Below are 60948 nucleotides of genomic sequence, written 5' to 3'. Positions count from 1 at the left end.
GTCTGACTCTTGATTGCGGCTCAGGTTGTGATTTCAGAATCAAGAGAGGGAGCCCTGCCTCAGGTTCTGTGCTCAGCACTGAGTCTGCCTGAGATTCTCTCTCTCTCTCTCTCTCTCTCTCTGTCCCCTACTCCTCCTTCAACTCATGGTCTGTCCGTATCTTTCTCTAAAATAAATAAATAAAATCTTTTTTTAAAAAAGGGAAGTAAAAAACATAGAGTCCGTTCTTCTGATTGGGACCTTATTATATAGAGAGTAATATTGAAAACAACTAGGTCATAAAAGGTACCATGGCCAAAATGGTGCTAAGGTTTCTAGATTCCACTTTAATTCGCACACTATGGATACGAGGAAGGACGCATTCAGGATGTATCTCTTCATCTATAACACATTCACTAAGAAATACAGAACCACGTACCATAAAAAACACAATAGAAAAATTAAGGTGGAATACTAAACACTCTTCAAGTAAGCCCTAAAAAAGCCAAGAAAGGAAAGACAGCCATGCAGCACAAAGGGAATAGACAGAAAACAAATACAAAAAGGGCTGCCCTAGGCTAAATCCTAACCACACAAGAATTATGTTAAATGCGAATGGCTGAACACGTCACTTTAAGAGCAGACGTTGTCACAATGGGTTAAAAAAAAAAACCAAAAGCCAACTGACCCAACTCTAGGCTGTCTTCCACAAACTCTCTTCAAATACAAGGAAATAACTGGGCTCAAAGTCAGAGGATAGCATTACTTATGTCACGCAAACACTGGCCCAAAGGCAGCTGGGACGCGTATAAAAAGGCGGGGTCCAATGGCAGAACCCCAATGGCAGGCTCTGCCTATTTCTGTGACATACCTGCCAGGAGGGCCTCCCTCACAACCACTGGATGCTCCTCCTTTTCCCCCTCACTGCTTCTGTGGACACCATTCACCCATACTCCACCTCTGCGATCCACAGAGCTGTTCCATGAAGTTGTGTGACCCAGAATGTGCCCGTTCCTGGTACCAGCCTATATACCAGAGGCCAAAGTTCTCAGCCAAGGTTGGCATTTGCTTCCACTCCTGAGCTCTATTCCATGAAGGGACTTCATCATTCTAGTAGAAATAGCAACGGATAAAATGTGAAAGACACAGCCTATTAAAAACAAAACCAAAAACATTTGAACTTGTGAATGTCATGAACATCCTCAACAGGGAGTGTTTCGTAAGCCTTCCCGGCTTCTGTTCCGAGCAGGTAACAGCTCAGATGTAATGTTCACTGGAATTGCTTCTCACGTGACTCGGGAGACTTGGTCTCCCTGGGCCCTGTCAATCATAACCACACCTGGCCTTGCCTTCCTCTGCCCAGATTTCCAAGAAATAGGTCAATAGGTTAAATAGGAATTTTTTTAATCTGGCTTAAAAAATATTTAGTATGAATATTCCTACTCTCTTGAGATATTGTTGAGGGGAAGATATGAGGATACAGAAATAGGTATCTGCCTAGTTACACATCAGTCCTCAGTAAAACCTGTGTGATGGCTGGGTGTCACCTGGATCTCTTTAGTCTTGGACACTGAACTCAATGATACATGTCTCTTTAATCATTTTCCTTCTTTTTTTCTTTTAAGATTGATTTAATTTACTTGAGAGAGAGTGAGAGTGGGAGGAGAGGCAGAGGGAGAGGATCTCAAGCAAACTCCGAGCTGAGTGCAGTTGAAATCAAGAGTCAGATGCTTAAACAACTGAGCCACCCGAGCACCCCTGTTTATCCATTTTCAGTGCAGAACACGGGATTGTCTCTTCCTGAGTATTGGCCTGAGTCACTGTTGTAAACTCTGCTGGCTGAGGTAGGACATCAGGTAAGGATCTCTTTGCTGAAGGCTTCTGAAGAGTATCTCCAGGGCCTGGGGTCCTTTCTTCTCCACCATCCTCAGGAGGGCCTCATTCTTCCTCTGCTGTGTTGGAAACTGCTGCACCAGCTCCTTCTCTTCCTCGGTGAAGACCTCACTGTCCTGAAGATCATCTAGTACTCCGTTCAGGTCCCCCAGCCTGGCCTGCAGGTGCCGGCGGTGCTCCTTCATAAAGATCTCAACTGGACACAAGAAAGAGTTGCAGACTCAGAAAAGGACAGATCACTTAAGGCGTTCAGGACTTTTGCCCAGCTTAATGTCATGTTTCTCTCTCTCTTTCTTTCTTTCTTTCTTTCTTTCTTTCTTTCTTTCTTTCTTTCTTTCTTTCTTTCTTTCTTTCTTTTTCTTTCTTCCTTTCAGCCCCAGGGGTAATAGAGATGCCAACATGAGGCTTGAATCCATGACCCTGAGTCAAGAGCTGAACTGAGATCAAGAGTCAGACACTTAACTGACTGAGCCACCCAGGCACTCCTTAAAGACATATTCTGTGTGGAGATGTTGCTCATTGTGTTTTGCATGTTGCCCAGATCTTACAAAGGACTCGGGATATGCTGTCCATTCTCAGGGTCTTTGAATTTAGGGAAACTCAAAGATCCCTCTTCTTCAATGCCCCTCCCCTCCAAGCTTTGAGCACCTCTTCATTACTTTCTGGTTTTCACTGGAACTCTAGAGACAGCTCTATCTTGCTCTACATTCATCTATTCACCTTTCCAACAATCTTGAAGTTCATACATTGGTACTAATAATACCAGAGGTGCAGGTGGACTAGGCTAGCTCCCTACCCTCAAGAGTCTTCTGATAAACTGTGCAGAAAGGGATTTAGCTGGGTAAGTACAACACAGAAGGCACCGGAAGCACTGGAGAGAACATACTTCCTGCTGACTCAGAGTGCAATTTGGTGCCTGCATATAAAACCTGTGTGACCTTGGCCAAATAACATTGCTTTCTTGTTCCTCAGCTCCTTCATTAAAGGCATGATTGGGGTTTTTGTCAGTTTCTTCATTAAAGGCATGATTGGGGTTTTTGGATTTTTTTTTTTTTTGAGAGAGACACAGAGCACAAGCTGGGGGGAGAAGGGCAGAGGAAGAGAGAGAGAGAGTGAAATTTAAGCAGGATCCATGCCCAACATGGAGCCCGATGGGGGGCTCAATATCACAACCCTGAGATCATGACCTGAGCCAAAATCAAGAGCTGGATGCTTGAACTGAGCCACCCAGGCACCCAAAAGCATGACGGCTTTCTATGTACAACTCGTGCCTCTAGAACTTTTGTTCTAAACAACAGTGGCTCAGATCATCAACGTCATATGCAACCAAACTAAGCAGCTTAATTTAACGATATGATTTCTATGAAGTTTTGGTGTTTCCATTGAAAAGTCATTGGAAGTGTACATTCTGTGACTCCTTGATTTGAATGACTTCAGTTGCTCTCACAGAAATGTTCTTAGCTTAACCTGTTCTTTCTTCCTTCATTGTTTTTACCTCACCCATTTGTTTAGCAATTCTATTCAATCTTCCTAAATGGACATAAACTTCACTTTTTTTGTCTCTCCAGGATGCACTCTGAAACTTTTTCAGCTCCCTCAAGGTAAGAGCCCTCTGTCTTATCCTCTCCTAAATCCCTCTAATTTTCCTTTGGAACACATCCATCACTGTATTTTGAAATCAGATTTGCTGTTTTCACCTGCTGGAATAGAAACCCCATGAGTGCGGGGTGTGTGTCTGTCTCAGGCTACGTTCCATACAGGACTGCTACTTTGGGCCATTGCCATGTTTGCTCTGATGCTCCTCTATGATTCTCTGAGGAAGCCAGCCAAAGTGCATTGACAGGACTAGACAGAACTGGTGAGTATAATGCACACATATACGTACCCTGACTATTTAGCACGCTACAGGCATTCAGCAAAATGCATTTATCATCATGATTATTTTTTTAAGATTTTTTATTTATTTATTTGACAGAAGAGATCACAAGTAGATGGAGAGGCAGGCAGAGAGAGAGAGAGAGAGGGAAGCAGGCACCCTGCTGAGCAGAGAGCCCGATGTGGGACTCGATCCCAGGACCCTGAGATCATGACCTGAGCCGAAGGCAGCGGCTTAATCCACTGAGCCACCCAGGTGCCCCCATCATGATTATTTTTATCACCATAATTCCAGCTCTTGCAAAATGCAATCATAGACTTTGGATCAGAAAGGAGGGGGATGACTAGACTTTCAAGCAAAGTCTTCACAGAAGGTTAGTATCAGAGGAGGATTTCGAGGAGTAGGATTCTGGTATTAAATACAAGATGCCACCAGGCCAAAAGGCAAAGAGGGGGAGAGAGATGTCAGGCTTCACAGTGCATGCTGGCCAGAATGATCTGACGCAAGACGTGGGCTGGCAGCAGCTTCTGAAGTGTGTTCTAGAGAGAGCACACGAGGGTGGGTTTCATCCTTCCGACACCAGATGGTAGATAGCTCTCACTCAAGAGCTTGTAGAAGAGGAAGGGTAGAGACATCTTCTTAGTGCTACACACTCACCACCTACATAAATCCTTTCAATTTCCTTTGTGAAATCATCTTTACCTCATTCTTCTTTTTATTTTTCAGGCTGCTTATTTTTTTTATTTTTAAAGAAGATTTTATTTCTTTGTCAGAGAGAGAGAGAGAGCACACAAGCAGGGGGAGAAGCAAGAGGAGAAGCAGGCTCCCCAGTGAGCAAGGAACCTGATGTGGGACTCAATCCCAGGACTTTAGGAGCTTGACCTGAGGCAAAGGCAGGCACTTAACTGACTGAGCCACCCACCTATCCCATCTTTACCTCATTCTTAACCAAGATCTGTGATTGGGTTTGAACCCAATTACAACTCCAGGTGTGGGGTCTGATTTTCTGTAGCTCATCTGCCTCTCGGAGCCCCCTGACCATAACACCAGCTGGCCAGGAAGTGGGTTTGTGCCATTTCAAGCCAGTGTGACACCTGAGGAGTAAGAGGGATCAGGAGATGTTCCCTTTCTCCTCGAGGATGATCTGTTTTGGGACAGGAGGCCTGTCACTTTTACTGTGTGGAGACTGACAAAGCCAACAGCGCAGAAGGCAGAATGCAGTCCTCTGAATCTTGACTCCTTTTATTTTATTTATTTATTTTTTAAAAGTTTCTTCTTATTATTTAATAATCTCTACTCCCAAGGTGGGGCTTGAACTCACAACTACCCAAGATCAAGAGTCACATGTTCTTCTGACTGAGCCAGCCAGTGCCCCTTGACTCCTTACTTTGAATAATTTCTTTCTCTGCTACCTATCAACTCCAGTAACCTTAACCAATTCCCAGCTAATCCCTGTTCTCAATTTTCACAACAGCCTCCTAACCCGGCTCCCACTTCCTGTCCATTGCCCACCCACAGTCATCCACACTGTTCAGAACAGTGAGTGCATTGCTACCCACCTTTCCTAAGTCCCCCTTTGCCTTCAGCCTAAGGACCGAAAGAGTTCAGCCATCATCCTTCTGCTTTCAACTTCTGTTTCTTGCCTGCCTCTGGTCTCATGTGTCCTCTATCCCTCTAAAGTTTCATCTCTAGCCATATCGAACTACTTTCACTGAGAGTTCATCAGTTGCAAGATATTTTCCATAAGACGTGGTTGCAGGCTCAGAGTCTGCTTATTAAACCCTCCCATGAATTCGCTCAAGTGGCTCAGACTCCTTCTTTGTGTCCGATAGCACTCAGTCTCTGTAACTGAAGAGAAGGTAGGATCCCTCACTGAGCCACATCACACCCCTCAAAACCTCCTGAAATCAGACCCATCCCTCTGACGTTCGGTGTGGACACTGCACTCACCTGAAGGGGGATAAGGGGATGAAGGAGCAGGAAACTGGAGGTCCACTAGGAAAGAAGGAAAAGTTGGGAGAATGAAATAAACCATTTACCTTTATTTCTCTTTTTTTTTTTAAGATTTTTTTTTTGTAATCTCTACACCCAACATAGAAATCAAACTCACAATGCTTAGGTCAAGAGGCCCAGGTTCTTATGAATGAGCCAGCAAGGTACTTCTGTAGTTTCTCTAGTCTTTGATGTGATGCACGAAAATAATTTAATTCCATTTCCTACATTAAGGATCCCATTGGAACATCGATATACTAATGGAACCCAAATAAGTAGAAGGTCACTCACTGTCTGGAAATGCATCAGAGGGAGGAGTACTTTTTTCCCAATATTCTTTCTATTTCTAAGCAAATAAGTGAGGAAATGTGAAAGCTACAGTAAAATTATCGTACTTCTCTACATATATTATCTAGGCAAATGTATTTTAGACACGAAATACCACCATTAAATGAGTACATTTGAACAATAATTGAGGATATACTTTAAATGCTATAATGCTGGGATGGTGATAGTGCAGAATTTATACGTTTAACACACATATAAGTTGGGGGAGATTTGCAGATTGGAGCCACCATCTGGGAAATAAATAAACTGTGTTTACCATGAAGCCTTCCACATGCTCTCACATTTTCTTTCTAGAAGCCCTGATGTGTTTAAAGTTTTTTTTTTTTTAAAGATTTTATTTATTTATTTGACAGAGAGAGATCACAAGCAGGCAGAGAGGCAGGCAGAGAGAGAGGAGGAAGCAGGCTCCCCGCTGAGCAGAGAGCCCGATGCGGGGCTCGATCCCAGGACCCTGAGATCATGACCTGAGCCGAAGGCAGCGGCCTAACCCACTGAGCCACCCAGGCGCCCCGTGTTTAAAGTTTTGATAGATTTTGTGTTCCTCTTTCCTCAGCAGCTGCTTAGACTCTGTGTATGACAACAATTATACACTTGGCCAGAAGATAGAGTTAAATCAACCTTCTGCTCCTTCTGATTCTTATAATTAGCATCTCCCGTTTACTACCTGCTAGGTATGAGAGGGTCCAGTTCTCGACATCAAAGGCATCCCTATCCCAGGCACACATGATCACTGCCAACACTTGTTTCAACTCAACATGGACTATCAACTGGCAGTAGATTTATTTTCTTCTCTGGGTTGGGACCATAAACAGACCTTCTCCTCTGACACACTTCACTACAACCAAGGGGAGAGGTGCATGATTTTTTCCTCCCCCCGCCCCAAATTTCAGCCTCATATTTTTACCTACCTGGCTTCACCAAAGTATGCCAGACCAAAGTCTTGTGTCTTTTCTCAGTAACTTCAAGCTCAATCGTTTCCTCTATCTTCCCAGCATAGACTTTAGAGAACACCTGGATTTCTCCAGGACTCCTGTAGGATAATTTCAGCTCCTAGAGGAAAGACACCATTTGACTTAAAGCTTCAGGGGATTGGTGGGGCGAGTGTAAAGGCCTGTTTGCCTGCAGTGAACTGGCCACTGAAATATTATCCATTTACTATACAGTCTCATGGCTGGTTGAGAAAAAAATCAGAGGTAAATGGTCAACGATCTTTTACATTTACAATTCTAGGAAATAGTATTATTCCATGGAAGGAAAGGTAGTCTTCAGCTTACCTTTCCTCTTATCAGAATATGGTTCAGAGAATAATCACCTGAACTACTGACTCTCTACTGGTCTTCTATGTTTTTTTTCAAAAGTACAAAATATTTTGAAACCCGAATTAAATTTGAGTTAGGTTCAAATTCTACTGACCTCAGGTATTATTTCCAGGTGAGCTGAACTGGACACAATATAACGGGAAGCAAAATACAGGGGGTCCACGGGGGGTGAGGTCTGCGGAGGCACACCATGAAACTTAGTTTCTTCTTCATCTATTGCCTGAGGAAGAAGCAGCAGAAGCAAATCAGGGAGCAAAGCTAAAAAAAGTAAATAAGCAAAAGTAATGGCACACAAAGCTCTTGGTATATTGTATTAAGTAGCATGTATGATATGATTCAACCGATGTTAAGAGTTGTATATATATACTCATATATTATATATATGGATATGCCCCTGTACATGAGGGGATTTATTTTTAGTTTTATTTATTTTTATTATTATTAGTTTCAGAGGTAGAGGTCAGTGATTCATTAGTCATACATAATTCCCAGTGCTCATTACAACACATGCCCTCCCCAATGGCCATCACCCTCTTACCCCAATCCCTCTATATCCAATGGGAAAAAGACAGTCTATTCAACCAGTTATGTTGGAAAAATTGGAGAGCCACATGCAGAAGAATGAAACGGACCATTTCCTTACACCGGACACAAAAATACAATCAAAATGTTTGAAAGACCTAAATGTGAGACAGGAATCCATCAAAATCCTGGAGGAGGACATAGGCAGCAACCTCTGTGACCTCAGCAGCAGCAACTTCTTGCTAGACATGTCTCCAAATGTAAAGGAAGCAAGGGCAAAAGTGAACTATTAGGATTTCATCAAGATAAAAAGTTTTTTTTTTCAAATATTTTATTTATTTATTTGACAGACAGAGATCACAAGTAGGCAGAGAGAGAGAGAGAGGGAAGCAGGCTCCCCGCTGAGCAGAGAGCCCAACGCGGGGCTCGATCCCAGGACCCCGAGACCACAACCCGAGCCGAAGGCAGAGGCTTCAACCTACTGAGCCACCCAGGCGCCCCAAGATAAAAAGCTTTTGCACAGCAAAGGAAACAGTCGGCAAAACCAAAGACAACCTACAGAATGGGAGAAGCTATTTACAAATGTCTAATCAGATAAAGGGCTATTATCCAAAATCTATAAAGAACTTATCAAACTGGACAACTAAAGAACAAATAATCCAATCAAGAAATGGGCAGAAGACTGGGAACAAACATTTCTGCCAAGAAGACATTCAAATGGCCAACAGACACATGAAAAAATGCTTGTCATCCCTCGGCATCAGGGAAATACAAATCAAAACCACAGTGAGATCCCACCTCACACCAGTCAGAATGGCTAAAATTAACAAGTCAGGAAACGACAGATGCTGGCGAGGATGTGGAGAAAGGGAAACCTCTTACACTGCTGCTGAAAATGCAAGCTGGTGCGGCCACTCTGGGAAACAGTATGGAGGTTCCTCAAAAAGCTGAAAATAGAGCTACCCTACAACCCAGCAATTGCACTACTGGGTATTTACCCCAAGATACAAATGTAGTAATCCAAAGGGGCACCTGGACCCCAATGTTTATAGCAGCAATGGCCACAATAGTTAAACTAAGGAAAGAGCCCAGATGTCCATCGAAGGATGAAGGATATATATATATATATATATCCAAATATATATTTATATACACACACACACACACACACACACACACACACACACGAATGCTACTTAGCCATCAAAAAAATGAAATCTTGTCATTTGCAAAAACATGTATGGAACTAGAGGGTATTATGCTAAGAGAAATAAGTCAATCAGAGAAAGACGACTATCATATGATCTCACTGATAGGTAAATTAAGAAACCATACAAGATCATGGGGGAAGAGAGGAAAAGATGAAACCAGACAAAATCAGAGAGGGAGACAAACCCCAAGAGACTTTTTTTTTTTTTTTAAGATTTTACTTATTTATTTGACAGAGAGAGATCACAAGCAGGCAGAGAGGCAGGCAGAGAGAGAGGAGGAAGCAGGCTCCCTGCCGAGCAGAGAGCCCGATGTGGGGCTCGATCCCAGGACCCTGAGATCATGACCCGAGCCGAAGGCAGCGGCCCAACCCACTGAGCCACCCAGGCGCCCCCCCAAGAGACTTTTTTTAAAAAAAGATTGTATTTATTTATTTGACAGACAAAGATCACAAGCACACAGAGAGGCAGGCAGAGAGAGTGGGGGTGGGTCGGGGGAGAAGCAGACTGCTTGCTGAGCAGAAGCCCAATGTGGGGCTCAATCCCAGGACCCCGAGATCATGACCTGAGCCAAAGGCAGAGGCTTAACCCACTGAGCCACCCAGGCGCCCCCCTAAGAGACTTTTAATTTAGAAAACAAACTGAGGATTGCTGGAGGGGAGGAAAAGGTAGGAGATTGGGGTATTGGGTGATGGTCATTGGGGAGGGTAAGTGTTGTAATGGGTACTGGGTATTATATATATAAGACTGATAAATCACAGACCTGTACCCTTGGAAGAAATAATAAACTCTATGTTAATTTAAAAAATAAGATAAAATAAATTAAAAGGTTTTTAAAAAGAAGAAGAGAAAAATGAAAACTATAGGAGAAGGAAAGCATCTCTGTAATACGGTAGCTAGCGTTCATCTGGGGTGGCTGAAGGAAATGGGACGCCAGGGTAATAGAGACTGACAAAGAACATGAGAGAAGATCCGTCCAGGTGTGGTGTCCTCCTGGGAAAGGCAAGAGAGAAAGGGATCCCGGACATGTCTCAAACCCTGGCTTCATGCAAGTAGGAGGTAGCCTTGTCCTCAGAGGAGGAGGCCAAGGGGAGTAAGTCCAGCAGAGAATTAGATTTACAAATTGGTGACAGGAAAGTGAGGTCATTTCCACCTCGTTGATTCTACTGAATCAATAAAGTAGGGGCGAGTGATTGTGTGAGATTCGGGGTCCAGGAAAGAAGAAGGAGCAGCATGGGCCAGGCTGGGAACCAGGGAGTTTCCAGAACAAAAAGAAGAGCTACATATAACTTTCTTTGCTTTTTGTTTTTTGTTTTTTTCTGCTGTTTTCTTTTCCTGTGTACTCCAGGAACAGTCATCTTTGGCATCCAGACTAAAATATTTTCTCTTGTATTTTAAATACCCACAGTTACTCACAACGCTAATGACCAGCAGGCATGCACCTGTCTCTTCTTGGGCTCTAGGAGAATTCACCAATTTTAAGAAAATCAAATGAATCTTCCCCAGCAACCTCTCCACCAAGGCTGAAGGGAGAGAAGAGGTACTTAATCGAAGAAAACATGAGCTCTGTGGCAACAATGACCAGCACCTCTGCTTCAGCAGTAACCGAGGAAAGGGTGGGGGGCTCTGAGTCTTTCACGAATGTGCTGGAGGGAGATGTCCCTGCACAGGAGGAGGATGACTCTGGAGGGGTGTATGTGTACGGGGTGTGGGGGCCGGTGGGTGGTATTTAAATTGGGCACTATTAACTTCAAAATCTGCAATGAAATCTCTGCATGACTCCCTCTGCCAGTCCGTGTAAATCTCATCTCCCTTTATCCTTCTCCATAAAAGCCAGAAAAGGCAGCTCCATTTTTAGTAGAACTGAATTCCCATTGCAGATTCCTGCCTATGACTCAAGAGTCAGCACCTGCCGATCAACCACATGGAGGGGGATTCATGCTTCTATCAATGAAAGCCATGTCTTACATTTTCTATTTAATACAGAGACAGAAGGTCCAAGGTGATAAGCTGAAAATGTAACTCTCACTTCCCCAAAATCTGCCAGCCTTACCTTCGTTAGCAAGGAGTCACTGGGGATAAGGTACAGGTGAAATTTAGTATCTTTGGGGTGAAGGTGATAATAGAGCAGTGCTGTGGAAGTGATGGGGACTGAAACACCAGTCCCACTAGCCAATCTCAGCAGGATCCCCATCAGAGAGAAGCTGGGGTTTTCCAGGACGGCATAGAAAGGCTCCACTCGGGCTGGTGCCTCTAGGATCATCCCTTCATCCTTCAAATGGGCAACGTGGAACCAAGACATATCGACCTCATTTGCTGAAAGACAACCGCAAAGGCCATCAGACAATGATCCCACCATCCCCACGGCCCCCTCTCCCCTCCTTACCTGGCAGGGCGATGATGTGAGGGACGTGGATTTCAGCAATGACCCCCTCGGGCTCCACGGAGATATCAAACAGTGGGCCTGCCACCATCCACTGCTCCTCCTGCTGTAACTTCATGTGTAGACTCCAAGAATCAAACGCTATCCTCACGGTCACTGCTGCTGTTACCAAGAATCCAAGTTGCGTTGCTGGCCACAGATAGAAGCCAGCCATGGGGAAGTGGACGCTGAAAGGAGCCAGAGTGATAGTCATGCTGGGAGAAGACCAGGACTTTGATTTAGAGACTAAAAATACAGAGGAATGTGAAGTTTGGGGTGGATAGGGGTTCAAGACCCATCTGTGACTTTCACCACATTTGAAAACTCTGGGGAGTTAATGAAGCTCTCTGGGCCCCAATTTCTCTGTATTCTACATAGGTAGAAAATACTGACTCAGTGCATAGAATACAGAGAATATTGACAAAATTTCCAATGTCTTAAGAGATAGATCACGTACCCTATCACGTAGGTGTATACGTGTAAATATCACACAGCATATATTTCCTTTATAAGGGAATTGGATCGAAACAATCAGCATCTTCAATTCTTACCTGTATTTGCTTGCACTCTTATCAATCAACTCAATATCCACGTTTCCTTCAGGTCCGAGAAACATAATTATGAAAAGCTGGTTCAACCCCAGAAAAAAGTTTAGGAGCTTGGAGGGGCACTAGTGCCTCCTCTTCCAAGAAAGTATCTTCTGAAAAATATACATTACATGTGTCAGATGTGGATTGTTAGAAAAGGCATGATCTGAAGGTGTCCTGTGAATTGCACATGTCCTGTTGGGAACCCAGACATCAGAGAGAAGGGTATGAGGGGGAAGAAAAGGGGCATTGTTCTTTGAATCCAGACAAAGAAAGGCACAAGAATGTTCTTGGTTACTGCTGAAACTGCACCCCCAAATTTAAAAGGTAGCCAGGCTGGATGGCTTTGGTGTGGGACAATATTCGCCTCAGGCAGGAACCACAACAACTAAATTTCTACATGGTCCCAAGGCCCAGCTAATACCTAATGTTGGCAGGGGAAGGCAAGTCCATAAAAGGAACAAGCACAAAAGCTGAAGGGACAAAGTCACCTCCCTTCACCCTGGTATTACCCACAATCCAACCTGAGGCACCCAGATCATACCCTGGCTCCCTGAGCGTTTCCATCATCCAGCTGGGAGAGCCTTTCCCCCACAACCTGGAGACCACAGGACATTTCCATCAGCCCACTACACAGCCCTGGCTTCACCCTATATTAGACAATTACCTGATTCTAGTATCTGTGCAGATTCCTGGTTTCCCGATCCACTGCTGCCTGAGGCCCTTGAGTGTCAAAAATAAGGAAATGATTAGAAATCAGCTCACAAGGGGTGCCTGACTGGCTGTCAGTGGAGTACGTGGCTCTTGATCTTAAGGACATGAGTTTGAGTCCCATGTTGGGTGTTGGAAGATTATTTAAAAATAAAATATTTAAAACGACCAATAAATCAATTCACTGAGTGAAATGAAGGGGATGTGATTTAAAACTAGAGCTCTTTTGCTCAAACAATGGCCACTAACAGGAGGGGCCATTGAAACTTTCAATTAAATTAAATTCAACTAAATTAAGTTAAAATCCAGCTCCTCAGCTGTACTATCCACTTCTCAAGTGTTTAATACCTACCTGTGACAAATGGCTACCATATTGTCTGACGCAGAAAAGAACATTTCCATCATCCCAGAAAGTTCCACTGGACAGTCCATTAGACTCTCAAAAAAGAGATGACTTGGACAAAGTGAGGTTTCTTAACCAGATATATGAAGAGTAGACCCAAGGGGACCTCTCAGACCAAATGTGGCTTGGCCATTCTATGTCTTCTCCTATTATACCGGTGTCCAAAGTGGTCACACTTCACTTTTGTTTAAGTTGCCCTGACTGGGCGTGTGTCGCTTCAGCTGGTGGTAGTTCAAGGAGCAGAGGCAGCAGGGAACTGGGCTCCCATCTGGGTTTGGGAGATGACTGCTGGGATTTCTGAATCTGGTGGGCATCATGGCCAAGGAGATCTGAGGGACTATACCTGCGGGCAAGTTAGATGCACACTACCCACCCTGAGTCCTTTATGGCGCAGTCTGTTCACTACCAACAGTGTGCACTGAGCATATTTGCCCAAAGTTGCTAAATGCAGACAGTGCTTAGAGAAGAATGTTCCAAAAGAGTTTGCAAAACTTACTGCAGAAAATTCACAGAAACAAGAAGCTGGACTTAGTGAGGGTCAAGGCAGAGGAGGGGAAGAGGAAGAGACGAAAAAGCAGAAGAGATATGGCAAGGTCAAACAAAGCAAAGAAGGTATCCCAAAAGTTTAGGATCACCCAAATTCCCAGAGCAAGGAAGAAGCTGTAACTGATCTTAAAGATGCAAAGAGAGTGGTGCTTGGGTGGCTCAGTCCGTTGAGCATCTGACTCAATTTTGGTTCAGGTCACGATCTCAGGGTTGTGAGCTGGAGTCCTGAGTTGGGTTCCACTCTCAGCTTGGAGTCTGAGATTCTCTCCCTCTGTCCCTCACCCTGGTCTTGCTCTCTCTCTCTCTCTCTCTCTCTCAAATAAATAAATGAAATAGGGGCACCTGAGTGGCTCAGTCAGTTACGCATTTGCCTTCGGCTCAGGTCATGATTTCTGGGTCCTGGGATCAAGCCCCCATCAAGCTCCCTGTTCATTGGAAAGCCTGCTTCTCCCTCTCATTCTCCCTCTGTGCTCTCTCTCTCTCTCTCAACTAAATAAAACTCTCTTTTTTACAGCTAAATAAAGATCTTTAAAAAGAAGAAAAAGATGAGGAAGAGGAAGAGGAGGAGAAGGAAAAAATGGCTAGAGATAGATAATGACAGCATTGAAGACCTTGGAGAAGCAAAGAAGTGATTTTTGGGAAATTAGTCTATATTTAGTGATTAGAACCAAGAGTTGATATGGCCAGAGAGACACAGTCTGTTTAAAAAAATATGTATTTATCTTACATTAAAACTAAACTACCTATGGTGAGGTCTGTGAACCTGGCGATTCACAGACCTGTACCCCTGGGGATAAAAATACATTATATGTTTATAAAAAAATTTAAAAATTAATTTAAAAAAACAACTAAACTACCCTCACCCTTGGCATTTGAACTGTTCTAGATGAGGCTGCCTGTTTTTTGTTTTTGGTTTTGTTTTTGTTTTTAACTGCCAAAGTCTAATAAACAGGGAAGGTCATTGTGCTTATGCATGAAATAGAATTTAGTCAAATAAACATTTGGGGCCATTTGGTAAAAAGAAATAAATCTAAAATTAAATAAATAAATACATAAATAAATAAATGGCTCTGATAGATATCCTATCACTGTTGGAACAAAAACACTGAATTAGCAATTGACTCATGGGTAGAATACTGCCCCCATAGCAGTAGTCCCCAAACTCAACTGTACCTGGGAAGCTTTAAAAATGCCCCAATACATGGGTCGCAACCCAGACCAATGAAATCAGGGGACTAGAGATGGGACCTCGGCATCATTACTTTTAAAGCTTCCCAAATAATTCTAATGTGTAGCCAAAGTTGATAATCATGATCCATAGGGAGAGCTAGTGGTTCATGAAGCTGGCACCTGGTTGGGACAAATCTGCCGTAAGGCAGGTGGTATTTTCTAGATGAGGACAACCAACTCTATCCAATCTCTGTCTTGGGGAGTTGTAAAGGTGGAACAAATCAAGACCAGGGGAATCCTAGGGCAAGAGGCCAAGCTCCTAAGAAGGGGTGTGATGAAAGAGGACGGAAGCACTGATTTCTAGGGGTACAGTAGTTATTGCATGATCGATGCCGTGGGATCATGAAATGTCATTTAGTTTTGCTGATGTTTTCTTAGATTCTCTTGAGTTCTTGTTCTATACATGTAATCCTTGATCCCTGAATTCCTCATAAATTCCTTGCTATGTCTACTCATTTCAGCATGAAGGGGATTCACAGAGAAACTATACATAGACTAAGGCTAGTAAAAATGCATATTTGGCAAGATCAAAAGCTTTTGCACAGCAAAGGAAACAGTTAACAAAACCAAAAGACAACTGACAGAATGGGAGAAGATATTTGCAAGCGACATATCAGATAAAGGGCTAGTGTCCAAAATCTATAAAGAACTTAGCAAACTCAACACCCAAAGAACAAATAATCCAATCAAGAAATGGGCAGAAGACATGAACAGACATTTCTGCAAAGAAGACATCCAGATGGCCAACAGACACATGAAAAAGTGCTCCACATCACTCGGCATCAGGGAAATACAAATCAAAACCACAATGAGATATAACCTCACACCAGTCAGAATGGCTAAAATTAACAAGTCAGGAAATGACAGATGCTGGCGAGGATGCGGAGAAAGGGGAACCCTCCTACACTGTTGGTGGGAATTCAAGCTGGTGCAACCACTCTGGAAAACAGCATGGAGGTTCCTCAAAATGTTGAAAATAGAACTACCCTATGACCCAGCAATTGCACTACTGGGTATTTACCCTAAAGATACAAACGTAGTGATCCAAAGGGACACGTGCACCCGAATGTTTATAGCAGCAATGTCTACAATAGCCAAACTATGGAAAGAACCTAGATGTCCATCAACAGATGGATGGATAAAGAAGATGTGGTATATATACACAATGGAATACTATGCAGCCGTCAAAAGAAATGAAATCTTGCCATTTGCAACGACGTGGATGGAACTAGAGGGTATCATGCTTAGCGAAATAAGTCTATCAGAGAAAGACAATTATCATATGATCTCCCTGATATGAGGAAGTGGAGATGCAACATGGGGGGTTAGGGGAGTAGGAAAAGAATAAATGAAACAAGATGGGATTGGGAGGGAGACAAACCATAAGTGACTCTTAATCTCACAAAACAAACTGAGGGTTGCTGGGGGGAGGGGGGTTGGGAGAGGGGGGTGGGGTTATGGAAATTGGGGAGGGTATGTGCTATGGTGAGTGCTGTGAAGTGTGTAAACCTGGCGATTCACAGACCTGTACCCCTGGGGATAAAAATATATTATATGTTTATAAAAAATTTAAAAATAAATAAATAAATAAAAGAAAAAAAATAAATTCTTTTTGCCAGATTAAAAGAAAATGCATATTTAGAGAAATGGAGTTAAAAGAAAGGATTTGTAGCTCCTTTTTCAAAAGGGTTTGGGCAAGCCATGGGAGAGAACCTTGACCTTCCCTCTTAATTCTTGGTGGTTTGTCTGAGGCTACAAAATCAGCATGGGTTATGTCGGTCCCATGCAAAGCACTGAGAGGAAATACACCACCTCTGTTCTCTGCCTGTGCATGCTGGGTTCCACTGGGTGGCTGAGGTTGGGTTTAGGAGGTGGGAGGGAGCCATTGGTGAGTGGGAGCCAGCTCATCCCAGATCATGGGATCTGACTGTTATATTTACCAGGAACTCTGTGGGTAGGTTGTTAAACATGGTTATTATTAAAGATTAAATTATATAAATTTTTCATTTAACTAGATCTATATTACAAACAAGGGTAATAAATGCTGAAAACTTTTATGACTTTCTAATTATTTTACTACATCTTATGATACTCCGTGTTCTTTTGTTTTTAAGTGTAGTTATTTTTTTTTTGTAATCTCCACACCCAAGTCAGGCTTGAACTCAGGGTCCCAAGATCACAAGTTGCGTGCTCCGCTGACTGAGTCAGCAAGACACCGCCATACTCTGCTCTCTTGAAGTTATTTCCATCTATGGTATCTGTGTGGTGAAAGTACTCTGTAATGTTGGGCTATTTCCAATGTCCTGTTCAGGGACAGCATGTTGGTAGTTTGAAATCCGCCATGATGGAAGTAGATACCCCACAGAAATTGGCAAATGCTACAAATAAAGGCTCTCCCTTTCCCCTGAACATTTTCCAGCACGCCACTTCAGGACCACCCGCCCCCCCCCGTCCTTCCTCATCATCAGCAGTCAGTTTCCCAGGCACTGAGTTGGTTACTTGCATTCATTCCCAGCTCAGCCAATGACACAGTGATCTTTGCAATAGTTGCTGCCTTTCTGCGTGCAGCTTCTCAAGACGCCTTCCTGAAGGAAGAGGTGGTTGGCCTCATTCAGAAATTTCTGGGTTTGTTGGTAAGACTGGATAAGCTCTTTCATTCTCCCCCCTGATTCCTATATCAATGACCCAAATCCCCTGATTCTCTTGTGCCCCTGTGATATCAAGGAATGGAATCCAATAACACCATCAGCTTTCCCCAGAGAATCATTCCCCTTACTTGGAAACAGCTCCCTCCCAAGACAGAAGTAAAGCAGCAGGGATGTGTGCTCTTGGCTCTCCTGTTATCACTTTTTTATAACCTGAGGGAGAACAAAGCTCGATGTCCTCATCCCATGTCTCAAAACCACTGTATGGTGATTCATCATAACACTCACTGGAAAACAGAAGGAACTTATGTTATGAATACAGCATGGCAGTCTGGTAACAGGACAATCTGTAGCATGACTTTAGGTTCATTAAAAGCCCTAGACCCCATGTTTTGTCTTTAGGAAAACCTTCTCTCAAGCCCCCATGACTCCATCTCACCCTCTTTATAATGGATTCAGCTGGGTCTCCGTGCCCTGCTCCACATTGCTCTCTCCAACCCGGGGAAGCAGAACCCAGTCAATTCTCAAATCCTAGTAACTTGTTGTAAGGTTTTGTTTCATGATAAGCTGTTGACCTAAGTGACCTTGTTGAGAATTGTAAGGAGAAGATTCCTAGCTTATATTCTGCCTTCATCCATCACTGGTGTCCAAGAGAATGGGACTCTATTGTGATTAAAATTCCAGGACATCAGTGAGATTATGTATGTGTTGTAAGGACCCATGTAGTACTAAGGCTCCTCTTCTACCTCCAGTCTCCATGTGGTAGAGACACATGAGGATGCTACGAGGGAAGGAAACGATGGATATCAGGCTTGTTTTCTTCTTCCACGGGGGATCCTCATCCAGATATGGAACTGGAAAGCCCTAAGCTAGGTGCTTTCTTCTTCTCACTTGAGAGCTGGTCTCTGGTCTCCCTTGGCTGCTGAGATCAAGACTGGGGTTAGGAGCCAGAGAGTGTCCTTTGGGCCAACACCTGCACTGGGTAACATGATAGCCAGTAGTCACATGTGCCAATTTGAACTTAAATTTTGGGACATCTGGGGGGATCAGTTGGCTAAGTGTCTACATTTGGCTCTGGTCATGATCCCAGTGCCCTGGGATTGAGTCTCCCATCCGCCTCCTTGCTCAGTGGGGAGTTTGCTTCTCCCTCTGCCTGCCACTTCCCCTGCTTGTGTGTGTGTCTCTCTCACAAATAAATAAAATATTTTTTAAAAATTAGCTTAAATTTTAAGTAATTAAATTTGGAAATCAGATTGTCACTAGTTCAAGTGCCCAAATACCACAAATGGCTAAATACCATCTGTGGTACCACAAGTACTCAAACACCGCAAATGGATATGAAATATGTCTCTCATGGCAAGAATTCTATTGATGGCCTTGACCTTAATCATCTGCTCCAGCCAGCTGACTAGAGGCTGGCACTGCAGTATCTGGCATTGGTTCAACCAAATAAAGGGGATCTTTGAGAAGGGGTGGATGGATGAAGCGACTGAGGAATTCTTGTGTTCATCAGCAGCATTTTCCAGCCTCTCAAATATCACCTTGAGACAGAGTCTGTATCTGAGTGAATAGTATTGGATCATGTACATTTCCTGATTTTGACAATGACTATTGTGATAAAAGATATTATCATTATGGGAAGCTGAGTGTACTTTTTGTTCCTCTTTTACTGTTCTTACTGTTTTTTACTGTTTTTGCTATTTCCCATGAGTCTTAAACTATCTCAAAAAGAAGTTATAATGATGAAAAGGAAGAAATACACTGATTGTTACACACAAATAATCTAATGTCTTTGCTTTTCATGAATCTATATGAGACAGAGGGACAAGATCCAAAGTTTTTCACTTTTCCCCACTGAATATGGTGTCCCTTACCTATACCATGAATGAAAATATCGGGCCTGAGAAGGGTGGCGGAACATCCTCACATTTCCTGACATGTCCTTGGGCACTGGGGAGGGCTCCTCTGTGCTTCCAAAGCAGCAGCACCTGCACAGCCTGGGAAGACACAAGGGAGTTTTCATTTGATTGCGCGCAAGGAACTTGGTGGTGGGACGGTCTCTTCGCTGTGATGGAGAGGAAGTAGCACAAATTGGATGTTCCATCTTCAGAGAGGCATTCCCTGATGTCCGCCCTGGGATCCACTTACTTCACACTGTTAACCCTTCCTCTGTCCCCGCGCAGCAGACAGTGATGTCGTCTCGGGGGACATGCCTCAGTGGACTCTCAGCCCTTCAAGTCCATCACATCTATATGTAATACCTGTGAAGACTGGCTACAGACCCGTACATAACTTGTATAACGATATCATGTACTAGTAACTTAGGGGGTGTGAAAAGTCCCTGACTCTCGTGCCATCCTTCACTGGTCCTAAACAGGAGGGAACTTTTATAAAGTTGCATGACACTGGATGAACTATACTTCCTCCAAAGCAACAGCTCTCTATTTAGTGTGAGTTGGTCATGACTACAGAGACCAAAGAGACAAGAATCCACAGGCTGGGGGGCCTGGGTGGCTCAGTGGGTTAAAGCCTCTGCCTTTGGCTCAGGTCATGATCTCAGCGTCCTGGGATCGAGCCCCGCATCACATCGGGCTCTCTGCTTGGCAGGGGGTCTGCTTCCCCCTCTCTCTCTGCCTGCCTCACTGCCTACTTGTGATCTCTCTCTGTCAAATAAATAAATAAAATCTTTAAAAAAAATCCACAGGCTGGCAAAGCCATTTCTTAGAACTTACACTCGGGTCAAAATTGTGGCTTCACTCTCTGGGTTAAGTATCCGTTTTCCAACTTTTAAATAAGGATATAACCCAAATCCTTGTGATGAGTAATCATAGAAGGGTAATATTACTTAGTACCCAAGCTAGAAAACATTGCGTTCCCGGGGAAAGTAACTCACTCCTGTGATCCTCCTTATTCCCTGGCCTGTGGGGATCCTACACACGCCATAGTAGCTGAATCTTTGGTCTGATTCATTTACTGCAAGTTCTAAGACAACGCAAAAACATGCATGAATTGGTCACAGATAAGACATGAGACTCTGAAAGCATACTGCTGGGGAAGAGCAGAAGGACTCATGGATGGAGCTTAGTGGGCTTGCCTGGTGCGATGGGGTGGTCAAAAGCATGGCCATGGCATCAGGGAAAGAGTTGAGGAATATCCGTAGACTTGCTTGTGCTCAGGTATGAAGTTGTGTGGTCAGAGTCAAGGTCATATTGCCCCACGATGAAGAGAAGTCTAAGTAATACATCTGGGTGCCCAGGAAGGTGTTTCCCTTCTGGTTTCATGAGAAGCATGAATGAGTAAAAAACGAGTAAGTGAAAATGTAAGCAGAGGGATGCCTGGGTGGCTCAGTAGGTTAAGCATCTACCTTTGGCACAGATCATGATCCCAGGGTCCTGGAATTGAGCCCCACGTTGGGCTCCCTGCTTGATGGGGAGTCTGCTTCTCCCTCTCCCTCTACCCATCTGCCTGTCTTGAACTCTCTCTCTCTGTCATAAATAAAAGCTTATTAAAAAAAATACAAGCAGAGCCTTTTCTTAAAAAAAACAAAAAAGGCCACAGTACTCCATATTTCATGGAACAACAATGAGATACAGAGGAATCAAAGCCATCAAGAGCCCACAAAGGATAGATACATACCTTCTCCATATCAGACAGCATCTCCAGGATCTGTCAGAGGACATCTGGATCTCTTCCTTAAATGTATCTTTTCTTGTTGATCAGCCGGTGTGTGTCTCTCTGCTATGTCTCTATTAATCCTGAGAAAAGAAAAGACTATTGTATTCAGATAAGTTGGAAGAACTTGCAGATAAATATTAGCTGTTCTATCTCCACAACATAGCCCAAATTGCCTATTGTCCACTCAATAGAAATAAATCAGTTGATTTGTTTCCATAATGCTAGGCGCTTGTGAGAGAGACCCAGAGAAGATTATGAACTTTAAAAAGTTATTTTATTTTATTTTCTATGTAACCCTCTATGTGCAAATACAAGAGATATGGAAATAACTCCCAGATCAGAGACGTGGTATCACCGAGACGGCGGCGGAATAGACCCAGCCTCCGTCCCCCTGGTGAAAATCAACAAATATGCAGCTATCCACAAACAAAACGAGCTCTGGGAGACATCTGGAATCCATAGCAGAATTTTGCAACAACATAGTGGGACCAAAAAACTGGAGAAAAAACACAAAAAAGAAGAACAGCTTCATTTTGCACACACCACCTTGCAACTTTTAGATTATGGAATCAGCTTTGTTCCTTAAACCTCATGAACCAACCTCTGCTAGCTTCAGACTTGTCCCCTGCAGCCCCCACACCTCTCTCAGCGGTCAGAGAATGGAGGAGAGTCAGGGTCTTGGTCTGGATGAGGCTTTGGCACAAGGGAATGTTGGGGCTGTTTGATCTTCCATCCAGCCCATTAAACTTTCTCCACATCAGCAATAAGGGTGTTTCTCTTTCTTATTGTCCATATGTTCTCCAGAATAGCACTTTTCATTTGCTTCAAGAACTTTCCATGGCATTCACAACTTGGCCAACTGGCGCAAGAGGCCCATCTTTTGGCCTGTCTCCACTCTCAACATTCCTTTCCTAGTAAGTATCATCATTTCTGGCTTTTGATTTAAAGTGAGAGACGTGTGACCCTTCCTTCCTTTTTTTTTTTTTTTAAACAGTTTATAGGTTATTCAGATATCCTTAATTTTGAACCTAACATCCCTTTCCTGTCCCCAGATCCCATCCAGGAGACCGCATTACACTTGGTCATCTTGTCTTCTTGGGCTCCTCTTGACTGTGACAGTATTTTTTTTTTTTCAGTGTTTCAAGATTCGTTGTTTATGTCCCACACCCAGTGCTCCATGCAATACGGGCCCTCCTTAATACCCACCACCAGGCTCACCCATCCTCCCACCCTCCTCCCCTCTAAAACCCTCAGTTGGTTTCTCAGACTTCCTTTCACTTGAACACTGAGAGGCCGTTGTCGGGATATTAATGAGCCCCATTTCAACATTGTTGTGTCTCGGGGACTAGGGAGGCCCAAGGGGAGGGAGAGAGATGGGGAGAGGCAGGCCAGTGGAGCAGTCAGAACACACACGTGTGTTAAGTTCATGGTCTTCTAACGGCAAGGTTCATTACCATAGTAACGTAGGACTGCAGGGATGTTGTCTCCCGGAGTTGAAGAATGAATCTTGCAGGTATAAAAGGGTGAACAGAGTGAAAGTTTTTTAAGTGAAGGTAAGAGCAGGAAAAGCTCTCTAGAGTGAGAGGGTCCCGAGTGGGTTGCCACTGAGGGTTGTTAGGACTGGTCTTTTATTGAAAACTTGACAAGGCAGCTCGTGATACAAGTGATACTTGTGTTCGTTTAGTCTGATCAAGGACTATTGACAACACCCTTGGTGACTTCCTCTTTTTGAGGTCAGGTCATTTTCGGTGATTACAGTGTAGCAGCCCAAGAAAATTACTCCCTAACACCCTGGGGCCAGGTGTTCTGGTCTATTCTGTTCTCTCTTGTTCACTCTGTCTTAGCACCTCTGCCTGCCAGGAATGGTTTCAGAGCCCAGCCAGGGGCCCCTATCTTCCCTGTCTATACCTTAACCCTTTCCTATTCATTCCTCCCTTTGGAATAGAATCCTTAACTGCCCTTTGGGGATAGGATGATGAGAGCTCTGGGTGCTTCCTGCCAAAATGGGGCAGTGTGCTATATGCAGTTAGAATCTATCCAGGGTTTGGTCTAGGGCCCACAGAATGGCTCTGGGGTGCGGGACGTCATGACGGACAGCAGATGATACACATATCACACATGCAAAAGAATAAGCATAAAAGAAATGTTAAGATCAAAATGGTGATTACATCTCTTAGGTAGGAGCCTCAGTTACCAATTCCATTGAACAGACCAGTGATATCTTGATGTTATTTAACTGATCACAAATGTCCCCTATTAACAGGGACTCCCTGCAAGAGTTAAGCGCCATGTTGAAACAACACATGTGAAGAAACGCCTCACTTCCTAAATGGTGGAGTAATAGGAGATAATCAACAGTGGTCTAGCTTTCGAGAAGTCCCTCTCTGACCTCACGTAACTTTCGGTTAGGTGCATTTAGCACCTGGGAAGAATCATTTCCAGTCCTTCTGGGCAAACATGCTGCTTTGTTTATTTTATGTGGTAGTCCTACCAGAAGTCCTGGATACCCACCAAAGAGGCGGCCAAAGCTATCGTGTCCATTACTCCGAAGTTTACGTCAAGTTGCCTAGCTTAGGCACACACTATTTTTTTTTAAGATTTTATTTATTTATTTGTCAGAGATCACAAGTAGGCAGAGCAGCAGGCAGAGGGGGGGAAGCAGGCTCCCCACTGAGCAGAGAGCCCCATGTGGGGCTTGATCCCAGGATCTGAGATCATGACCCGAGCCGAAGGCAGAGGCTCAACCCACCGAGCCACCCACGCTCCCGACACACAACTTTTAAAGATGATCAGAACTAGATTGAACATCCACAAAGGTGGGTTATTGAAATACAACTTCTCTCTATAATAACCCTCATTTTTAGAGATCGCCTAATCAAGAATAATTTGTTTGCAAAACAAGTCCAATTATAACAAAGTATTTTTTAAAGATTTTGTTTATTTATTTGACAGAGAGAGAGAGAGAGACAGAGAGAGAAGGAACACAAGCAGAGGAAGTGGGAGAGGGAGAAGCAGGCTTCCCCAAGGAGCCCAGTGCAGGGCTCAATCCCAGGACCCTGGGGTCATGACCTGGGCTGAAGACAAACACTTAATGACTGAGCCACCCAAGAGCCCAGGAGACCAGAATCTTATTGAACTTTTGCAAATGACTATAATTACCATGGAAGAAAGAATATTGAGAGACCTTTTGAATTTCAGAGGGTTCTGATAGAAAAGTTAACTCCTTCAATTTGTTTACAGACGTATATTTTATTACATTTCTGGAGTCATAGTTTTCTTAAGAGAATGTTTTTTTAATCTACAAGACCAAACATTAGAGAACTGGCAATGTTTTAAGCAAGAGTCACAAAACTATAATCCTTTTCTTAGTTCATTTAGTCCCGTGTTATTAATTCTTGTTCAGGTTACTTTTTTTTTTAAAAAGATTTTGTTTATTTGTTTGGGATAGAGAGAGCAATGATGGTGGAGGGGAGGAGAGGGAGGAAGAGGCAGGCTCCCCACTGAGCCAGGAGCCCAGGAAGGACTCATCCCATAACCCTGGGATCATGACCTGAGCCAGAGGCAGACGCTTAACCAACTGAGCCACCCAGGTGCCCTGGACATAAAACATTTAGTAATGTTTACAGTGTTAAGTGATGACCTTATTACCAAAACCTATTACAACTTTAGGAATTGTATATCATCTCCAGAATAGCTAGATTTATCCAGACAACACAACCTGAGGCTTATTACTTGTTTGCTGGTGTTTTCCAGGTAACTTAAGATACCAAATAAACAAGCCTAATTGGTCAAAAAGACTTCGTTTATGATTTAAACCTTGGGGAAGTTTGTTAAAAAAAAAAACTTCAGTTATAAAGCACATACCTGAGTAGAATTACAAATCATTATAAAGCGCATATTTGACCAAGATGACCTAAGTTTCCAAAGGCAAATATGTAGGGTCTTATAGCTGTGAGCAAATTTAGCTCCTTTAAAACTGAGAAGTTTTAAGTAATCATAGACCTGAAAAGACGAAATAGAGAAACTGGTTTTCCTGGGCAGATAAAGAAAAACAAATTCGTTTCCATTTTCATCAAGAGTAGACCAACAGGGGCACCTGGGTGGCTCAGTGGGTTAAAGCCTCTGCCTTGGGCTCAGGTCATGATCCCAGGGTCCTGGGATGGAGCCCCGCATTGGGCTCTCTGCTCAGCGGGGAGCCTGCTTCCCGCTCTCTCTCTGTCTGCCTCTCTGCCTACTTGTGATCTCTGTCTGTCAAATAAATTTAAAAAAATTTTTTAAAAAAAGAGTAGACCAACAATTTAGGAAAACTTAGTCTTTTGAACAGAGAGAAAGCAGAATTCCCATCTTCTACTAGTGTACCTTTAAAATCCATTCATTTCAGGATGCCTGGTGGCTCAGTCAGTTAAGGGACCACCTTTGGCTCAGATCGTGATGCTGAGGTCCTGGGATTGAGTCCCTCATGGGATCCTTGTTCACTGGGTAGTCTGTCTTTTCCTCTGCCTCCTGCTCCCCCTGCTCATGCTCTCTGTCTCTGTCAAACAAATAAATCTTAGAAAACAGACAAACAAACACAAAACTGCAACAGAGATCATGAGCTTATCTGACCTTCAGTAAATCTTGGTAGAATAAAAGTTTCACATTTAATGCCGATAAGTTTCAAGACATGTTTAATTAAACCAGCACACTTAAATTAGTTTAAACAGCAAATTATGTTCATCCTGAGTTCTCTTTTAGAAGCCAATCAGTTTGTTTCCCATTGTTGATTTTTACCTGAGACACTGGTGGGGAAATCTGAAGTGAATGGTGTCCTGAAGGCCAGAGGCACACAGGACAGTATAGAAACAGGAAGAGGAGGGGGGAGGAGGCTGAAGGCGCAGAGTGCTGCCAGAAGGCAGAAAAAGAAAGTTCCTGGTCCTAAAACCTGTCAGCCCAGACAGATGAGCAGACGCAGAATGGTATACATTCGTTTTTCCTCCAAAGTGGAATAGGAGTCTGTGTCAGGCAAGAGAAGACAGGGAATTTCCCTGAAACAAAGGGAGTTTGGGCAGCTTTTGGGGAATATTCCTGAAAGTCCCCATCCTGGGGGAGAATAACTAGAGACATTTGGTTCCATTTATAGCCATTAAGCCGGAAATGAGGGAGAAGTTCCCACATATATTAGGAGGAACAGAGTCAGCAGAGTCAGCATTCCCCCTGTGTTTCCTCCAGCAACCTAGGTTTATTCTGAGGAGGTCTACTTAGTTAATTACCATCCAGTATGTCAGGAGGGAGCTTATTAGCTGGAGACGTTGGGGCAAACACATTCTGCAAGAGGCCCTTAGGTCAGGGGGCAAACACATTCTGCAAGAGGCCCTTAGGTCAGGGTCCTGTGGTAGAGCAATGATGGTACCCTAGGACCCTTTGCTTGTGTTCTGCAGAGGAGATCTAACTGATCGATTGCACTGGGACCATGCAGTGTTACAGTTCTGCTTCTCCCTCTCCCACTGGCCCTCCCCCCACTCATGCTCTCTCTCACTCACTCTGTCTCTCAAATAAAATCTTTAAAAAGAAAAGTCATAAATTACCCTTGCTCCCACTAGAACAGTAATGAAAAGAGAGAAGCTCTGGAATGAGGACTCATAGTCATATGAACTCCTTTGCTTGAGCTCAACCTGGGTATACATAGATCTGGCCCTATTTAGGATCCTGAGAACTTTGAGAACTGAGGAGCTGGGAGACTTCTGTCCAATCCATAGACACATACATATGACAGATCTTAAGAGAACTGCAAAGTCTTTGAAAACTGCAAGGTAAAAAAAAAAAAAAATCCAGGGGCATCTGGCTGGCTCAGTCAGTGGAACATTTGAACCTTCCTTAAAAATGAAATATTTAGAAAAAAAATCCACATTCTTCATTGCACATGAATAAGACCCAGTGTCTTGTAACCTAACATTCAAATGTCCTGAGCATAAACCAAATTTACTCAAAATATGAGGATGAGACAAAAAAGTCTCCACTTGTACAGAAACTAAGAATCAATGGACATCAGATAATGAGATGACACAGATGTTGGCATTACCTGACAAAGACGTTATAGGAAATGCTCTAAAACTGTTTTAACGAGCAACTGCTAACACACTTGCACAATAGGAAGATATGTGCAAAGTAGAATATATGACATAGAAAACGTGAAAATAGAATGTAACTGAAGAGATGGAAAATAGAGCAACCAAAGTCTAGAACTAAAAAATACAAAAACCAAAAATTAAAATTCAGAGAATGGACTCACTAGAAGAACACAGATGACAAAGAAAATGAACTTGAAAATAAATCTGTAAGAGTTGGGGCTTCTGGATGTCTCAGTCAGTTGGGCATCTGACTCCCGATTCAGCTTAAGTCATGACGTCAAGGGTGTGGGATCAAGTCCCACGTCAGCCTCTGCACTCAGCACAGAGTCTGCTTGAGATTCTCTCTCTCTCTCTCTCTCCTCTACACCTCCTGCACTTGTGCTCGTTCTCTCTCTCTCTCTCTCTCTCTAAATAAATAAATAAATAAATAATTGAATAAATGAAGTCTTTTAAAATTTTTAAAATCTAAATAAATAAGTGTTATGCAATCAGAACAACAGGGAGAGGAAGTGATAGGAAAACAATTAAATCTGAGAGAACTATGGGACAACAACAAAAATCTAACATTCATACCATCAGAGTCCCAGAGGAGAAGAGAAAGAAATGCAGGGTTGAAAAAAAGGTAATTAGAGGCTCCTGGGAACTCAGTATGTCTGTCTGTCTATCTATCTAAAGAAATAATATTTGTAAACTTTCAAGTTTGGTGAAAGAACATAAGGCTACAAATTTAAGAAATTGAATGAATTCCAAATAGGGCAAACCCAAAGTAATCCATACCCAGATCTATCATAATCCAATTTTGAAAACTGAAAACAGAGACAAATGATACATTATGTCCAGGAAACAAGTTGAATGACTAGCTGTTTCTCATTAGGAACAATGGAAACCAGAAATAAATGGCTGAAAAAAAGTACTGCCACTATAGCCAGCAAAAATGTACTTCAGGAGTGAAAATAATACAAAGACATCTTCAGATGAACAAAAATTAAGTGAACCCATAGCCGGGAGATCTGCTTTAAAAGAATTGTTGGGGTGTCTGTTTTGTTCAGTCAGTAGAGTGTGCAAGTCTTGACTTCAGCGTCATGAGTTTGAGACCCAAGTTGGGTGTAGAAATCACTAAAAAAGGTAAATAAGCTTAAGGGGTGCCTAGGTGGCTCAGTGGCTTAAGGCTCTGCCTTCGGCTCAGGTCATGATCTCAGGGTCCTGGGATCGATTTCCGCATCAGGTTCTCTGCTCTGCAGGGAGCCTGCTTCCCCCTCTCTCTCTGCCTGCCTCTCTGCTTACTTGTGATCTCTCTCTCTCTCTCTGTCAAATAAATAAATAAAATCTTAAAAAAGAAAAAGATAAATAAGCTTAAAGAAAAAAAAAATCACCAAAGGAAGTTCAATGACATTTGGAGTATCAGGATTACAGAATGATCAACAAAAATGGTAAATATCTGGGCACATATCATAGATTATACTCTTCATGTGTTCTTAAAACATATGCAGCAATTGAAAGCAAAACAGGGGCACCTGTGTGGCTCAGTCTCTGAAGTGTCCAACTCTTCATTTCAGCTCAGGTCTTGATCTCAGAATCATGAGAGGGAGCCCTGCCTCAGGCTCCATGCTCAGCACAGAGTCTATCTGAATTCTCTCTCTCTCCCTCCCTCTGCCTTTCCCCCTACTCATGCTCTGTTCATCTCTCTCCAAATAAATAAATAAAATCCTAAACAAAGAAAGTAAAAAAACATACATAACATTTTTACAATCGGGACCTTATTATACACAGAGGTAATATTGAAAAGGTACCATGGCCAAAATGGTGTTAAGGTTTCTAGATTCCACTTTAATTAGGACACTATGGATACGAGGACCGACACATTCAGGATGTATCTCTTCATTTCTAACACAATCACTAAGAAATACAAAACCACGTACCATAAAAAACACAATAGATAAATTAAGGTGGAATACTAAACACTCTTCAAGTAAGCCCTTAAAAAGCCAAGAAAGGAAAGATAGCCATGCAACACAAAAGGAATAGACAGAAAACAAATACGAAAAGGGCTTCCCTAGGCTAAATCCTAACCAAGAATTATGTTAAATGCAAATGCCAAACACGTCATTTTAAGAGCAGAGGTTGTCAAAATGGGTTAAAAAAAACCCAAAGGCAACTGACCCAACTCTAGGCTGTCTTCCACAAACTCATGTCAAATACAAGGAAATAACTGGGCTCAAAGTCAGAGGATAGCATTACTTATGTCATGCAAACACTGGTCCAAAGGCAGCTGGGACGCATACAAAATGGCAGGGTCCAATGGCAGAACCCCAATGGCAGGCTCTGCCTATTTCTGTGACATACCTGCCAGGAGGGCCTCCCTCACAACCACTGGATGCTCCTCCTTTTCCCCCTCACTGCTTCTGTGGACACCATTCACCCATACTCCACCTCTGCGATCCACAGAGCTGTTCCATGAAGTTGTATGACCCAGAATGTGCCCGTTCCTGGTACCAGCCTGTATACCAGAGGCCAAAGTTCTCAGCCAAGGTTGGCATTTGCTTCCACTCCTGAGCTCTATTTCATCAAGGGACTTCATCATCCTAGTAGAAATAGCAACGGATAAAATGTTAAAGACACAGCCTATTAAAAACAAAACCAAAAACATTTGAACTTGTGAATGTCATGAACATCCTCAACAGGGAGTGTTTCGTAAGCCTTCCCGGCTTCTGTTCCGAGCAGGTAACAGCTCAGATGTAATGTTCACTGGAATTGCTTCTCACGTGACTCGGGAGACTTGGTCTCCCTGGGCCCTGTCAATCATAACCACACCTGGCCTTGCCTTCCTCTGCCCAGATTTCCAAGAAATGTGTCAATGAATGAAATGGGAATTTTTTTTAACTTGGCTTAAAAAATATTTACTATGAAATAAAAGGCTCAATCTCACAAAACAAACTGAGGGTTGCTGGGGGTGGGGGTAGGGATAGGGTGGCTGGGTTGTGGACATTGGGGAGGGTATGTGCTATGGTGAGTGCTGTGAAATGTGTAAGCCTGACGATTCACAGATCTGTACCCCTGGGGCAAATAATACATTAAATGTTAATTAAAAATAATTTTTAAAATATTTAGTATGAATATTCCTACTCTCTTGAGATACTGTTGAGGGGAAGATATGAGGATACAGAAATAGGTATCTGCCTAGTTACACATCAGTCCTCAGTAAAACCTGTGTGATGGCTGGGTGTCACCTGGACCACTTTTGTCTTAGACACTGAACTCAATGATCACACGTCTGTTTATCCACTTTCCTTCTTGTTTTTAAAGATTTATTTTATTTACTTATTTATTTGAGAGAGAGAGTGGGAAGAGGGGCAGAGGAAGACAATTTCATACAGACTCACCACTTAGTGTGGAGCTGAGAGCAGAGCTCACTCTCACGACCCCGAGATCACGAACTGAGCTGAAATCAAGAGTCAGACACTTAAATGATTGAGCCACCCAAGCACCCCTGTTTATCCATTTTTAGTGCAGAACACGGGATTCTCTCTTTCTGAGTATCGGCCTGAGTCACTGCTATAAACTCTGCTGGCTGAGGTAGGACATCAGGTAAGGATCTCTTTGCTGAAGGCTTCTGAAGAGTATCTCCAGGGCCTGGGGTCCTTTCTTTTCCACCATCCTCAGCAGGGTCTCATTCTTCCTCTGCTGTGTTGGAAACTGCTGCACCAGCTCCTTCTCTTCTTCGGTGAAGACCTCACTGTCCTGAAGATCATCTAGTACTCCATTCAGGTCCCCCAGCCTGGCTTGCAGGTGCTGGTGGTTCTCCTTCATAAACGTCTCAACTGCACACAAGAAACAGTTGCAGACTCAGAAAGGGATAACTCACTTATGGGGTTCAAGATGTATGCTCAGTGTAATCACACAAACACACACACACACACACACACACATTATATATATATATATATATATATATATATATATATATATATATTTTTTTTTTTTTTTTTAATTTAAGTAGGCTCCAGGCCCAGCATGGAGCCCCAGATGGGGCCTGAACTCGTGACCTTGAGTCAAGAGCTGAACTGAGATCAAGAGTCACACACTTAACCAGCTGAGTCACCCAGCCACTGATTAAAGGCATAATTCTATGTGGAGATATTGCTCATTCTCTTTTGCATGTTGCCCAGATCTTACACACACATCCTCAGGATTTCTAGTCCATTCCCAGGGGTGTATGAATCTAGGGAAACTCAAAGATCCCTCTTCTTCAATTCCATTCCCTCTTCTCCAAGCTTTGAGCACCTCTCCTTCTTTACTTTCTGGTTTTCACTGGAACCCTACAGAAGGCCTATCTTTTTCCACATTCATCTATTCATCCTTCTAACATATTTCAAGTTCACACATTGGTACACATGATGCCAGACGTCAAGGTGCAGTAGACTAGCTCCCCACCCTCAACGGTCTTCTGATAAACTGTGTAGAAAGAGATTTAACGGGTGAAGTACAACACAGAGGGGACAGGGATTACTGGAGAGAAGAAGGTATTTTGCATCATGCCAACTCAGGGTTCACACTGGTGACCATACGTCATACCTGTGTGACCTTGGCTAAAACATATCGCTTTCGAATTCCCCAGTTTCTTCATTAAAGGCATGATGTCTTTTTTTTTTCTTTCTGAGAAAGAGAGAGAGGGAGCACCAGTAGGGAGAAAAAGGCAGAGGGAGAAAATCTTAAGCAGGCTCCACATCCAGTGTGGATCTGGACAGAGGGCTCGATCTCACAAACCTGAGATCATGATCTGAGCCGAGATTAAGAGTTGGACCTTTAATCAACTCAGCCACCCAGGCACCCAAATGGGTGATTGGTTCCTATATATAACTCATGCCTCTAGAACTTCTGTTCTTTAACACCGTGGTGAAGATCATTCGTGTCCAGTCATCACAATTATAACCAAACACCTTCATTGAATGATGTGATTTCTGTGAAGTCTTGGTGCTTCTCCTGAAAAATCACTGGAAGGGTCCGTTCAGTGGCTCCTCAATTTGAATGAATGAAGTTCCTCTCACAGAAAGATGCTCAACTTAACCTATTCTTGCTGCCTCATTTGTTTAGCAATTTCTATTCCATCTCCTTAATTGGACATAAATTTCACTTTTTCCTCTCTCCAGGATACATTCTGAAACTTTTTCAACTCCCTCAAGGTTAAATCTGAGCTTCCCATTTTAACCTCTCTTAAATCCCTCTAATTTTCCTTTGGAACGTGTATCACAACTGTATTTCGATAAGCACTGGGAAATCAGCTTCATTGTTTTCACCTGCTGGAATAGAAACCCCATGAGTGTGGGGGGTGTGTCTGTCTCAGGCTACGTTCCATACAGGACTGCTACCACTGCCATGTTCACTCTGATGCTCCTCGGGCTTCTCTGCAGAAGCCAGCCAAAGTGCATTGACAGGACTAGACAGAAGTGGTCAGCATAATGCACACCTATACGTACCCTGAATATTTGCCACGCAACAGGAATTCAACAAGCTGCATTTGTCACCATGATCATTTTTTTTAAAAGATTTTATTTATTTATTTGACAGACAGAGATCACAAGTAGGCAGAGAAGCAGGCAGAGAGAGAGGAGGAAGCAGGCTCCCTGCTGAGCAGAGAGCCCAATATGGGGCTTGATCCCAGGACCCTGGGATCATGACCTGAGCCGAAAGCAGAGGCTTTAACCCACTGAGCCACCCAGGTGCCCCTCCATGATCATTTTTATCACCATAATTCCATAGGAGAAAAATGCAACCATAGCCCTTGGCTCAGAAAAGAGGGGATGACTAGACTTTCAAGCAAAGTCTTCACAGAAGAGTTAGTATCAGAGGAGGATTTCGAGGAGTAGGATTCTGGTATTAAATACAAGATGCCACCAGGCCAAATGGCAAAGAGGGGGAGAGAGATGTCAGGCTTCACAGTGCATGCTGGCCAGAATGAAGATCTGACTCAAGATGTGGGCTGGCAGCAGCTTCTGAAGGGTGTTCTAGAGAGAGCAAATGAGGGTGGGTTTCATCCTTCTGACACCAGGTGGCAGATAGCTCTAGCTCAAGAGCTTGTAGAAGAGGAAGGGTAGAGACGTCTTCTTGGTGCTACACACTCACCACCTACATAAACCCTTTCAATTTCCTTCGTGAAATCATGTTTACCTCATTCTTAACTGTATCTGTGGTTGGGTTTGAACCCAGCTGCAACTCCAGGTGTGGGGTCTGATTTTCTGTAGCTCATCTGCCTCTCGGGGCCCCCTGACCATAACACCAACTGGCCAGGAAGTGGGTTTGTGCCATTTCAAGCCAGTGTGACACCTGAGGAGTAAGAGGGATCAGGGGATGTTCCCTTTCTCCTCGAGGATGATCTGTTTTGGGACAGGAGGCCTGTCACTTTTACTGTGTGGAGACTGACCACGCTGACAATGAGGTCATAATGCAGTCCTCTGAATCTTGACTCTTATTATATCTTATTTATTTATTTTTAAAAGTTATTATTATTATTATTATTATTATTACAGGATCTCTACTCCCAAGGTGGGGCTTGAACTCACAACCACCCAAGATCAAGAATCACATGTTCTTCTGACTGAGCCAGCCAGGTGCCCCTTGACTCCGTACTTTGCATAATTTCTTTCTCTGCTACCTATCCCCTCCAGTAACTTTAACCAATTCCCAGCTAATCCCTGTTTTCAGTTTTCACAACAGCCTCCTAACCCGGCTCCCACTTCCTGTCCAATCCCCACCCACAGCCATCCACACTGTTCAGAACAGTGAGTGCATTGCCACCCACCTTTCCTAAGTCCCCCTTTGCCTTCAGCCTAAGGACCGAAAGAGTTCAGCCATCACCCTTCTGCTTTCAACTTCTGTTTCTTGCCTGCTTCTGGTCTCATGTGTCCTCCGTCCCTCTAGAGTTTCATCTCCAGCCATATCGAACTACTTTCACTGAGAGTTCCTCAGATACAAGATATTTTCCCCAATAAGACATGGTTGCATGCTCAGAGTCTGCATATTAAACCCTCCCATGAATTCTCTCAAGTGGCTCAGACTCCTTCTGTGTGTCTGACAGCACTCATTCTCTGTAACTGAAGAGAAGGTAGGATCCCTCATTGAGCCACCTCACACCCCTCAAAACCTCCTGACGTTTGGTGTAGACACTGCACTCACCTGAGAAGGGAGAATGGGGTGATGTAGCGCAACACTGGAGCTCCACTAGGAAAGAAGGAAAAGTTGGAAAATGAACTATTTACCTTATTTAGTGATTCTTTTTTTTAATTATTGTTGTTGTTTCTTGTAATCTCTACACCCAACATGGTGCTCAGACTCCCAACTCTGAGATCAAGAGGCACAGGCTCTTCTGACTGAGCCAGCCAGGTGACCCTGCAGTTTCTCTAGTATTCGATGCAATGCACTAAAATAATTCGATTCCATTTCCTGGATTAAGGATCCCATTGGAACGTTGATATACCTAACGGAACCCAATTAAGTAGAAGGTCACTCACTGCCCACCAACGAAATGCATCAGAGGAAGAAACAGTTTTTCCAATATTCAATTTCTATTTCTAAGCCAATATGTGAGGAAATGTGAAAGCTATGATAACATTATCATACTATTCTACATAAATCATCCTCCAGGCAAATGTATTTTAGACACGAAATACCATCATGAAGTGAGTACATTTTGACAATAAGTGATGCTATTCTTTTAACCCTATAATACTGGGATTGTGATAGTGCAAAATTTATACGTTGAACACACATATAAGTTGGTGGGAGATTTGCCGATTGGAGCCACCATTTGGGAAAGTCACTAGAGTCTGTTTACCATGAAGCCTTCCACATGGTCTTACATGTTCTTCCTAAAAGCCCTGTTGTTCTTTCAAGTTCTGATCAATTCTGTGTCCTTCCTTCAGCAGCTGATTAGTCTCTATGTATGAAAAAAACAACTATAAAATTGCCCAGAACATAAAATTAAATTGACTTTCTGTTCCTTCTGATTCTTATAATTAGCATTTCCTGTTCACTGCCTCCTACGTATGAGAGGGTCCAATTCTCCACAGCAACAGCCATCCGCATCCCAGGCAAACTTGACCAGTGTCTACACTTTTGTTTCAACTCAACATTGACTCTAAGCTGGCAGTAGATTTATTTTCTTCTCTGCGATGGAGCATAAACAGACCTTCTCCTCTGACACACTTCACTACAATGCAGAAAAGAGGTGCATAATTTGTTTTCATCCCCCCAAATTTAAACCTCATATTTTTACCTACCTGGCTTCACCAAAGTGCGCTAGACTGAAGTCTTGCATGTTTGTTCGGTAACTTCAAAGGTGATTGGTTCCTCCATCTTCCCGGCAAAGACTTTAGAGAATGACTGGGGTTCTCCAAGACTCCTGTAGGATAATTTCAACTCCTAGAAGAAGCACAGCAGTTGACTTAAAGTATCAGGGGGTTGATGTGGGGGTAGAAAGGCCTGTTTGCCTGCAGTGAACTGGTCACTGAAATATTAGCCATTTCCTATACAGTCTCGTGGCTGGTTGAGGGAAAAACAAAAGGAGAATGGTCAACAATCTTTTAAATTTACAATTTTAGGAATTAGTATTATTCCATGGAAGGAAAAGTAGCCCAGCTCCTATCAGGATATGGCTTGGAGAATAATCACCTGAGCTACTAACCCTCCTCTGGTCTTCCTTTTTTTATTTTTTTTTTATTTTTTTAAAATTTTTTTTAAAGATTTTTTATTTATTCATTCGACAGAGAGAGATCACAAGTAGGCAGAGAGGCAGACAGAGAGATAGAGAGGAGGAAGCAGGCTCCCCACCAAGGAGAGAGCCCGATGCGGGGCTCGATCCCAGGACCCTGGGATCATGACCTGAGCCGAAGGCAGAGGCTTCAACCCTCTGAGCCACCCAGGCGCCCCTGGTCTTCCTTTTTTTTTAAAAAAAGGACAAAATATTTTGAAACCCAAGTGAAATTCAAGTTACATTCAAATTCTACTGACCTCGGGCATTATTTCCAGGTGAGCTGAACCGGACACAATATAACGGGAACCAAAATTCAGGGGGTCCATGGGGGGTGAGGTCTGCAGACGCACACCATGAAACTTAGTTTCTTCTTCATCTATTGCCCGAGGAAGAAGCAGCAAAAGCAAATCAGGGAGCAAAGCTAAAAGTAAACATATGCCTCTGGACATGAGGGATTTTATTTTTTTAAGATTTTATTTTTAAGTAATCTCTGTACACAATGTGGGGAGCAAACTCACAACTCTGAGATCCAGAGCTGCATGTTCCTCCAGCTGCCCCAGCTTAGTGCACGAGAGACGTGTATTAATAAAATTTTCCTGCTGGTTATCTCAGAGCTGGGGATTTCTTTCATTTTTGTTTGTTTGTTTGTTTGTTTGTTTGTTTTTTCCTTGGCGGGGCAGAATGGGCAGAGGAAGATGGAGAGAGTGTCTTCAGCAGGCTCCAAACTCAGCACAGAGCCCAACTCTGGGCTCCATCTCAAGATCCCGAAATCATGACCTGAGCCAAAATCAAAGGTCACACACTTAACCAACTGCGCTACCAATCGCTCCCCCCTCACCAAGGATTTCTTTTTATTACAAATCTCTGTAGAGTTTGGTGTTTCTTTGTATAATGTGGCAGGGATAGCCTGAGTGTTCCTCAAATCCGGGGACAAAGAGGCTTCCTCCTTGTGCCTCGGCAGAGGACCATTGCTGTCCGCAGCTGTATCTATGAGGGACGAGGGTAGAGACGACTTCCCTCCATCGCGAGGCTCCTGCTCCATGAGGTGACAGCCGCCTGCCCACCAGCAAGCAACACAGCAGTGACGTCACCCCAGAGAGACCCAGAAGCAGAACAGAAGAGATCTCAGAGCTCTCTGAGGATCCACCCACGATACAGAACAGAACTCAAACAACAAAATAATAATAACATTCGACGAGTCTCAGCTACAGCTCAATACACACTTTCTGGAATTAACAAGCAAGAATTGTTGTCAAAAACAATTACAGAAGATGCTCTCATCATCACCAATTGGTAAATACTCTTGGTGGGTAGCGATCAGGTCGGGGCAGGAAGGGGAAAGTAGCTGGTGATGTCCACTTCTCCGTCTGGGTGCCGCACACATGGTGTGTTCACTGCCAAAACTAGGGAGCGATCCATTTATCTGCGTATTTGATTCATGTTAAAAGAAATCCATCGATCCATTTAAAGGAAGGGTATCCAATGCTGAAACATGAGTTTCATGTGAGCATAAACGGTTCTCAGTCGGTTAAGCGTCTACCTTCAGCTCAGATCATGATCCCAGGGTCCTGGATGGAGTCCTCCATCCACCTCCTTGCTCAGCAGGGAGCCAGCTTCTCCCTCTGCCTGACACTCCCCCTTCTTGTGCTCTCTCTATCTCTCTCAGTCTATATTTCTCTCTCACTTTCTCTCTCCTGCAAATAAAATTTTAAGGAAGAAGAAAGAAAGAAAGAAAGAAAGAAAGAAAGAAAGAAAGAAAGAAAGAAAATAAAAGAAACAGAAGCACAAGGTCCAAGGTTGTAAGTGGATGGGTAATTCTTACTTCTCCAAATCTGCCAACCTTACCTTCGTTAGCAAAGAGTCACTGGAGATAAGGTACAGGTGAAATTTAGTATCTTCAGGGTAGAAGTGATAATAGAGCAGTGTCGTGGAAGTGATGGGGACTGAAACACGAGCCCCACTAGCCAATCTCAGCAGGATTCCCATCAGAGAGAAGCTGGGGTTTTCCAGGACAGCATAGAAAGGCTCTACTCGGGCTGGTGGCTCTAGGACTATCCCTTCATCCTTAAAATGGGCAACGTAGAACCAAGACATATCGACTTCATTTGCTGTAGGACAATGACAAATGTCATCAGACAAGTTCCCCACCAGCCCCACAGCCCCCTCTCCCCTCCTTACCTGACAGGGAGATGATGTGAGGGAGGTGGATTTCAGCAATGACCCCCTCGGGCTCCACGGAGATATCAAACAGTGGGCCTGCCACCATCCACTGTTCCTCGTGCTGTAACTTCAGGTCCAGATTCTGACTCCAAGAATCGAATGCTATCCTCACGGTCCCCGCTGCTGTTACCAAGAATCCAAGGCGTGTCACTGGCCACAGATAGAAGCCAGCCATGGGGAAGTGGACGCTGAAAGGAGACAGAGTGATAGTCATGCTGGGAGAAGACCAGGACTTTGATTTTTCTTTTTTAGATTTTATTTATGTATTTCAGAGAGAGTGAGTGAGAGAGCAGGAGCTGGGGGAGCAGCAGAGGGAGAGGGAGAAGCTGAGCAGGGAGCCTGAACTAGGGCTCGACCCAGGACCTCGCGATCATGACCTTAGCCAAAGACGGACCATAATCGACCGAGCCACCCAGGCTCCCTGGGTCTTTGATTAAAGAACAAAAGTGCAGAGGGATGTGGTGTTTGTGGTGGAGCAAAGTTCAAGACTCTTCTGTGGCTTTCACCACATTAGAAAACTCTGGCGAATTAATGACGCTCTGAGGTCCCCACTTTCTCTGTATTCTACATGTGTTGAAATTAAAAACACCAACTCAGTGCATAGGATCAGAGAATCCTGACAAAATTTCCAATGTTGAAGGGGTGAATCACATACCTTATCATGTAGGTGTGTACGTGTAAGTATCACACAGCACATACTTCCTTTATGGGAGAATTGTATTGAAACAACCACATCTTCAATTCTTACCTGTATCTGTTTGCACTCTCATCAATCAACTCAATATCCACGTTTCCTTCAGGTCCCAGAAACTGATAACTATGATAAGCTGGTCCAACCCCAGAAAAGAGTTTAGGAGCCTTGAGGGGCACTAGTGTCTCCTCTTCCAAGCAAGTCTCTTCTGAAAAATACACATTGTACGTGTCAGATTGGATTTGTTGGAAAAGGCCTAAAGGCGTTCTGGATTTTGAATTGCACATGTGCTGTTGGGAATCCAGATATCAGAGAGAAGAGTATGGAGGGAGAACAAGGGACTTTGGTCTTAGAATCCAGACAAAGAAAGGCCCAAGAATGTCTTGGTCACTACTGAAACTGAACCCCCAAATTTAAGAAGGAAGTGAGGCTGGATGGCTTTGTTGGGGGGCAGTATTCACCTAGGGCAGGAACCATGGCAACTAAATTTCTACATGGTCCCAAGCAGCAGCTAACACCTGATGCTGGGGGAACGCAAGTCCATAAAAGGAGCAAGCATGAAAGCTTAAGAAGGAAAGTCACATCTGTTCACCCTAGTGTTCACCGCCATCCAACCCAAGGCACCGCAGATCATCCTCTGGTTCCCCCAGCATTTCCACCATCCAACTGGGAGAGCCTTCCCATCAGCACTTAGAGACCCTCTACGCATGGGCTCCCGGATACCAATCTCTCCGCTCAGACTCTGGGTGAGGATGATTTGCATAGAACAAATATCTGTACTCTGGATGATAGAAGTCTCTGAAATACTGTGCTCAGAGAAAATTGGTTTATCAAGAATTACATATGATGGAATCTCGTTTGGCAGAGAGTAGGGATTTTGGATAGGAAAAAGGAAAAGTCTCTGACAGTTACCTAACCACTCTAAGCCTTTTTTTCTCCCATGTCAGATAGACTAATGCTACCCGCACCTTATAGAACTGCTCTGAATCTTGGCACTAGCTGTGTGGCACCTCCAGAAAATAGCACACGGTGTCAACCTGTTCATGTGAACACAGATGAGCTTCCCTCAACCTCGTGGCTGGTAAGCACAGGAGCTGAGCTGAGCACCAGGACACAGCCAACACCAGCGCCCTGCTCTCCAGAATCTCAGGTGGCTTTCAAACTACTTCACATCAAGTGGGACACTTTCCAACCATGAGCACTTAGAAGTGGAGTGTGTAATGACAGGATCTAGGACAGTCAAGTCGGGTAAATTTTTCCAACCCAGTGAGCATCGGGCTGGTATAGTGCTGAATTTGAAGACGGAGCATGTAAGAAAGTCCTAATGCTGAAATGAGGTCATAAGAAAGAACTCTTAATCCAATAGGATTGGTGTCCTAGTGTCCTTATATGAAGAAGAAGAGACACTAGATCTCTCTCTCTCTCTCTCTCTCTCTCTCCACAGAGGAAAGGCCATGTAAGGACCCAGAGAGAAGGTGACCATCTACAAGCCAGAACAAAAGCCTTCATCAGAGACCAAATCTCCCAGCACCTTGATCTGAGACTTCTGGCCTCCAGAATGATGAGAAAATTAACTTCTTTTGTTTAAGTCCCTTCATCTGGGGTATCTTGTTATGGCAGCCCTAGGATACTCATACAGTAGGAATGTCTCCCAGCCCAAACCCTGTCAGAGTACAAATGTCACAAAGGATCAAGACCCTTAAGCACACATTGCTTATATTTTGAAGTCTTAGCATGGATTAGGGTAAAAGAAAACAAGCCCCTTTTAATTAACCCAAACACAATCCAATGCTGTCACACCTCATCTGGAAGATTTCTCTCCTCTAAGTTTGCTTTATTTGTCTTGACATAGAGTCTAGATGATGCACTCATAGAGTTCCCTTGGATAACAAAAAGGGAATATGTAAAATGCCCCTAATAGAGTGTTTAGAATATGGAATCTATTCCAGACATTTTATCCATGATGACAAGTACTTCGTATTCCCATTTAAGTTGTAGGAAGGATGGTGTTACAGCTAATAAAAAAAAATTGCTTTTGATTGTTACCACCCCAAAGGCTTCAAACTGTCTTCTCCCCATTAAAACACAGGACATTTCCATCAGCCCACTACACAACCTGGCTTCATCTCTATATTAGACAATTACCTGATTCTTGTGTCTGTGAAGATTCCTGGTCTTCTGATTTGCTACTGCCTGGGACCCTTGCGTTTCAAAAATAAAGAAAATATTAGAAATCAGTTCAGAACAGATGACTGACTGGCTCAGTCATTGGAACATGTGGCTCTTGATCTTGGGGTCATGAGTTTGAGCCCCATTTTGGGTGTGGAAATTACTTAAAAATAACATCTCAAAAAAGTAATCAGTTCACCAAAGTAAATAAATAAATAAGTAAAGGGGATGTGATTACAAGCTAGAGGCCACTAGCCAGGAAGGGCCATTTAAACTTTCAATTACCTTCTTTGCAATGAGGTTACCACCAGAGCACGGGTGTCATAAAAACCACAACTCCACCTAAACCAAAATGGGAAAGGAAAGGATTCACATCAACATCGTCATCATTGGACACGTAGATTCAGGTAAGTCTATCGCTACTGGTCATCTGATCTATAAATGTGATGGAATCGACAAAAGAACTATCGAAAATTTTAAGAAGGAGGCTGCTGAGATGGGAAAGGGCTCCTTCAAGTATGTCTGGTTCTGAAAACTGAAAGCCGAACATGAACATGGTATCACCATTGATATCTCCCTGTGGAAATTCAAGACCAGCAAGTATTATGTGACCACCGTTGATGCTCCAGGACACAGAGACTTTGTCAAAAATGTGATTACAGGCACATCTCAGGCTGACTGTGCTGTCTTGATTGGTGCTGGTGGTGTTGGTGAATTTGAAGCAGGTATTTCCAGGAATGGGCAGACCCATGAGCATGGCTTAAACATCCTTAAACATAACACCTTCTGGCTTAAACACTGGGTGTAAAACAACTAATTGTTGGTGTTAACAAGATGGATTCCACTGAGCTACTCTACAGCCAGAAGAGATACGAGGAAATCATTAAGGAAGTCAGCAACTACATTAAGAAAATTGGCTACAACCCCAACACAGTAGCATTTGCACCAGTTTCTGGTTGGAATAGCGACAACATGCTGGAGCCAAGTGCTAACGTGCCTTGGTTCAAGGGATGGAAAGTCACCCATAAAGACGGGAACGCCAGTGGAAGCACGCTGCCTGAAGCTCTGGATTACATTCTGCCACCAACTCATCGAACTGACAAGCCCTTGCATCTGCCCCTCCAGGACGTCTATAAAGTTGGTGGTATTGGTACTGTGCCTGTGGGCCAAACGGTGACTGGTGTTCTTAAACCTGGCATGGTGGCCACCTTTGCTCCAGTCAATGTTACAACTAAAGTCAAGTCTGTTGAAATGCATCATGAAGCTTTGAGTGAGGCTCAAAGCCTCCTTCCTGGGGACAATGTGGGCTTCAATGTCAAGAATGTATCTGTCAAAGATGTTCATCGTGGCGAAGTGGCAGGTGACAGCAAAAATGACCCACCCATGGAAGCAGCTGGCTTCATGGCTCAGGTGATTATCCTGAACCATCCAGGCCCATCCGTGCTGGATATGCACCTGTGCTGGATTGTCACACAGCTCACACTGCTTGCAAGTTTGCTGAGCTGAAGGAGAAGATAGATAGATAGATAGATAGATATTCTAGATAGATAGATAGATCTAGATCGTCATTCTGGAAAAAGGCTGGAAGATGGTCCCAAGTTCTTGAAATCTGGTGACGCTGCCATTGTTGATATGGTTCTTGGCAAACCTATGCAGGTTGAGAGCTTCCCTGACTATCGTCCTCTGGGCTGTTTTGCTGTTCATGATGAGACCAATGGTTGTTGTGAGTGTCGTCAAAGCAGTGGACAAGAAGGCAGCTGGAGCGGGCAAGGTCACCAAGTCTGCCCAGAAAGCTCAGAAAGTTAAATGAAGGGGCGTCTGGGTGACCCAGGTGTTAAGCATCTGCCTTCGGCTCAGGTCATGATCCCAGAGTCCTGGGATCCAGCCCCGCATCAAGCTCCCTACTCTGCAGGAAGCCTGCTTCTCCCTCTCTGACTCCCCCTGCTTGTGTTCCCACTCTTGATGTGTCTCTCTTTGTCAAATAAACAAATAAAAATCTTTTTTAAAAAAGAAAGGTAGGGGCACCTGGGTGGCTCAGTGGGTTAAAGCCTCTGCCTTCAGCATGTTTAAATAAAACATTAAAAATAAATAAATAAATAAAAGAAAGCTAAATGAATATTATCTCCAATACCTGCCTCCCCCGTCTTAATCAGTGGTGGAAGAAATGTCTCAGAACTGTTTGTGTCAGTTGGCCATTTAAATTTAATAGTAAAAGACTGGTTAATGATAACAATGCATTGTAAAATCTTCAGAAGGAAAGGAGAATGTTTTGTGGACCATTTGTTTTTTTGTCTGTGTGGCAGTTGTAAGTTACTAGTGTTTTTTTTAAGATTTTATTTATTTATTTGACAGACAGAGATCACAAGTAGGCAGAGAGGCAGGCAGAGAGAAAGGGGGAAGCAGGAACCCCACTGAGCAGGGAGCCCGATGCAGGGCTCGATCCCAGGACCCTGAGATCATAACCTGAGCCAAAGGTGGCAGTGTAACCCACTGAGCCACCCAGGCACCCTAAATATGTATTATTTTTAAACCCTCTTTCCTTTTGGCCATACCAAGACAGAACTTCAGGAGGGATGTGCAGTGTTGGCTCTCCTGTTAATGGTTCTTCAGATTCTGAGGAAGGACAAGTCTGGGAGCTGTTGTTTGACGTCTTAAAAGTACTGCTTAGAGATTCTTCACAATATCCACTGGAAAACAGAAGGGAAGTTGTGTTAGGAATACAGCGTGGTCGCAGTCTGGTGACAGGACAGTCTCTGTAGCATGACTTCATGTTCATTAAAAGCCCTAGACCCCATGCTTTGTCTTTAGGGAAACCTTCTCTCAAGCCCCATGACTCCACCTCACCCTCATTATAATGGATTCAGTTGTGTCTCTGTGTCCCACTCCACATTGCTCTCTCCATCCCGGGGAAGCAGAACTCAGTCGATTCTCAACACCTAGGACCTGCTGTAAGATATTGTTTCCTAATAGGCTATTGACCTAGAAGACCTTGTTGAGAATTTTTGGGAAAAGAGAAGATTCCTAGCTTATATTCTGCCCTCATCCTTCATTGGTTCCCAAGAAAATGGGACCCTACTGTGATTGAAATTCCAGGGAATCAGTGACATTGTGTATGTGCTATAAGGACACACGTAGTACTAATGCTCTTCTCTGCCTCCCGCCTTCACGTGGTGAGGGACACATGAGGATGGTACGAGGGAAGGAAATGATGGATATCAGGCTTGTTTTCTTCTTCCACTGGGGATCCTAATCCAGAGATGCAACTGGAAAACCCTAAGCTAGGTGCTTTCTTCTTCATGCTTGAGAGCTGGTCTCTGGTCTCTCTTGGCTGGCTTGGATCAAGATTGGGGTTAGGAGCCAGAGATTGTCCTTTGGGCCAACAACTGCACTGTGTAACATGGTAGCTACTAGCCCCATGAACCTATTTAAATTTACTTTTTAAGTAATTAAATTCGGAAATCAGCTCCTCACTTGAACTAGCCCTATTGCAAGTGCCCAAACATGATAAATGGCCAGTTTCCATATTAAAATAAACCCAGACATGAAATATATCTCTCATGGCAAGAATTTTATTGATAACTCTGACCTTGATCACCTATTACAGTCCAGCTGACTAGACACAGGCATTGGGTATCTCCCATCAGCTCAACCAAACAAAGTGGGTCTTTGAGAAAGGGTGGGTAGACAAAGCAAGACTGAGGAATTCTTATGTTCATCAGCAGCATTTTCTAGCCCGACAAATATTACCTTGATCAAAATCTGTATCGGAGTGAATAGTACCGAGTCAAGTCAATTTCCTGATCCTGACAATGACTACTAATGTAAAAGGTATTACCAATAGGGGAAGCTGGGTTGAGTGTACATTTTTGTCACTTCTGTATTTTTTTGCTACTTCCCATGAGTCTTAAACTATCTCAAAATAAAAAGTTATAATAATGAAAAAGAAAAAGAAATATGCTGATTTTATGCAAATAATCTAAACGTCTTTGCTTTTCATGAATCTCTATGAGACAGAGGGACAAGAGACAGAGGAACAAGATACAAAGTCTTCCATTTTTCCCTACTGATTATATGTCCCTTACCTGTCAGAGGGTGGAGGGTGCAGGCTATGAAAAGGGAGCAGGGCCGTCCATCCTGGACTTGACTTGTAGTTGAGCTCTCGGGCCTGTTCCTCTGTGCTTCCAAAGCAGCAGCACCTGCACAGCCTGGGAAGACACAAGGGAGTTTTCATTTGATTGTGTGCAAGGAACTTGGTGGTGGAACGGTCTCTTCGCTGTGATGGAGAGGAAGTAGCACAAATTGGATGTTCCATCTTCAGAGAGGCATTCTCTGATGTCCGCCCCGGGATCCACTTACTTCGCAATGTTAACTCTTCCTCTGTCCCCACGCAGCAGACAGTGATGTCATCTCGGGGGGCATGCCTCACCGGACTCTCAGCCCTTCAAGTCCATCACATCTATATGTAATACCTGCGAAGACTGGCTACAGACCCGTACATAACTTGTATAACAATATCACATACTAGTAACATAGGGGGTGTGAGAAGTCCCTGACTCTCATGCCATCCTTCACTGGTCCTAAACAGGAGGGAACTTTTACAAAGTTGCATGACACTGGATGAACTATACTTCCCCTGAAGCAACAGCTCTTTATTTAGTGTGAGTTGGTCGTGACTACAGAGACCAAAGAGACAAGAATCCACAGTCTGGCAAAGCCATTTCCTAGAACTTACACTCGGGTCAAAATTATGGCTTCACTCTCTGGGTTAAGTATTAGTTTTCCAACTTTTAAATAAGGATATAACACAAATCCTTGTGGTGATTAATCTTAGAAGGGTAATATTACTTAGTACCCAAACTGGAAAACATTGTGTTCCCGGAGAAGGTAACTCACTCCAGTGATCCTCCTTATTCCCTGGCCTGTGGGGATTCTACACACGCCATAGTAGCTGAATCTTTGGTCCAATTCATTTATTGCAAGTTCTAAGACAACGCAAAAACGTGCATGAATTGGTCACAGATGAGATATGAGCCTCTGAAAGCATGTTGATGGGGAGGAGCAGAAGCACTCATGGATGGAGCTTAGTGGGCTTGCCTAGTGCCATGGGGTGGTCAAAAGCATGGCCATGGCATGAGGAAAAGAGCTGGAGGAACATCCATAGACTTGCTTGTGCTCAGGTATGAAGTGTGGTCAGAGTCAAGGTAATATTACCCCACGACGGAGAGAAGAAGTCTAAGTAATACATCTAGGTGCCCAGGAAGGTGTTTCCCTTCTGGAATGATGAGATTGTGTGAGTAAGTAAAACTGTAAGCAGAGCCTTTATTTAAAGGAAAAATAATAATAGTAATAAAGGCCACAGAACTCAGAATTTTCTGCAGCAATAATGAGATACAGAGGAATCAAAGCCATCAAGAGCCTTTAAAGGGTAGATACGTACCTTCTCCATATCAGACAGCATCTCCGGGATCTGTCAGAGGACATCTCCTGGATCTCTTCTTAAATGTATCTTTTCCCATTTATCAGCTGGCCTGTTTATCTCCCTGCTACATTAACCCTGTGAAAAGAAAATAAAATTGTATCCAAGTAAGTTGGAAGAACTTGCAGATAAATGTTAGCCATTATATCTCCACATGATAACCAAAATTGTTTATTGTCCATTCAATAGAAATACATCAGTTGAAGTGTTTCCAGTAATGCTAGGCACTTGGAAGAGAGACCCAGAAAATATTATGAAGTTGAAAACATGTTTTATTTTATTTTATATAAAACTCTGTATGTGCAAATACAAGAGATACAGAAACAACTCCCAGATCAGAGACGTGGTATCACCAAGATGGCGCTGGAGGAGACCCAGACTCCGTCTCCCTGATGAAAATCACAAATACGCAGCTATCCACAAACAAAACCAGCTCTGGGAGACATCTGGAATCCACAGAAGAATTTGCAGCAACACAGTGGGACAAAAAACTGGAGGAAAAAGCCACATAAAATGGGAAGGAAGAAGAGTTTCATTTTGCACACACCACCTTGCAACTTTGTTATGGAGAGGGCTTTGTTCCAAAAACCTCACGAACCAACCTCTGCTAGCTTCAGACTTGTCCTCTGCAGCCCCCACACCTCTCTCAGCCTTCAGAGAATGGAGAGTCAGGGCCTTGCTCTGGATGGGGCTTTGGCTCAAGGGAATGTTGGGGCTGCTTTGATCTTCCATCCAGCCCATTAAACTTTCTCCACATCAGCAATAAGGGTGTTTCTCTTTCTTATTGTCCATATGTTCCCCAGAATAGCACTTTTCATTTCCTTAAAGAACTTTCCATTGAATAAACAACTTAGATAACCGGATCAGGAGGTCTGGCTTTGGGCTATGTCAGCTTTCTTCATGCCTTCCCCAGTATCATCACTTCTAGCTTTCAATTTAAAGTAAAAGACGTAAGCGACTCTTCCTTTCACTTGAACAGAGAGGCCATTGTTGGAGTATTAAGGAGCCCAATTTCGACATTGTTGTGTCTCAAACACTAGAGAGGCCCAAGGGGAGGGAGAGAGATGAGGAGAGGCAGGCCAGTGGGGCAGTTAGGACACACACAACACGGTCACAACATGACCATTAAGTTCATGGTCTTTTAAGGGCAAGGTTCATTACAACAGCAATGTTGCAGGATTGCAGGGTTTCCCAGAGTCAAAGAATGACGCTCGTGGACCCAAAGGGGTGAAGTGAAGGAAAAGTTCATTAAGTGAGAAGGTGAGAACAGAAAGAGAAGGAAAAGCTCTCTAGAGTGAGAGACCCAAAGGGTTGCCACCCAGGGTTTTTAGGGCAGGTTTTTTGTTGAAAACTTGACTAGGAAGTTTGTGGCCTTTTTGGTTAAGTTCACCTGGCACCTGGGAAGAATCATTTCCAGTCCTGCTGGGTAAACATTCTGTTTTGCTTATTTTACGTGGTAGTCCTACCAGAAGTCCTGGGAATCCCACCAAAGAAGCAGCCAAAACTATTGTGTCAATTACTCTGAAGTTTACCTCAAGTTGTCTAGCTTAGGCAAACAACTTTTAAAGACAATCAGAACTAGATTTAGCATGTGTAAAAGTGGGTTATTGAAACATAATTTCCTCTGTAATAACCCTCATTTTTAGAGATAGCCAAATCAAGACCAATTTGTTGACAAAACAAGTCCAATTTTAACAAGCTTGTTTTAATTATTTAAATAAGTTCAGCAAGAAGAGCAATTGGCCATACAGAGCTTTTAAAATTTGCGTTGCTGGAAGTTTTTCCAAGGAATCTCTAGTTTGAAGTCTTAGTAGTCTCTCCAGGCCAGAAGCCAAGCCAAGCGCTTACCACCAGGCATGCTGGCAATACCTGCAGATTTGGATGGATTCTTCTTCATGATGTCCCCAAAGTATCCTGAGGTTCCTGCACCTGCCAGGAAGTGACATTCTTTACCCACCTGGGGAGGCTGCTGGGAACCTGTAAGCAAAGTATCAGGCCAACAGTTCCAAGAGGCTTTATGGCTCCACGTTTCATAAGTTGAACTCAGTTCCTTAAAGCTCTCTGGTCCTATCTGAGTCTGTGCATGTCTTTCTCAAATACAACATTCCAGTCAAAGCCTTGGCAAAATAACCCATGTTTCCAATGATGTCCTATTCCTAGGAGACCAGATTCTTATTGAACTTATGCAAATGACTATGATTGCCATGGAAGAAAGAGTACTTATTGAGACCTTTTGAATTTCAGAGGGTTCAAGTAGAGAGAAAAGTTAATTCCTTCAGTTTGTTGACAAATGCATACATTTCTGGAGTCATGGTTTTCTTAAGAGAAAGTTTTTTTAATTTGGAAGACTAAACATTAGAGAACCTGCAATGTTTTAAACAAGAGTCACAAAACTGTAATCATTTTCTTAGGTCATTTAGTCCCATGTTACTAATTCCTGTTCAGTTTTTTTTTTTAAGATTTTAGTTATTTGTTTGACACAGAAAGAGAGAGAGAGGAAGAGCACAAGCAGGGAGAGCATCGGGCAGAGGGGGAGAGAGAAGCAGACTCCCCACTGAGCAGGGAGCCCTGACCCAGGCCTCCATCCCAGGATTCTGGGATCATGACCCAAGATGAAAGCAGATTCTTAACCCACTGAGCCACCCAAGCACCCCCAGTTTATTTTTTTTAATATTTTATTATTTATTTGAGATAGAGAGAGCAATGATGGGGGAGGGGCAGAGGTGGAGTAAGAGGCAGGCTCCCCACTGAGCAAGGAGCCTATGAAAGTCTCCATCCCATAACCCTGGGATCATGGCCTGAGCCAGAGATAGACACTTAACCAACAGAGCCACCCAGGCGCCCTGGACATATAACATTTTTTTTATTAAAGATTTTATTTATTTGACAGAGATCACAAGTAGGCAGAGAGGCAGGCAGAGAGAGGAGGAAACAGGCTCCCTGCTGAGCAGAGAGCCCAATGTGGGGCTCAATCCCAGGACCCTGGAACCATGACCTGAGCCAAAGGCAGAGGCTTAACCCACTGAGCCACCCAGGCTCCAAAAGTTAGCTCCTTTAATATAGAAGTTATAACTAAGTAATCAAAGACCTGAAAAGAAAAAATAGAGAAACTGATTTTCCTGGACAGATAAAGAAAAAACAACTTTGTTTACATTTTCTCATCAAGAGTAGACCAATGATTTAGGAAAACTTCATCTTTTGAAGAGAGAGAAAGCAGAATTTCAATCTTCTCCCAGTGCACCTTTAAAATCCACTTATTTCAGGACATCTGGGTGGCTCAGCCTGCTTCTCCCTCTGCCTGCTGCTCCCCTTGCTCATGCTCTCTTTCCCTCTGACAAATAAATAAAATCTAAAAAAATAAAATAAAATAAAATAAAATCCATTCATTTCAATCTAACTACATCCTACTACATACGAATTTTTTTTTTCCGGGATGCCTGGGTGGCTCAGTAAGTTAAGTGTCTGCCTTCAGCTCAGATCATGATCCCAGGGTCTTGGCATCGAGTCCCACATTGAATCCCACATCAGGCTCCCTGCTGGGCAAAGAGCCTGCTTCTCCCCCTGCCTGCTGCTCCCCCTGCTCGTGCTCTCTCTGTGTCAAATAAATAAATAAAATCTTTAAAAACAAAACAAAACCATGAGCCCATTTGACCTTCGGTAAATCTTGGTAGAATAAAAGTTTCGCATTTAATGTTGAAAACTTTCAAGCTGTGTTTGTTTTAGTTAAACCAATACACTTACATTACTTAAAACACCAAATTATATTCCACCTGAATTCTTTTTTAGAAGCCCATCAGTTTATTTTGTCGATTTTTTTAAACAACATTTCCCTCAAAGTTACATTTTTCTAAGCTCTTCAAATATTCCCCACAATTTTTTAAAGACTTTATTTATTTGACAGAGAGAGAGAGATCACAAGTAGGCAGAGCAGCAGGCAGAGAGATAAGGGGAAGCAGGATCCCTGCTGAGCAGACGATGCGGGGCTCGATCCCAGGACCCTGAGATCATGACCCGAGCTGAAGGCAGAGGCTTAACCTACTGAGCCACCCAGGCGCCCCTATTTTGTCGATTTTTACCTGAGACGCTGGTGGGAAAATCTGAAGCGAACGGTGTCCTGAAGGCCAGCGGCACACATGATCGGACGGAAACAGGAAAAGGAGGGGGAAGGAGGCAGAAGGCGCAGAGTGCTGCCAGAAGGCAGAAAAAGAAGGTTTCCGGTCCTAAAACCTGTCAGCCCAGACAGATGAGCAGATGCAGAATTGTGGACATTCGTTTCTCCTCCAAAGTGGAATCAGGAGTCCGTGTCAGGCCAGAGAAAACAGGAAATGGCCCAAAACAGAGGGAGTTTCAGCAGCTGCTTGGGAGTGTTCCGTAAAGCCCTAAGCTAGACTAACCAGGGGCAGTGGGTTCCAGTGGGAGTCACTGCGCTGGAAACAAGGGTGAAGCCAGTGTAGATATTAAGAGGAACAATGAGAGAGAGAGAGAGAGAGAGAGAGAGAGAGAGAGAGAGAGTCGGTGTCCCCTTCGCTCGGGCGGGCCTGGGTTTATTCTGAGGAGGTCTACTTGGCTCACGATCACCAGCATGTCAGGAGGGAGTTTATTGGTTGAACTCATTCAGGCAAACACATTTTCTTTTTAAGATTTTTAAAATTTATTTGACAGAGAGAGAGCAGGAGAGCACAGGCAGGGGGAGTGGGAGAAGCAGCTCCCCCTACCCCCTGCAATGAGCAACGACCCTGGGATTCTGCGAGAGGCCCTTAGCTCAGGGTCCTGGTGTGAGGCAATGAAGGTACACCAGGTCCATTTGCCTGTGTCCCGATAGATCCTGCTGGGGCCATGCAGTGTTACAGGAACTCTGGCCTTTCATAAATTTTGCAGTCAGAATGGTTTCCAGTGGGTTAAAAGGCACCCCAAGGGAGAGCCCTTGGGAACTGGAGAAGAGAAGGTCCATTATCCAAAAAATCCTTTTGTGATCCCCGAGAGGTTATGTTAGAAGTTCCCAGTGTCAAAGCGACCGAGGCATCCCCTGAACACAATCACTGTGATCACCGCCACCGTTAAAGGCCCCATAGGAGGGATGCTAGTGTTCCCCGCCCCCAACACACTCCTGGCTTCCCCACTGCTTCCTCTCCTCCCTGCTCACGCTCTCTCTCTCTTGCCCGCTGTCTCTCTGCCTCTCAAATAAGTAAATAAAATCTTTTTTAAAAGAAAAGAAAAGAAAAAACACAAGTGTCCACACAAAAAGATTTTTTTAAGTTTATTTATTTAAGTAATCTCTACACCCAACATGGGGCTCAAACTCACAACTGCGAGACCAACTCACATGTTTCTCTGACTTGAGCCAGCTGGGTGCCCCAGAAAAGATTGATTCATTAGTGATCATGGAAAGGCCCATGAAAACCACCATGAGATAACATTCTCACCCACGATAGCGATGAAAAGAAGAAAATAGGACAAAACCAAGGGTCAATGAAGACGTAAAGCAATAGAGACTCAAACTGGTAGTGAGCGGATTTTGGAGAAAACACAACCACTTTGGAGGATAATTTGGCTACATCTAGAAAAAAAAAAAAGAAGATTCAAGCATTGAATTGGTTTGAATCAGCAATCCCATTCCCAGGATCTCATATGTGCACCCGGAAACGCACAGAAAAAGTTATTGGTTGTGTTATTGCCCGCTGTTGGGAAGAAACTGGTTAACCAGCTAAATGTCTATCATCCAAAGAATGGCTAGATCATTCCTGACGCCATCACTGCATTAACCTGATAGAGCAATTAACAGGAAATAACTAGGGCTCGAGGCTAGCTCAGTCAGTAGAGCCCTCAACTCTTAATCTCACGACGTGATCTCAAGTCCCACAGTGAACAGGAAGTCTACTTAAAACAAAACAAAATTGAAAGAACAAAAAACCACACCCCCACCCCCACCCCTGGAATTAATTCGAAATTAAGGCCAGTTTCCCGTGAGCGGTTAGAGCTGAGGGGCTAGACGCCTTCCAGAGGGAGCTCCACGCCCAGCCTTGGTTTTATTTAAAGTATCCTATCGTGCCTGTAATCTACTCTGCTGAAAAGAAAGATTTGTGTGAGCCTATTATAAACTCTGCAAAACTGAGCCTGATTTTTGCTTGCTTCTGCCTGAGATGCCGGCACTGGCTGGCTCCGATCTAACCACAATGACCTTGGCTTCCGAAAACCCACTTCCCTTGTGTTGCTGGTTTCAAACCGAGCTTAGAAGTAGGCAGTCATGATTATCTGTTTTGTGTGTGTGTTGAGTTTGAGGAGTTCTTTATAGATCCTGGACATCAACCTTTTGTCTGTACTGTCATTTGCAAATATCTTCTCCCATTCCGTGGGTGGCCTCTTTGTTTTGTTGACTGTTTCCTTTGCTGTGCAGAAGCTTTTGATCTTGATGAAGTCCCAAAAGTTCATTTTCGCTTTTGTTTCCTTTGCCTTTGGAGACATATCTTGAAAGAAGTTGCTGTGGCTGATATCGAAGAGGTTACTGCCTATGTTCTCCTCTAGGATTCTGATGGATTCCTGTCTCACGTTGAGGTCTTTTCTCCATTTCGAGTTTATCTTTGTGTACGGTGTAAGAGAATGGTCGAGTTTCATTCTTCTACACATAGCTGTCCAATTTTCCCAGCACCACTTGTTGAAGAAACTGTCTTTTTCCACTGTATATTTTTTCCTGCTTTGTCGAAGATTATTTGACCATAGAGTTGAGGGTCCATATCTGGGCTCTACTCTGTTCCACTGGTCTATGTGTCTGTTTTTATGCCAGTACCATGCTGTCTTGGTGATCCCAGCTTTGTAGTAAAGCTTGAAATCAGGCAACGTGATGCCCCCAGTTTTGTTTTTCTTTTTCAACATTTCCTTAGCAATTCGGGGTCTCTTCTGATTCCGTACAAATTTTAGGATTGTTTGCTCCAGCTCTTTGAAAAATACCGGTGGAGTTTTGATCAGAATGGCATTAAAAGTATAGATTGCTCTAGGCAGTACAGACATTTTAACAATGTTTATTCTTCCGATCCAAGAGCATGGAATGGTCTTCCATCTTTTTGTGTCTTCTTCAATTTCTTTCATGAGTGTTCTGTAGTTCCTCAAGTACAGATCCTTTACCTCTTTGGTTAGGTTTATTCCCAGGTATCTTATGGTTCTTCGTGCTATAGTAAATGGAATTGATTCTCTAATTTCCCTTTCTGTGTTTTCATTGTTAGTGTATAAGAAAGCAACTGATTTCTGTACCTTGATTTTGTATCCTGCCATGTTACTGAATTGCTGTATGAGTTCTAGTAGTTTGGGGTGGAGTCTTTTGGGTTTTCCATATAAAGTATCATGTCATCTGCAAAGAGAGAGAGTTTGACTTCTTCGTTGCCAATTTGGATACTTTTATTTCTCTTCATTGTCTGATTGCTATTGCTAGGACTTCTAATGCTATGTTGAACAAGAGTGGTGAGAGTGGGCATCCTTGTCGTGTTCCTGATCTCAACTCAACATACACAAAACAGATAATCATGTCAAAAAATGGGCAGAAGACATCAACAGACACTTCTCCAATGAAGACATACAAATGGCTATCAGACACATGAGAAAATGTTCATCATCACTAGCCATCAGGGAGACTCAAATCAAAACCACATTGAGATCCCACCTTACACCACTTAGAATGGCCAAAATTAGCAAGACAGGAAACAACATGTGTTGGAGGGGATGTGGAGAAAGGGGAACCCTCTTACACTGTTGGTGGGAATGAAAGCTGGTGCAGCCACTTTGGAAAACAGTGTGGAGATTCCTTAAGAAATTAAAAATAGAGCTTCCCTGTGACCCTGCAATTGCACTACTGGGTATTTACCCCAAAGATACAGATGTAGTGAAAAGAGGGGCCATCTCTACCCCAATGTTCATAGCAGCAATGGCCACGGTAGCCAAACTGTGGAAAGAACCAATATGCCCTTCAGCGGACGAATGGATAAGGAAGATGTGGTCTATGTACACTATGGAGTATCAGAAAGGATGAAGACCTAACTTTTGTATCAACATGGACAGGACTGGAAGAGATTATGCTGAGTGAAATAAGTCAAGCAGAGAAAGTCAATTATCATATGGTTTCACTTATTTGTGTAGCATAAGAAATAACATGGAGGACATGGGGAGATGGAGAGAAGGGAGTTGAGGGAAATTGGAGGGGGAGATGAACCATGAGAGACTATGGACTCTGAAAAACAATCTGAGGGTTTTGAAGGGGCAGGGAGTGGGAAGTTGGGTGAGCCTGGTGGTGGGTATTATGGAGGGCACGTATTGCATGGAGCACTGGGTGTGGTGCATAAACAGTGAATTCTGGTACACTGAAAAGAAATTAAAAAAAAAAAAAAAGAGGTAGGCAGTCAGCGGGAGGCAATCCATGGCTGATAGACACTCTGGTTTGTCCCTCCCTCCCCCAAGGCCACACCTCCTGCTCTTTTCCTGCAGTGCTTACCAGCTAAACCTCAGTCTCCCCAGGGTGCAGAACGGAGAAGGGGGGTCTGTTGGCTCCGACATCCCCAGGCTGCTCTAAATTCTGTTCCTTTGGAGAAGGAGGACCCCAAAGGGAAGGGACGGAGGCTGAATCAGGTGAGAAGTAATGAACCTCCCCTTGTTAAGTGAAGAAATCCTGCCTCCTGTTACTTATAACCTAATGCTCTCCCAGGGAGACGTGGGGTTACTGTGATTCTATTTTATTTTATCTTGGAAGACTTTATTTTTAAGTAATTGCTACTACCAACGTGGGGCACGAACTCACAACCCAGAGATCAAGAGTTACCTTCTCTAGGGGCTGAGCCAGACAGGCCCCCCACTGATACTCAAAAGCAAATGTTTCATAATAATGATTTTTACATTAATGTTTATGCTGGTGGTATTCATAATTTTGAATTGTGCATGTAATACTATAATTACGACAAGGAAACTCTATTTTTTTATTTTTTTAAAGATTTTATTTATTTAGGGGTGCCTGGGTGGCTCAGTGGGTTAAAGCCTCTGCCTTCGGCTCAGGTCATGATTCCAGGGTCCTGGGATCGAGCCCCGCATTGGGCTCTCTGCTCAGCGGGGAGCCTGCTTCCTCCTCTCTCCCTGCCTGCCTCTCTGCCTACTTGTGATCTCTGTCTGTCAAATAAATAAATAAATAAAATATTTTAAAAATAAATAAATTTTAGAATAGAAGAATAGGGGCATCTGTGTGCCTCAGTCGTTAGGCGTCTGCTTTCCGATTGGGTCACGATCCCAGGATCAGGGGATCGACCCCACTTAGGGCTCCCTTCTTGTCGGGAAACCTGCTTCTCCCTCTCCCACTCCCCTTGCTTGTGTTCCCTTTCTCGCTGTCTCTCTCTCTCTCTCTGCCAAATAAATAAAATCTTTAAAAATAAAATGGAATAAAAATAGAAGAATATAGGGTACCATTATGAGGTTGGCCAGTGACAAGGGTGACGAAGGATTGCGCAGAGAGCGGAGCAACAAACGGGGCAGAATCGGTTCACTCTCCCAGGGAGGAGAGGGGCCGGACATCCAGAGAAATATCAGCCGAGTTCCTGTCAGGCTGGGCCCTTTAAGGGGTTTGAAGGACGTGAGAGGTTTGCCTCTGCACCCATGGGAGGTCTTGGCGGACTCAGCAGGGGGTAGCCAGTGTTCGGTGTTCCCAGGGGCTCTGTCTGGGATGTGGGTTGTGGTCTCGCTAGAGAAGAAAGTGTTTTGGACTTGGTGCCTACTTTCCAACAATGTGGGGCACCGAGACCACCAGAAACAGAGAGTTCAGGGTCAAGTGCAGACACTTGGGAGTTTCCCTTGTAAGTGTGGCTGGGGAGCGGGGAGGGTGGTGCTTTGAATAGATTGCATTCAATGGTCATATTGGCTTCAGTGCAAAAGATCCCTAAATTTGCATATTATAATTTTCCTTTTATTTAAAAAAAAAAGTACATATGTTTGTTGCCTTGTGCTTTCTGTTTTCCGGGTAAACAAAATGAAACCTTTATTTTTCCCTATCTGACTTTCATTGTACATTAATTGGACAATATCATGTGTGTGTCACTACTGATACATTTTGATTTGTTTCTACCATATATTTTATGATTTCTATTTTGCCTTATTTTAGAATTCTTTCTTTACCGTTTCTTTTTTTAATTTTTTTATTTATTTTTTTTAAAAGATTTTATTTATATACTTGACAGAGAAAGAGATCACAAGTAGGCAGAGAGAGAGGGAGAAGCGGGCTCCCAGCTGAGCAGAGAGCCGGATGGGGGCTCCATCCCAAAACCCTGAGATCATATGACCTGAGCCACCCAGGCACCCCAGTATGGGAATGTTTAGACCACAAAAACTTGACACTACCCAAAGGTCCTTCAGTGGCTGAATGGATAAACTCTAGTACGTTACTCAGAATAAACAGTAACGAAGTTTTCAAACAGTCATGCATATGGCAAATCTCACATGCCTCCTACCCAGAGGAAGAAAACCCTGTCTCAAAAGCCTTTGCGTTGTGGTACTGCGTTTAGGACAAGTTCTAGCAAAACTGGGGAGAGAGAGAATAGATGAGTGGTTGCCAGGACTAAGGACGGGAGATGGCCACAAGGGGGCAGCCCAAGAAAACGTTTCCACTGCGTCGGAGTCCCTCCTACCTTCTGTCTGGCAGTGGCTTTGAAACTGCGTTGTCAAAACTCAGAGCTGTATCCTCAAAAGCATGAATTTTACTAAATGTAAATTTTGTGGTTTTTTTTTCATTTTATTTTTAAGTGATATCTACACCAACGTGGGGCTTGAACTCCCAACCCAGAGATCAAGCGTCCACAGCTCCAGTGACAGCCAGCCAGGCGTCCCTAAATGTAAATTTTAAAGCAAACTTTAAATAGGGAGTCCAGAACTGTTGAAAATGACATAATACAGCTGATTCATGGACTCTTGATTATTTTTATGATTATCTCAAATTCGAATTTGTCTTTTGGCCGTCTCCCAAAGGAGTCAAGAACTTAGTAACATAATCCTCTTAATTCAGTGGTTCCCAAGGTTGTCCCCACAAAGAAACTCCCCATACGTCCCTCCTCCAGCCCCTGGTAATCGCTAATCTGCTTTCCGTCTCTATGGTTTGCTTCTTCTGGACATTGATGACTGGTTTCTTTCCCTTAGCATAAGGTTCATACACGTGGAAGGACATAGCAATACTTCATTCCTTTTTCGGGCTGAATAATATTCCATTGTATCGATAAGCACGTTGTGTTTACTCACTCATGGACCTTTGGGTTGTTTCTACCTTTTGGCTTTCTATCTTCATAGTCCTACTATGAATATTCATGTACAAGTTTTTCTATGAAGACCTGTTTTCAGTTCCCGTGGGTATGTACCTAAGAGTAGAATTGCTGAGTCATGGAAATTCTGTTTAACTTGGGTTTTGGGCGGTTTTTTAGATTTCCTTCCCCCCACCATAACTTATAGAGAGAGATGGGATGGGGAGGGGCAAAGGGAGAGGGGGAGAGAGAGAATTTTACGTACGCTCCATGCCCAGGTAAAACCCAATATGGGCTTTACATGTCTGGATCCTAGGACCCTCTAGATCATGGCCTGAGCTGAAATCAAGAGACAGGTGCTTAACCAGCTGAACCACCCAGGTGCTCCATAGATTTCTTTTTTTTTTTTTTTAATTGTATTTATTTATTTGTTAGAGAGAGCACAAGCATGGGGAGCAGCAGGCAGAGGGAGAGGGAGAAGCAGACTCCCTGCTGAGCGAGGGTACTGATGCGGGACTCGATCCCAGGACCCTGAGATCATGACCTGAGCCGAAGGCAGATGCTTAACCGACCAAGCCCCCCACGTGTCCCCATAGACTTCTTTTTTAAAGTAATGTCCACACTCAATGTGGGGCTTGAACTTACAATCCCCGAGATCAAGAGTTGTGTGCTCTACCCACTAAGGCAGCCGGGTGCCTCTCCATTTAACTTTTTAAGGAAACCTGGGGAGTGAGTTTCTCGGGATCTTGGGAATTTTTCAAAGGTGATGCCAATGCGAGGGCAAGGTTTGGAATCGCTGCCCTAGGACACGCATTCTGATCAGATTTTAACAAGCAACCCTCCTAATTAAGCACACATTTGGTAGAAGAGATCTCCACATTATACCGCAGGGCATTTGAGAAATATGCTTTGGTGTTTCTTACAGTAGGATTCACCATTTGGAGAACGTCAATGGGAACCCAAACTGGGGTGATAATATCCAAGATTGTGGATGGTTTTCAAATGTCCAAATCACCCACAGGACGTATCAGAAAGTTGTGTTAGTGATCTCCCTAGTGAGGTTCAGATTTTGGAAAAGGTAGAAAAAATGATCATCGTCAGTGACTTCATTTATGAATGATACATTTCTTCATATGACTGCCAAGGTCCTTGCTCAGTGGCCAACACATCCTTCCCAGCAGAGAGCAGCGTCAGATGTTAATTCCCCAGGACTGGTTTGCAGGAGGCAGGGAGGGGGAGGTGATGTGTCCGTCCTGACCTTGCACATCTGGGAATCATGGTGTCCTTCCACTTGGTCTGAACTCTTGTAGCTGAAGTTCGGCTACAGGTACAGTAGGACCCCATGAAGGGGTCTTGGCCCATGCCTAGAAAGCCTCCCACCCTCTGTGAACTGCTCAAATACTGATGTCCCAAGAACTACTTTTCTCTGGGAACTGGCTTTCCATTTCACACCTGGGAAATAACCACTCAGAATGTTATCCTCCAGGAGTGCCTGGCTGGCTCCGTCGGTGGAGCATGTGACTCTTGATCTCAGGGTTGTAAGTTCGAGCCCCACATTGGGTACACAGATTACTATAAAATGTTTTTTTTAGAGAAGGAGGAGAACAAGGAGAACAAGAAGAACAAGAATGTTGTCCTCTGATTCCAGGCAAGGGCCATAATCTGAACCCTGAAGATGATGAGCATTTCAAAGCAAGGATGAAGGAAATGCCTGTTTCACTCAAAAATATCATTAGAGGGACGCCTGGGTGGCTCAGTTGGTTAAGCAGCTGCCTTCGGCTCAGGTCATGATCCCAGCGTCCTGGGATCGAGTCCCACATCGGGCTCCTTGCTCATCAGGGAGCCTGCTTCTCCCTCTGCCTCTGCCTGCCATTCTGTCTGCCTGTGCTTGCTCTCTCTCCCTCTCTCTCTCTGACAAATAAATAAATAAAATCTTTAAAAAAAAAATATCATTAGAATCAGTGAGACAGGTAAGATACTATACCATCTTCTTTTTTTTTAATTATCTTTAGAAAGGTTTACGTATTTGAGGGAGAGAGAGCACAAGCAGGGGGAGCGGCAGAGGGAGAGCGAGAAGCAGGCTCCCTGCTGGACAGGGAACTGGGCTCAGGACTCAATTCTAGGACTCTGAGCTGAGCCCAAGCAAGAAAATGTGCCTGGTGACCAGGGACCAATTTGGGAGTTCTAGATCATTCCATTTTATTGCAGTGCTTCTTGCCAGAAAATGTTATTCACGTCTTATCCAAATAACTGGATTTTTACCACCAAAAAAAATTCCTTTTTTCTTGAGTATATGTTTGCCTCCGAGTTTCCATTATAAAACAGTGTTCTTTGGCCACATATCAGTAGTATGCAAATTTGTCAATCAGTGAATTTCTGGGAATTTATACTTTGGAGAGTAAGAACTTCGGAAAGAGTTGGAATTACCAATTAATTGGGGGGCAAAAAGTTGAGTGATGAGACAGATTGGATCTTTAAACAATTTTGCTATGATCGCCCCTATGGCTGCATTTGGCCATGGTGTTGGGACTGGGGTCATGAGGGAAATCCCAGCTAATTTTTTTTTTTTTTTTTGGAGGATCTAGTGTCAGACCCGATTCCAGAAACATCACGTGTGGAGGTAAAATCTAACTAGGAAGTAGATGTCATTTTTTGGTGATGAGTTAAGAAAGTCAGAAAATTGAAAAAAGCGAAAGAAAAAAAAAAGCCTCTGTCACCATCACATAATCAAAAACAGGAGCCAAGATTATATCTAGAATAGTGCAGTCCAATAGAATTTTCTACAGTGATGAAGATGTGCCCCATCCATGTTGTCCAGTGCAGAAGCCACGAGCCAGCTGTTACTAGCGAGCACTTGAAATATGACTCGTGTAACTGAGAAACTTGAATTTAAATTCAAGTTTAAACTTGCACCTGGGTGGCTGAGTGTTTAAG

The 60948-nt window shown here is 43.6% G+C and overlaps 2 protein-coding genes and 1 pseudogene across 2 annotated transcripts; 1 reads left to right on the top strand and 2 right to left on the bottom strand.

Moving 5' to 3' along the window:
• Positions 1-1694: 1694 nt before the first annotated feature.
• Positions 1695-25745, bottom strand: LOC111160821 (caspase recruitment domain-containing protein 8-like). Its single transcript, XM_022524178.1, is given in 13 exon segments — positions 1695-2068; positions 5699-5743; positions 6997-7138; positions 7502-7627; positions 11191-11453; positions 11524-11747; positions 12111-12173; positions 12175-12259; positions 12814-12869; positions 17813-17968; positions 19556-19678; positions 21318-21436; positions 25716-25745. Coding segments are annotated over 12 exon segments (1599 nt in total). The 5' UTR covers positions 21362-21436; positions 25716-25745; the 3' UTR covers positions 1695-1796.
• Positions 25746-30810: 5065 nt separating this feature from the next.
• On the bottom strand, positions 30811-51047 carry LOC111160820 (caspase recruitment domain-containing protein 8-like). The gene is given in 14 exon segments (XM_022524177.1): positions 30811-31281; positions 34634-34678; positions 35737-35878; positions 36467-36593; positions 38056-38317; positions 38388-38617; positions 39178-39328; positions 41266-41321; positions 41575-41631; positions 43842-43976; positions 45372-45494; positions 46727-46787; positions 46790-46843; positions 50842-51047. Coding segments are annotated over 13 exon segments (1671 nt in total). The 5' UTR covers positions 46806-46843; positions 50842-51047; the 3' UTR covers positions 30811-31015.
• Positions 41642-43099, top strand: LOC111160822 (annotated as a pseudogene).
• Positions 51048-60948: the final 9901 nt, after the last annotated feature.

The sequence above is a fragment of the Enhydra lutris genome, unplaced genomic scaffold (genome assembly GCF_002288905.1).
Source record: "Enhydra lutris kenyoni isolate GAN:26980312 unplaced genomic scaffold, ASM228890v2 scaffoldscaffold77, whole genome shotgun sequence".
NCBI classification, from domain to species: domain Eukaryota; kingdom Metazoa; phylum Chordata; class Mammalia; order Carnivora; family Mustelidae; genus Enhydra; species Enhydra lutris.
The sequence above is the reverse complement of the archived record's forward strand: the minus strand, read 5'-3'. Positions and strand labels throughout refer to the sequence as shown.